This window comes from Narcine bancroftii, chromosome 5 (genome assembly GCF_036971445.1).
Source record: "Narcine bancroftii isolate sNarBan1 chromosome 5, sNarBan1.hap1, whole genome shotgun sequence".
Lineage (NCBI taxonomy): Eukaryota > Metazoa > Chordata > Chondrichthyes > Torpediniformes > Narcinidae > Narcine > Narcine bancroftii.
Genome location: NC_091473.1, coordinates 82,621,756 through 82,693,844, shown reverse-complemented (window position 1 = coordinate 82,693,844; position 72,089 = coordinate 82,621,756). Strand labels below are relative to the sequence as shown.

The following is a 72,089-nucleotide window of genomic DNA, read 5'->3' as shown; positions in this document are numbered from 1 at the left end:
GACCTAAGGAACTGCTCACATTGACCATCTGAGACTCTCATTAGTTCAAAACAATATTTATTTAGCTGAATAGATAAAGTACAATTCAAGATGTCGTGCGTATGTATTATTTGTCTGTATGCACATTATGTCTGGTTGTGCTTCGCACTGTGTCTAGCATTAGCAGAGCTCCAGTATTTTTTAAAAGATCGGTTTTAAAGTGTTTGTATGTGGCCTACACTTTAAAACCTGCCCCAATTTATCTCCCAAAAACATATCTATATTCTGTCACTGTAAGGAATAACATTAAATCATTAGAAAGAGGTGTCATTGCATTAGAAGACACAGAAACTTTGTAAGCTGAATTAAGAACTGGCAAGGGTGAAAAGACACTTTTGGCTATTATATACAGACTTCCAAATAGTAGCCAAGATGTGGACAACAAATTGTAACAGCAGATAGAAAAGGTGTGTCAGAAGGAACGATTAGGGGGCAGTAACCATAATATGATTGAGGAACTAAAGGCAGATGGGTTGGTATTTCAGTAGAGTAAAGGGATTTACAGTGCACAAGAGAGGAACTGGCCAAAGTAGGTTGGAAGGAAGCACTAATAGGGAAGATGGTAGAGCAGCAGTGGATGGAGTTTCTGTAAGAAATTGGGAAGATGCAGGATGAATATATACCTAAAAAGAGGAAATATAAGAATGTAAAAATGTCACTGTGGCTGGGAATGGAAGTCAAAGCCAATGTGAAATCAAATGAGAAAACATAAAAGGAAGCAAACATTAGTAGAAAAATAGAGGTTTGGGAAGTTTTTAAAAAACATAGAAGATAATTAAAACCTCACAAGGAGAGAAAAGATGAAATATGAAAGCAGGCTAGCAAATAATATCAAGCCAGATACAAGAAGTTTCTCCAAGTCTATAAAGAAATAAAAGAGAGGTGAGATTAGATAAAACAGCCACTGGAAAAGATGCTGGAAAATACAGTAATAATGGGATACAAGGAGATGACAGAGGAACTAATAGAGTATTTTGCACCAGTTTCATTGTGGAAAACACTGGTAGCCCACCACGTGTTGAAGTGTATCAGGAAAGAGAAGTGAGCGCAGTTACTATTTCAAGGGAGGTGGTGCTCAGGAAGCTGAATGGTCCAAGAGTGGATAAGTCTCTTGGACCAGATGTTTTGCGCACTCAAGTCCTGAAAGAAGTAGTAGAGATTGTGGAGGCATCAATAGATTCTGGTATGGTCCCGGAGGACTGGAAAAATCACAAATGTCACCCCACTATTCAAGGGGGGGGTGGGGAGGGAGGCAGCAGAAAGGAAATTATAGACCAGAAACCAATCAATGTTTGGGAAGATGTTGGAGAGGATTGTAAAGAAGGTAGTTATGGAGTACTTGGGAGACATATGGCAGGAAAGGCCAAACACAGCACGATTTCCTCAAGGGAAATCTATTGGAATTCTTTGAAGAGGTGACAAGCAGGCGGAATAAGGGAGATGCAGCAGATGTCATGCATTTGAATTTTCAGAAGGCATTTGACAAGGTACCACTCATGTCAAGAATCCATGGTATAACAGGAAACATACTAGTGTGGTAGAGTATTGGCTGATTGGTAGGAAGTAGAGAGTTGAAATACAAGTATCATATTCTGATTGCTACGATAACCGTGCCACCCTTCTCACACCGCACCCCCCCCGTCCCCCTACCCACCCCCTGCTCCCTCCACCCACTTCCCCCATCCTTTCCTCCCCCCCTCACTGTTGAAAGGCATGAACAAAGTAGACATAGAAAGGTTGTTTCCCATGGTGGCAGAGTCTAGGACAAGAGGGCACAACTTCAGGATTAAAGGGCATCTGCTTAGAACAAAAATGCATAGGAATTTCTTCAGCAAATGGTGACAAATCTATGGAATTCGTTGCCACAGGTGGTTGTGGAGGCCAAGTCCTTGGGTGTTTTTAAGAGAGAGCTTGATAGGTTTTTATTTATCAAGGGCATCAAAGGTTATGGAGAGATGGCCAAGCAGTGGGCCTGAGTGGAAGAATGGATCAGCTCATGATTGAATGGCAAGGCAGACTCGATGGGCTGAACAGCTTTTTCTGCTCCAATGGCCTTATTTTTCGCTGGTATGCATTTCTCTTATTTTCTACATTTTCAAATATAAATAGGGTGCAAGTTTCCTTTCCCCCACCCCTCCCCCCTGCCACCTTTGCATTACACATATATGATTGGGATGCTGCTGGGACATCCAAGCTCATCATCTGTCTGTACATATACAATTAGACAAAACAGCACACAATACATTTCTCACAGCACATAGAGATATACAAAATAAACCTGATTATTATATATACGTATTCTGGGCATACCAATGCATAGATAATGACAGTAAAAATAAAATGTACATAATTATTGTATGGATATATGGCCCTCTAAACATTTGCTGATCTTTCTGTCTCCTCTCCTTATCATCACATCTCAGGCTGTGCCTTGCCATCTGTGCCTCTCCCCAGCTGCTCTTCTGCTATGAAAGTGGATAAAACAAGATTCAGCAAAAGGAAACAAAATGTCAAAGGAAAAACTGCAATGATTTAATAAGAAGATGATTTTCAAAAGGTGTAATCCCACTTGTCAACTTTCAGCTTTGTACATTTGAATTTTCAAAACATTTTGTAAGAACAATTTCTAATTGAAGTATAGGTTGATTTAAGATACAAGAATAAAGAAAAGGGCATAGATAAAAGGTGTGGATTTAAAGAAATATTGTGGGAAGTTACTTCCATTCTGATCATATTAATTTACATAAAACAGATATCAATGTCAACTGTGAATTGGTGAGATTTACAAAATAAAGGCTGCAGAGAGAGAGAGAGAGAGAGAGAGAGAAGCTGAGAAATTGAGCCATGCAGCGTATGCAAGGCTATATTGAATTACAAGACCAGGAATTGACATTTACAGAAATATTTAAGTTTTCATTTGCTTTGCAGATTAGCAGAACAGAATTAGAATTCTGTGCTAAGATCAACAGATGTCCCTACAGTTGCCATTCAGCTGTGAAATCTGTGTAGATGAAAGACACCAGAAGCATCTGAGGGAGCAGATAGTAAAATAGTAATCAAATGGCCAAATAAATTTTTGACACTAAGAGATCCTGTGAATGTTATTTGTTCATGGGTGTAGATATTGTTGGCAATGCCAGCATTTACTACCCACCCTTAACATCATTTAAAAAAAAACAGCGGCTGCTGTGATGATAGCAGGAGAGCAGGGAGCAAAGACATAAACACTTCTTCACAGGGTCCTACTGCCCAGTCCCAATTCCAATGGCTCCGTAGAGGATTTAAAGGGCCTCAGATATTTGTGCCCAAAACGGCAGGGTACCACAAAGGGGAACCTAGATACAAGAGGGTGCTGAGGGCAAGAAGGGCCTCGGGTAATGAAGGCTTCCTGATCGTATCAGAGGTTTGGATTTGGAGCCAAGTTGGCAAAGCAGAGGCTGCATCTCAATAGAGACTCTCTTTTGCTTCTCTTACTCCTCTTGTTAGGGGTTCCAGGCAATGCATGCATATTACATTTTAATTATTACGTGACAATAAAAGGAACCTTCAAGCCTCCGTATTCTGAGGAAAATGAAGAGTAACGGCATGAGTAGATATTTTTTTATTACAAACTCAATCAATGAAGATAGAACATTCCTTTTCTAATGATCAATAGTACTAATGTTTTTTTTTAAATAACAATGTATATAGTTCCTTTCTGAGAAGAGGGGTATCCTCATATCAAACCCCACAAAATGACTGAACGGAACCAGCATCATCCTATGGGATGGATAGCCAGAAAAGAAAAAATAGTCCCAAGATATTAGCAATTCATTTTTGAGGAAGTTACAAATAAGGTTGATAAGGGAAAGGCTATGGATGTTGTTTATGCAGATTTTAGTAAGGCTTTTGACAAGGTTCCACATGAGAGGTTGGTTCAGAAGGTCAGGACATGAGGTATACATAAAAAGGTTGAAAACTGGATTCAAAATTGGTTTGGTGGAAGAAAACAGAGTGGTGGTGGATGGTTGCTTCTCAGACTGGAGGTCTTTGTTGAGTGGTGTGCCTCAGGGATCTGTGCTGGGACCATTATTGTTTGTTAATGGTATAAATTATCTAGATGAAAACGTAGTGAATTGGATCAGCATGTTTGCTGATTACACAAAGATGGGAGGTGTAGTGGACTGTGAGGAAGATTTTCAAAGCTTGGAGAGTGATCTGAACCAGCTGTGAAATTGGGCCAGTAAATGGCTGATAGAATTTAATGCAGATAAATGTAAGGTGTTACACTTTGGAAGAGCAAATTAGGGAAGGACATATACAGTAAATGGTAGGCCATTGAGGAATACAGAGAAGCAAAGACATCTGAGAATACATAGACATTGTTCCCTGAAGGTGGTGTTGCATATGGACAGGGTCGTAAAGAAAGCTTTAGGCATCTTAGCCTTTATAAATCAAAGTATTGTGTATAGAAGTTGGAATGGTATGTTGAAGTCATTCAAGTCATTGGTGATTCCACCCTTAGCATATTGTGTACAGTTCTGGTTGCCCAGCAGCAGGAAAGATATCAATAAGATTGAAAGATTTACTAAGATGTTGCCAGGTCTTCAGGAATGGAGTTACTGGGAAAGATTAAACAGGTTAGGACTATACACCTTGGAACGAAGAAGAATGAGGGGAGACTTGATAGAGGTTTATAAGATAATGAGGGTTATAGACAGCGTAGATGTGAATAGAATGTTTCCACTTAGATTGGGGAGATAAATACGAGAGGTCATAACTTTAGACTGAAATGGGAGAGGTATTGGGGGAATGTTTTTCACTCCGATAGTGGTAGGAGTGTGGAATGAGTTGCCATCTGATGTACTGAATGCAGATTCAATCCTGAGTTTTAAAAATAAATTGAATAAATACATAGATTGGAGTGGTCTGGAGGGTTATGGAATGAAAGTAGGTCAGTGGGACTATCTAGTTTTATTGGTTGGCACAGACCAGAAGGGTCGAATGGCCAATCTCTTCTTTGTTATCATAGAACATTACAGCACAGTGCAGGCCCTTCAGCCCTTGATATTATGCCAACCATTATTCCTACAAAAGAAAAACGAAACCTTTCCTATCTCGAAATCCTCTATTTTTCTTCATCCACATGCCTGTCTAAGACTCTCTTAAATGCTCCTAATGTTTCAGCCTCCACCACTACCCCGGCAAATCATTCCAGGCTCCCACAATTCTGTTCAAAAAAAAACTTACCCCTGATGCATCACTAAACTTCCCTCCCTTCAATGCACAGATTTCCCCAGGTGTTTGCTATTCCTGCCCTGGGAAAAAGGCTCTGGCTGTCCGCCTCTTAGAATCTTGTAAATCTCTATAAGTCTCCTGTCACCCTTCTTCGCTCCATCTCTGCTAACCTTGCCTCATAAGACTTGTTTTCCAATCCAGGCAACATCCTTGTAAATCTCCTCTGCATCCTCTCCATAGCTTTCATACTCTTCCAATAATGAGGTGACCAGAACTGAACCAGAATTTGAAGTATGGTCTCACCAGAGATCTGCAGAGTTGCAACATGACCTCTCACCTCTTGAACTCAGTCCCCCTGTTAATGAAGCCCAGCATCCTATAGGCCTTCTTAACTATCTCATCAAATTGCACAGCAACCTTGAGAGTGCATGGATTTGGACCTCAAGGCTCCTCTGTTCCTCCACACTGTTAAGTATCTGGCCATTAACCCTGTCCTCAGCCTTCTGGTTTGACCTTCCAAAATGCATCACCTCACACTTATGCAGATTGAACACCATCTGCCTTTTTCCCACCCAAATCTTCATCCGGTTTACATCTTTTTGTAAACTACGACAACCTTCAGCATTATTCACAACTTATCCAACCTTTGATTCATCTGCAAACTACAAGTGTTCCATGGCAGGTTATATCACTGTCTGGTATGGAGGGTCCAATGCTCAGAACAAGTAAAAACTCCAGAGGTTATTATCTAGGCCTGTGATACAACAGACACCAGACTTCACTCCATCGAGGACAAAGACAAGAGGAAGAGTCTTAAAAAAAAAGCAGCCTCTATCCTCAAGACCCCCACCACCCACATCATGCTCTCTTCACTCTGCTACCATTCGGAAAAAGGTACAGGAGCCTAAAGACAAGGACAAGAACAGCTTCTTCTCCACTGCCATCAGATTCCTGAATAACCAATAAACCAAAGGCACTTCCTTACTTAGACTTTACATGTACTACTTTTATTTATTGTTGTAAGGTGATTTACATAAATGTTTGCATTGTGAATCTGCCATAAAACAACAAATTTTGTGACTTGTTCATGACAAGAAATTCTGATCTGAAACTATAGACCCATACTTTCGTTTCTTCATCTAGATCATTTATCAAAATTACAAAGAGCAGGGGTCCCAGAACAGATGAGTGCAGAACTCCACTAGTCTTTGACTTCAGACCGAATATTTTCCGTCTACTAATGCTCTCTGCTTTCTAAATGGAAGCCAATTTTTAATCCACACAACCAAGGTTCCTTATATCCCATGCCTCATAACTTTCCGAATGAGTCTCTCTCTCATGCAGGACCTTGTCAAATGCCTTACTAAAATTCATATACAGCATATCTACCTCTTTACTTTCATCAATTTCTTTTGTTACCTCCTCAAAAAATTCAATTAGCCTCATGAGACAAGACCTTCCCCTCACAGTCATGCTGACTATCCTGGAGAAGGCTATACTTCTCTAAAAGCTAATAAATCCTATCCTTAAGAATCCTAACAGAATATAAGACCATAGACATAGGAGCAGAAATATGCTATTCAGCCAATCAAGCCTGCCCTCCTCCCTATTTAATCATCAGTTGATCCATTTCCGCACTCAACTCCAGTGCCCATAACCTCCTCATAACGTTTGATGCCCTGACTCATCAGGAACTCATCAATCTCTGCCTTAAATACACCCAATAACTTGGTCTCCACAACCATGTGTGGCAAAAAGTTCCACAGATGTAGCACTCTCTGGCTAAAGAAATTCCTCCGCATCCCTGTTCCAAGCGGATGCCCGTCAATCCCAAAGTTGTGCTCTCTTGTCCTAGACCCTCCCACCATGGGAAACAACCTTTCTACAATTTCTCTGTCCATGCCTTACAATATTCAAAATGTTTCAATGAGATTCTCCCCCACTCCTCAATCTCCAAGATTCCAATGAGTACAGACCAAAAGCTGCCAAATGCTCCTCATTCAGTCCTTTCCTGGAATCATCCTTGTGAACCTCCTCTGAACCTTTTCCAACATCAGCACATCCCTTCTTAAAAGAGGAGCTCAAAGCTGCTCACAATGCTCCACGAGGTCCCACCAGTATCTTGTATAGCCTCAACATCACATCCCTGCTCTTCTAGTCCATTCCTCTTGAAATGAATGCTCGTATTGCATTTGCTTTCTTCACCACTGACTCAACCTGCAAGTTTACCATCAGACTCTCCTGCATGAGGACTCCCAGGTGCCTTTGCATCTGGATATTTTTAATTTTCTCCCCTTTTATTCAATAGTCTGCCAGTTTATTTTTTCTACCAAAATTTTTTCTAGCATGACCGTACACTTCTTGACATTATATTTCATTTGTCACTTCTTTGCTCATTCTCTTAATCTGTCTGTAGCTTCCCCATTTCAACACTGTCTGCTCCTCCACTTACCTTCATATCATCTGGAAACTTAGCCACAAAGCCATTCATTCTATAATCTAAATTATTAATATACAACATAAAAGAAGCAGGACCACATCAACCACTGTGGAACAGCACTAGCATCTAGCAGCCAACCAGAATATGAAGGGGGGATGGGGAGACACGAAGAAGACAGACCAAGTCAGATTTTATTTTCTTTATTTAAAAATGTTGAAACACATCTTTCAGTTCCCACCATCCAAGAACCCAAACAGTCCTTCCAAATGAAGTAACTCTTCAATTGCACTTCTTCCAATCTAATGTACTGCCTTTCATATCCACAATATGGTCTCCATTACATTTGGATAAACCAAACAGATTGAGTGACTGCTTTGTAGAATACCAGTGTTTAGCAATTCTAAGCTCTCCATTGCCTGCCACTTTAATTCTCAATCCTATTCTGGCCAATCTGTCCGCCAATTCTTACACTGTTTTAATTATAATTATGTTTCATACAAACTTGAGGAACAATACCACATCTTCCACCTGGACATATTATAACCTTCCAGACTTAATGTAGAATTCAACAATTTCAGATAACTCACTTGGTCAGTATCAGAAATTAACAGTTCTGCTGCATCTCTAAGGACATGGTCTTGGGGAAATTGATGGGATTGAAGGCCGATAAATCCCAAGGGCCTGATAATCTACATCCTAGGGTACTTAAGGAAGTGGCCATTCAGATAGCAGATGCTTTAAGAATTATTTTCCAGAACTCCATAGACTCAGGATCAGTACCCATGGATTGGAGGGTAGCTAATGTTACCCCACTATTTAAAAAGGGGGGTAGAGAAAAAGCGGGGAATTATAGGCCAGTGAGCCTTACATCAGTAGTGGGCAAAATGATGGAATCCATTATTAAGGATGTAATAGCGGAGCATATGACTTGCAGAGAAGGGATCGGACAGAGTCAACATGGATTTGCTAAAGGTAAATCGTGCTTGACAAATCTATTGGAATTCTTTGAGATGGTGACAGGTAAAATAGATGGGGGAGAGCCAGTGGATGTGGTGTACCTGGACTTCCAAAAGGCCTTCGATAAGGACCCGCATAAATGACTGGCTTACAAAATCAAGGCTCATGGGATTGGGGGCAAAGTATTGATGTGGAATGAGAACTGGCTGGCAGGTAGAAGACAGAGAGTTGGGATAAATGGCTCGTTTTCTGAGTGGCAGGCGGTGACCAGTGGGGTGCCACAGGGATCTGTACTGGGACCCCAGCTGTTCACAATTTACATTAATGATCTGGATTAGGGGATTGGATGTAATATCTCCAAATTTGCAGATGACACTAAGCTAGGAGGGGTTGTGTGCATGGAAGAGGCGGTCAGGAAGCTCCAGTGTGATTTGGATAAATTGAGGGATTGGGCAGATACATGGCAAATGCCCTACAATGTGGATAAATGTGAGGTTATCCACTTTGGTAATACAAACCAGAGGGCAGATTACTATTTGAATGGCAATAGATTAAGAGATGGGGAAGTGCAGAGAGACCTAGGGGTACTTGTACACCAGTCTCTGAAGGCGTCCATGCAGGTACAGCAGGCGGTTAAAAAGGCAAATGGTATGTTGGCCTTCATATCAAGAGGGTTTGAGTATAGGAACAAGGATACCTTACTGCAGCTGTACAGGGCCTTGGTGAGACCCCACCTGGAGTATTGTGTGCAGTTTTGGTCACCTTATCTAAGGAAGGATGTTCTTGCAATGGAGGGAGTGCAGAGGCGATTCACCAGGCTGATACCTGGAATGGCTGGAATGGCAGGAATGACTTATGAGGAAAGATTGCGCAAATTGGGGCCAAAAGGTTGGTCAATTAAGGGAAGAGTTGGAATTTAGAAGATTGAGAGGGGATCTCATAGAGACATATAAAATTCTGGCAGGACTGGACAGAATGGATGCAGATGGGATGTTTCCAATGATGGGAAAATCCAGAACCCAGGGCCATGGTTTGAGGATAATAGGCAACCCATTTAGGACCGAGATGAGGAGGAATTTCTTTACCCAGAGGGTGGTGAATCTGTGGAATTCATTGCCACAGAGGGCAGTAGAGGCAGGTTCATTAAATCTATTTAAGAGGGAATTAGATCTATTTCTTCAGTATAAGGGTATTAAAGGTTATGGAGAGAAGGCGGGGACGGGGTACTGAACTTTAAGATCAGCCATGATCTCGTTGAATGGTGGAGCAGGCTTGAAGGGTCAAATGACCTACTCCTGCTCCTATATTCTATATTTCTATGTTTAAGTCACCCAGCTACCATCATGACTCAGTGTTTCTCTCTCCATTACCACTCCCCTTCCTAGAGGTTGCAACAAGGCACTTTACACCTTCTCACATTTTCACTCTCTAACTGCCCTAATCTCAATTTTGGTTCCATGTTTTCTATCTAACTCTTCCCTTAATTGACCAACCTTTTGGCTCATAGACAACTCCTCACATTCTCTGAAGCTCATTTTCTCTTTCCCAGCACTGATGAATTGTCCTTGGCCAAAAATGTTAATTCTTTTTCTATTTCCATAGATGCTGCCTGACCTACTTTTCTAGCACTTCCTGCTTTACTTTCAGATTTTCAGTGTCTGCGGTTTAAAAAAAAATCCTCTACTTGATAGTCTAGTACTTAAATTTATGTGACGGTATTTCTAAAGACGTCAGCAATACAATCACTGCAAATTGCTTTTCTGGCCTGATACCAGCAAGTGATGGACCAGGGGTACCTTGGAGGCAAGCTGGATTGTGTGCAAATGCAATATGATTAGAGTCACAGCAAATGGCAAAAGCATTGTGGTGCTGGGAGTAACTAACATTGATCAGTGCCACTTTGTGCTTATAATGTATGGTGGGAACCTCTCCAGTCTGTTTTTAACTGTACAAACATTCTTTAAATTACAATTATATTTCTGACACAGTAACTCTGCGTCCACAGAGTATCTGTAGCATTTTATTCCTTTACTTCAAAGTAAGCATTTGCAACATTTTAATTTTGTAAAACTTATCTTTTGGATGGCAGAACCCAGCAAACTTCCCTGTGTCGTACAATTCCTCCCATCAGTTCAAAGCTCATTTTTCAAAGAGTAGACCAATATAGCAGGTGCTGCTCTTCTGATGTGAAATGGTTTACAAGTAGATAACAAAACAGCCCTAACATTCTGAACACAAGCTGGAGTTCAGTATAATCCTAAATATTATAAAAGACAGAAAGACACTATAGATCAGAGTATTTTCTTCTGTGGTGAAACCACTATTGTACATATTCATTATATGTAAATTACATAACCTTTCCTGATTGACCCTGCTTTCACTGGCCAGCTCGTGACTTCACCCCTTTCTCCCCTATATTAGCTGTCATTCCACAAGCCTGCCCCTAGTTCGAGTCCAGGTCAGTGTGAGTGACCAACACAGGGATACTGTCCATCTCTTGCAAATAAAATCCTAGAGTTTTGGTAACTTCAGTCTTTGTGTAATTGATTGTGCATCAATTTTATTTCCAAGATCTTTTTTTTGGAACATTGTCAAGTACATGAAGTTGAATCACCTGGAAATCAACCCGAGAGAACCTGAGCCAGCCAACAAGTTCATGCTCTGGCACCGCTGTTTCGTATTCTCATACATCGAGCACTGAGTCTACTGGATGGTCTGAGACTGCCAGACATATGGAGCCGCAATGGACACCCTGAAGGACCAGTATAAAGTCCAGGTGAACGTACTCCTCTCATGCAGGCAGTGACCCGGGGAAACCTTCAACTGCCAGGCTGTGAGTGCAGAACAGCACACTCAGCTGCTGATCAGAGACACCTGTGTAACAGGCGTCTGCTCCGACTACATGAGGCAGAGGCTACTTGAACAGAGACAGCTGAGCCTACCTCAACCCAACGAACTGGCTTCTAGAGCACACATGTCAAACTCAGGCCCGTGGGCCAAATTTGGCCCGTTATATAATTATATTTGGCCCGCAAGATCATATCAAATATGTATTAGAGCTGGCCCACTGGCTGCAGCACCAGTATAGCGCATGCACAGCTAATACTACAAATCCCAGAACGTTTTGCAAATGCATTGGCGCCAGCCCGTCAGCCCGCTAATCGCCCCCACCTCCTCTCTTTACTTTCATTAGCATCTGCGACCTGTCGCCCAACTCACACGTAATAAACCCCTTACGAAAAATGGCCAAACGAAAGACAGAAAACAGGACCTTTCAAGACAGGTGGGAGGGAGACTATATGTTCATCATTTTAAAAGACAAACCTGTTTGTCATTGAAGCAAGTTGTTTTTTTTTGACTTGTTGGCTTGTGAAAAAAAAAACATTTAAAAGGAGCTTAAAGGCTATAAAGAAATATTATTTATTGAATATTTTATTTCTCATTTGTTAATGCTTCTTCTGGAAAGAGTTTAACCAAAACTATTATTAAATATTTATTTTAATAAGAAAAAGTTTAACATTACATATGTTGAAAGAAGAGAAAACATGCAGATGTTGTTGAAATTTTTCAATAAATATTTAGTTTGGCCCACGACTTAGTCCAAGTTTTTAATTTTGGCCCTCTGTGAATTTGAGTTTGACACCCCTGCTCTAGAGGTAGCCATCCACAACGCTGAATCGTCCTCCAGCGAACTTGCAGTCACCTTGTGGAGAACATGGGGGCCGCCATCTTGGGAGGTGGGATCGCAAGCCTCCTCCCACTCTGAACTGACCACCACTGCTGTTAATGACTACCTGAAGTGCTACTTCTGTGGGCAGGCTAAGCACCTGAGGAAATGCTGCCCTGCCAGGAATGTCGTCTGCACCATCTGCGAGAACAAAGGACTCTGCGAAGGTCTGTAAATCCAAACAAACCTGGAGTTCCAGCAGTGTCACATGCGAGCGGGGTAGCCATTTACGATGCCATCACTTCCAGGGACCTGGGACAGCTGTGCACGCACACTACTGAGACCACCGACCGCAATGATATCACTTCCGCCCACTCCCTTTTCTCTTCTGGCAAATGACAACAGGACCGCATGTGCACCATGGGGGCCTCGATCTTGGACGCCATCTTAATAGAACCACTGGCAGCCAACAAAACTCCACAGACGAAGAGCTGACATCAGTAACCTTGGATCAGGACAGACCCCATCAACTCTGCAGGTCCATGACAGCCGCCCCACCACTTACCTATTTGACTGTAGTAGCACTGAAAGCATTCACCCAGACACTGAACAGCACTACTCCCTTGGGGTAAAGCCCATGAGCCACAGTGTCTCCTTGGCATCCAAATCCCACTCAGCAAAGATTCATGGCAATTGCACAGTAATACTGACTGTCCGGGGCATGGTATATCGTGACTTTACACTCCTCGTACTGCCATAGCTCTGTGCACCTATCCTACTGGGATTAGACTTCTAGTGCAACTTGAAGACCATCATCATGAAGCATGTCAGGCTCCACCCTCCTCTCACTGTCTGCAGAGTAGTTTTTAAACCACCTGCCCTGCCCTCACTACATGGCCGACCAGTAGCCCCAAACCCAATCACCATGACTGACATGCAGTCTCTCCATGCTCCTGATCTCTCCCCCACCCTTGTTCACAAATCTAACCTGACTGTAAGTCCGTCACCACTAAAAGTCGGCGATATAATGCCGGGGACAGGGCATTAATTAAGTCAGAGGTAAGATGCCTCCTCACTGAGAGGGTGATAGAACAGTATGATGGTGATGGGTGGGAAGAAATTCTAGATGGTCATCAATTACTCCCAGACCATCAATAGGTTCACCTAACTGGATGCATACCCCCTACCCTGCATAGCTGACATGGTGAACCAGATCGCCCAGTACAAGGTGTTCTCCACCATAGACCTTAAGTCTGCATACCACCAGCTCCCCATTCGCCCCAAAGACTGCCAGCATACTGCCTTTGAGGCGGATGGCCAGCTTTACCATTTCCTGAGGGTCCTCTTTGGAGTCTCAGAGGGAGAGGGATCGGATGGTGGATGAACACTGGCTGCGGGCCACTTTCCAAGACCTCAGCAATGTCACCAGCTGTGGCCATGATCAGCAGGACCATGATAGGAATCTCTAGAAATTTATCAACACCGCGAAATGCCTCAATTTGACGTACAACATAGGCTGTGTTGTGAAAAATGGAGTCATCAGCCCCAACCCCATGCACCCTGTTAGAACTCCCACTCCTCCACAGCCTCAAGACCCTAAAAAGGTGCCTGGGGTTTTTCTCTCACTACACTCAGTGGGTCCCCAGCTATGAAGAGATGGCTCGTCCCCCCCATCAGGGCCACCATTTTCCCCATCGGCAGAAGCCTGCGAGGCATTCAGCTGTATCAAAGCCGACATTGCAAAGGCTGCGATGCACACAGTGGACAAATCTATCCTGTTCCAGGTGGAGAGCAATACATCCAACTTTGCCTTGCCCATAGCACTTTTTTTTCCCCACGCACCTTCTAGAGCCCCGAGATCCAACATTCCTCCATCAAGAAAGAGGCCCAGGCTATCGTTGAAGTGGTACGGCACTGGAGACATTCTCTCGCCAGTAAGCATTTTACCCTGCTGACTGACCAACGGGCAGTTGCCTTTAAGTTTAATAATCAACAGTGGGGTAAAATCAAAAATGATAAAATTCTGACATGGAGAATCGAGCTCTCCACCTAAATTATGATGATGTTTTATTATGCCCTATACTGGAAAGCTCAACAAGCCCTCGGATGCCCTGTCTCGGGGGACTTGTGCCAGTGCGCAGATGGACCGATTGTAGGCACTGCACAATGACCTCTGCCACCCCGGGATAACCCATTTTTTTCACTTCATCAAGGTCTATAATCTCCCCTGCTCCATCGCTGACATCAGGACGCTGACCAAAAATTGCTAAGTCTGCGTAGAGTGCAAACCACGTTTATACCAGCCTGACTGGTCACATCTGATCAGGGCCACTCGCCCCTTTGAATGTCTAAGCATGGACTTCAAAGGACCCCTACCCGCCACGAACTGCAACGTGTACTTCATCAACATCATCACTAAGTACTCGCAGTTTCCTTTTGCCATCCCCTGCCCAGACATGACTGCAGCTATCGTCATAAAGGCCCTGAACAATCTGTTCACCATTTTCATATACCCCTGCTTCATCCATAGCGACAAGGGTTCGTCCTTCATTAGCGACGAGCTGCATCGATATTTGCTGTCCAAGGGCATGCCTCTAGCTGGACCACCAGCTATACCCCAAAGGGAATGGCCGTATGGAGCGGGAGAATGGCATGGTCTGAAAGGCAGTACTACTGGCCTTAAAGTCAAAGGGCCTCCCTGTCCCCCACTGGTAAGATGTCCTCCCAGAGGCGCTCCATGCTATCCAGTCCTTCCTGTGTTTGACCACCAATGAAACACATCATGAGAGACTATTTACATTCCCCAGGAGATCAGCTTCAGGAACCACCTTATCTACCTGGCTGACGTTCCCCGGACCAGTCCTACTCCACAGGCAAACAATGACACACAAGTCTGATCCTCTGGTCGAGAGGGTCCAGCTCCTCTACACAAACCCAGGGTACACCTATGTGGCATTCCTGGACGGGCACAAGGACACAGTATCTATCCAGGACCTGGCACACATGGGAACCCCCCCCTCCCAAAACCAGCCAACAGGTACGCCTCCCACCCCCCCCCAATTTCCCAACCACCCCCCCCACCACCCCTGCCAGCATGACAGTCGAGACGCACACCCCCATCCCCCTAGCCCAGTCGAGTACCACCTCTGGGCCAGCCAGGATGGATCTGCTGAAACTGACAGAGACTGCAATGGACCCCCGGATGGGGACTTGCCAGTCACAACACCAAAGAAGACTGCCAAACAGACTGAACTTATGTTGGCTGACCACACCACACACCCCAGGACTTTGCCACTATTGTACATATTCATTATATGTAAATTACATGACCTTACCTGGTAGACCCTGCTCTCAATGGCCAGCTCGTGACTCCTCCCTTTTTTCCCCATAAAGGCTGTAATGCCACAAGCCTTCCCCCAGTTTGAGTCTGAGTCAGTGTGAGTGACCAACACAGGGATGCTGTCCATCTCTTGCAAATAAAAGCCTGCAATTCCGATTACTTCAGTCTTTGTGCCATTGATTGTGCATCATCTTCATAATGAACAGATTAAAAACCAATTGTCTGTCAGCTTCCTGACAAAATGAACAAGTGATTGTCATGTTACTGAAGTACAAGAACATTCAATCTGCATGGTTTACTGGAAACTTGTTATTATTGCACTACCAACTTATGCATTAGGGAATGCAATAATAACAAACGTAGGGAGTAGTGCAACAGTCAAAAAGTGTAGAATACAAGGATTGGACAAAAACAGAGCCTAGAGAATAGGCAAAAATATAGTGTCAAATGACTGTGCAAGGGGCATCATCCTTTGTCAGTGTGAGATCCATTCAGGAAAATGCCCTTGAACCTGAAGGTGCAGATTCTCAAGTGCACCTTCTGCCTGACAGAAGGAAGAAGAGAGTATGAACAGAGTGGGATGAGTCCCTTTACATTTCAGGAGCTCTCCAGACACAGCAAGCAGTTTAGAAGGAGTGAATGGAGGGGAAGTTGGTTCTTATGGTGGCCTGAACCTTATTTACCACTCTGAGGTTTTTTGCAGTTTTAGGCAGAAGGCAGCTCCCATACCAGGTTGTGATCCATCCAGACAATGCATTTGTAAAAGTTAGTAAAGACCAAAGGCTGCCAAATTTCTTCAGAATGCTAAGAGGGCACTTTCTGATTGTAATATCACCTCGTTAGACCAGGTCAAGTTGATGATGTATACTGTATACTCCCAAGAACCCATATCATTGATATACAGAGGGATGAGAGCTCTTCTCTTATCTGCACTTAAATATATTCAAGATTTCTTTCTTGTCATATAATAGAACAAGAGATATTACATGAAACTGCTTTCTGCCTGCAGTTTAAGGTAAACAAAGTGTCGTCATCAGTGTCGCCCAGTAACCCTTTCAGTAAGAGAGAAAGAGAAGCCAAAGAAAGTCACTGAGTGCACTGTAGCACTATTAATCAACCACATTAAACAGAGAGTAGTGATTAATAGGCTTTAATCACCTTAAGACATCAACACATCTCACCTGTTGCTGGTCCAGTTCCAAGACAGGTTCTGAAGGAGGAGTTTGGGCATCACAGCCTTGAGATATCCAGGAGGGAGGAGTCAGATTCAGGAGGTGGGCCAGCTCATATAATGCAAATACACTAGTTGCACCACATGCACTTCATATGATACAGTTATGAAATTAAATATTAATGCAAAACAGAGCAAGTGTTGTGTTGGCTGAGTGACTACCTCTTGGGGAACGATATTCTAACCACCACAATTGGTCTCAGTGCAATTTTCTACATCTGTCTTCCCATCCTGATCAATACAATTTCCTTGCAGAATCACATGTGCAGATTAGGGACTTCACAGAGATATCCCTGCCCTGATTATCAAAACAGACTGACTCACAGCATAGAAGTGGGTCCTTCTACCCACTCATAGAAGAGGTGCACAAAGGTGAGTGACTGGAGAGAAGTTCTGGGGGAAGGTGTCCCCATGGGGGGGCATGGTTAGCACAGCCTAGCATGATGTCATTACAATGCCAGGGACATGGGTTCAAATCCAGCACCGTCTGTAAGGAATTTGTACATTGTCCCTGTGTTTGTCTGGGTTTCCTCCAGGTGTTGTGGTTTCCTCCCACCATTCAAAACGTATGGGGGTTGTCGGGTGTTGTAGATTAATTGGAGTATTTGGGGCCATCATTTCAAGAGCCAGAAGGGCCTGTTACTATGCTGTATGTCTAAATTTAAAAAAAAACACATAACATCAGTCTATGCCTTCAGTAAAGGGGGAATGTGAAAAGACTGGCATGAAAGAGAACATGGTGCAAAATAAGTTCAACATGATACATGCAGCCAAAGTAGTTAAGACAAACACTTGGGACAGTATAATAGAACAGTTTTTAGGACAGTTACACAATTCATCGCCAAATCCTATTTATAACATCCTCCAGAAATGGAGATACAGTTTGTTTGCTCACATTGCCCCCTGTTGTTTATCCACCATCTAAGCTGCCAGTTACCGGCAAATAAGTGCTTGTGAAGAAAAGTCCAAACGTTGATGTACAGCATTGTTTCAGTTAGTGTTACATATTTGAAAGTCGATTCCTTTCCCCTCCATTCTCAGTGAACATAGAACACCCTTCTTATTAAACAGTACATCAGGATCAAGAACAACTTGCTCTTTTTTTTGAGGATTCTGTGCTGTCTACAAGTTTGTCATGTACACAAATACCATATAGACATGCACCAAAATCTTGCTTGCTGCAGTAGCATACATGTATCAGATCCACCAATGATAGCATAAATAAATCATAATGCACTCGGTGATAAAAAAAAAGAACATAAATCTTTTGGTGAGTAGTTTATGGTTAAAGTAATTCAGGGAGGTTCAAGAGCCTTTTATAGGCATCTAATGAGGTAAATGTTAGAACAGACTCTTCCATAGATGAGGAAGGAAATGCTTGAAGCAACAAGTAGGTGGGTCAGTCGTGAGATGTGCGTTCCTTCTATTGCTCTCATAGGGCCCCCTTGTGCTCCCAACTCAATGGTCTTGATATCATCGCAAAATCTTTTGCTCCATTTTCAAAGTCATGGACCAGGGTAATTACATACCTTCATCACTCCCACACAGATACGTCTGTCTGTCCTCAGCCGCATTTACTTCAGTGTGAGGCAAACATAAACATGAGGAATATCACATCACATTCCTCCTGGACAGCCTTAAAATCTCATGACATGAAGGGATCTAACTACTCACATTCTTATTTTTATCTCCAGCTTCCCAGCAGTCCCTTCCTCTACTCAATTACCTCTCCCACCTTCCATCCAATATCCTATCGCCTCAGCCCCTCATCAGTTTTTTTTCAGCCCTTGCCATATCTCCCCTTTCCACTTCAATCATGAAATGTTGAATGATCATGAATCCTATAGCAGCTCATTACTTGCTTGAGATTCCATCATCTGCAGTTTTTCTCTCTTGGTGATTAGGAATGTCCATCTTTTTTTCCTCTGCCTGGCAGGTAATAGCTTTTCCTGATGGAACTTGGAATGGAGGTGGGCACACAAACATTGAGGCCTGTCCAACAAGGCAGACCATGCGTAAATGAAACCTCAAAGCTGTGGATATTGATCTGGAAGTTTGAACTTATTGTATCCTTCCAGTTAATCTGCAGTACTTTGCAGAGACAGCATATGTGATTTTTTTTTTCCCCCTAGTGCCCAATGATGTCTCAAAAACCAGCATTTATTTTTAGCACGTCCAATGTGGTACTGTTGTAGGGACAGAAGCCTATTTGGAGAGGCTTAAAGGATGCAAAACAGGCACAAATTTTGAAATCGTTTATTCAAAGGCTTTGAGAAGTGATTTTGAAGATGGCAATGAGTTTATTTTTTAAGGGGGCGATAATTCTAGATTTAAAGAAGCAAGAGAACAATATAATTATCCTGGGTCAATTATTTAAATTATAGTGTTGAAGCAGCAGTTGGGTTAGTCAGGTGTGCAGAACACGTTTGGAAACAGCATTTTTAAGGAACAGACCACAGAGAAACAGATTTCCATTGTTATGGGCAGCACAGTGACACAGCCCTGCCTCGCAGCACCAGTAACCCCAGTTCAATCTGTATGGAGCTTGCATGTACTAGCTGAGAGTATGAGTTTTCTCCAGCTGCTCCAGTTTCCTGCCATATGGTGTGTGGGGTTGGTTGGTTAATTATCTACCCAGACGAGTGGTGGTAGGTGGAATCAGAAGAGTTGATGGAAAGATCTATTGCAAGAAAAACTGGTGGAGGAGGCATGGAGTGGGATTGCTTTGAGCAAGCACAATGGACCAAATATCCTCCTTGATATGCCCCAAGGGAAAGTGAAAATATAGTTTATGTTGTGCTTTATAGTCAACATTATCTGAAATATTAATCTCAAATCACGTTATCGAATTTCTACCTGTACTTTTCTCTAATAACCTGAAGTTGAACAACTCCTCTGCCCCTTCTGTGGCCCAAACAGGAGGGTGGGGACCCTGCTCTGAATAATCGTGGTGAGGCTGCTGGCTGGCCAGGAAAAACGGTCCCCGAAACCTTCGGCCAAAGCCCAAGCCCACGCCAGTTTCGCAACCTTCTTGAAGCGAGGAGAGATCGGGGCCAAACGCAGGCAACTGGGACCAACTTGGTGGGTGGAGCCGAGTGGACCTTCGGGCCTGATTTAGCTGGGCTGTACTGTTCCGCGGTTTTGCATTGCTATTCAATGACCCTGGCATTAACAAAAGTAACAACAATAAGTCGAACTTTCCAAACACTGACTTCAACGTTGCCCTCTCATGACTTACTCGTGTAATTTCCAGCCCAGTTTGTCCGAACTGCCCGCACCACACGCGGGGTCTGTCGGACGTCGCAGACAACCCGGAGCCCTTTCGCCTTGGACCTGTTGCTGCGATTCAGCGTCCTCGGCAAGGGCCGTGCTGCCACCTAGCGCTGCACAAAGGAACAGGCTCTCAGAAACCATGCGAATGTGATCGGAACCCTCGCCGGCAAATGCATTGGATTCGTTGACGGGTCATTTGAAATGCAATGTCGCAGAGCAGCGTGCAATTCAATTAAGGGTTCTTCTTCTTTGGCTTGGCTTCGCGGACGAAGATTTATGGAGGGGGTAAAAAGTCCACGTCAGCTGCAGGCTCGTTTGTGGCTGACAAGTCCGATGCGGGACAGGCAGACACGATTGCAGCGGTTGCAAGGGAAAATTGGTTGGTTGGGGTTGGGTGTTGGGTTTTTCCTCCTTTGTCTTTTGTCAGTGAGGTGGGCTCTGCGGTCTTCTTCAAAGGAGGTTGCTGCCCGCCGAACTGTGAGGCGCCAAGATGCACGGTTGGAGGCGAGATCAGCCCACTGGCGGTGGTCAATGTGGCAGGCACCAAGAGATTTCTTTAGGCAGTCCTTGTACCTCTTCTTTGGTGCACCTCTGTCTCTGTGGCCAGTGGAGAGCTCGCCATAGAACACGATCTTGGGAAGGCGATGGTCCTCCATTCTGGAGACGTGACCTACCCAGCGCAGTTGGATCTTCAGCAGCGTGGATTCGAAGGGTTAACCTGCCACTAACAGAGGGGAAATGAATGCTGGATTTTCCGTGCGTCAGCTCATCATTGCGAATCAAACAACACTTCAGCAATCTGGTCCTCGACTGCATCACGCATGCACCAGGGTCAGTTGCTGATGGTATGAGATGAGTCAATTAATCTCAGTCAAATCAGGTAAATTAATTTAGGAAGAGCATATTTTGATGTGTAAATATATAATTACATAATGTTGCACACTAACAATATAAACTAAATATATAATTATATTTAAATTAGAATAATATATGAAATACAGACTTGGTGGGCTGAAAGGCCTTTTTGTGTGTGTGGTTTCTCTCAATGACTCAAATTACGCATTAAATTAAGTTGACATCACAAAGCACTTAAGCTCATAAAGTGAAATTTGACTCATTACAACAATAAATAGAATTTCCAGTTATAATTTGCAGCCTGATATATAATTCTATTCCAGCACCACTGCCAAAATACTGATCCGTTTATTCGTCATCATGACCTTTCCTCGATTCAATGGTGGGAGTCCCCTCTCTGCATCAGAAAATTCTGCCTTCTGAACTAATATTTGAAACTTGGAACACAAATTGTCAGTAGATACTTCACTGTTACCATCTTTCAGATACAATGTTCAACTGAATTCCCCTTTAGTCGATGCGTGCGAAAATAAGTGTATCTATCCCTCATCCAACATAACTAAAAGAGAGGAGAGTGCTACTTGAAGGGCTGTGACAAAATGAATATGAAGAGGTAGATCGCTCTTGTGGGAGAATGTAAAATTATATGTTACTAATTACAAATAAGGAATGCCCCATTTATGACAGGGATGGGTGATAGTTCTTTGCTCAGAGTCCTTCGAACTTCCTACAACAGAAGATGGTGGAAGTAGAATCTTTGAGTATCTTTAAGGAGGTAATTACATTCCTGTGGAGAATGTTTACCAGAGGTAGACAGAATGGCAGTTTCGAGGTTTAAACAGTTTAGCCATGAATGACAGAATAAGCATAAGAGACTGAGTAGCCTATTTTTGGTGTAATTTGAAAATATGTTTGCATATAAAGTACATGGAATAGGGTAGGGCAGTACAGTTCCTGCAATGATGTTAGAGAGCCAGTGACTAGATCAAGGTTAGAATCCTGCACTGTCTGTAAGCATTTTGTATCTGCGTGGGTTTCCTCCGGGCGCTCCAGTTTCTTCCCACTGTTCAAAATGTGCAGGGGTTGTAGGTCAATTGGGTGTAATTGGGCTGCACTGGCTTGTGGACCGCTACCGTGCTGCATATCCAATTTTTAAAAAAATAGTGTATAAAAACCATGGAATTAGTTGAAGCTTTAGCAAATGTAAATGATATCTCAGCTGGAATACTGCATTCTATTCTGAGCTCCACAATTTAGTGAAAATGAAGAGGGAAAGGTGCAAAGGGACTTGCTAGATTGGTATCTGGGAGTGGGTCTTCAGTTACGTGGATAGCATGTCATAGCTTGGAATGCTCTCCAGAGAAGATGAACAGGAGATGCAGTAAAGAAGTTGAATGACACAAATAGTTTTAATGGAGTAAATTAGGAGAAGCTATTCATAGTGACATTGGGGGTATACATGTATTGGAATTGGCAATAAGAATCACAAGATATAGGAGCCATCTAGGGCCATCAGCCTATCTAGTCTACTCCATCCACCCACTCAGCCTGATTCCCTGGCTTTCTCACCCTAACCCTTGTTCCCCTGATTAATCAAATACCTGTCAATCTCTGCTTTAAATACACCAAACAACCTCATTTCCACACCTGCCTGTGGCAACAAGTTCCAGATATCCATGATCTTCATGTTTCTGTTTTAAATTGATGTCCCTTTTATCCTGAAATTATTCCCTCTTGTTCTAGAAACCCCTACCATGGGAAACATCCTTGCCACATATACTCTGTCCAGGCCCTTCAGCATTTGAAATGCCCCCTCATCCTTCTATACTCCAATAAGTACAGTCCAAGAGCCAGAAATCATTCCTCATATACTAACCCTTCCATTCCTGGTATCATTCCAGTAAATCTATTCTGAACCCTCTCCAACACCAGAATGTATTTTTTCAAATATGGCACCTAAAACTGTACACGGTGCTCCAAGTGAGGTCTCACCAGTGTTTTAGAGAGTCTCAACAATACATCGCTGATCTTGTATGCTATCCCTCTAGAAATGCCAACAGTGCATTCACCTTATTCATCAACTAAACCTGGAGGTTAACCTTTAGGGTATCCTGCACAATGACTCCCAAGTCCACTTGCTCCTCAGAATTTTGAATTTTCTCCCATCTAAATAAGTCTGCCAGTCTTTTTCTTCTACTAAAGTATACATGACCATACACTTTCCAACATTGTATTTCATCTGCTAACTCTTTGCCCATTTTCCTAATCTATCCAAGTCTCTCTGCAGTCTTTCACATCCTCAGCACCTCTCCCCTACCAAATATCATCTGCAAATTTAGTCATAAAGCCATCTATTCCATAATCTAAATAATTCATATACAACACAAAAAGAAGCAGCCCCATATCAACCCCTGTGGAACATCACTGATCACTGGTAACCAACCAGAATAGGAACCCTTCATTCCTACTCTGTTTCCTGCTGACCAGCCAATGCTCTACCTATTCTAGTATCCTTCCTGTAATTCCACGGGATCTTATCTTGTTTAGCAGCCTCATGTGTGGTACCTTGTTGAAGTGCTATTGCAAGTCCAAATACACAACACCACTCCATCCTACTTGTGATCTACAAATTGCAATAGGTCTGTCAGGCATGATTTACCTTTAATGAAACCATGCTGAATTGCGCCTATTTTTTCATGCACCTCCAGGTATTCCATAATCTCATCCTTGACAATCAATCCCAACAGTTTCCCAACCACCGACGTCAGGCTAATAGATCTATAATTTTGTTTCTGCTGCTTTGCTCCTTTCTTAAACTGCAGAGTGACATTCGCAATCTTCCAGTCCACCGGAACCATGATTCTTGGAAGATCATTACAAATGCCTCCACAATCTCTACTGCTCCCCCCTTCAGAACCTAGGGTGCATTCCATCCAGTCCGGGAGACTTATCTACACTTAGACAATTTAACTTCCCAAGTACCTTCTCTCTCGTGATCTTGATCACATTCACTTCTCTTCTGAAAGATCCACGAGAGTCAGGTATGCTACTAATGTCTTCCACAGTGAAGACTGATCCAAATATTTAATCAGTTCCTCTGCCATTTTCTTGTCTTCCTTTACAATTTCTCCAGCATCATTTTCTATTTGTCCGATGTTTATTTTGGTCACTCTTATACTCTTTATATATTTAAAAAAGCTTTTCATACTCTGATATTACTCACTAACCTCCTTTCATTATTTATCTTTTTCTTCCTGATTACAATCTTGCTTGTCTCACTTTGAGTCTGCTTGTGGTTATTGATTGCACTACACCGTATGTCCATTCTTTTACTATGGCTTTAACTTCCCTCATCACCCACGATTGTCTTATTTTCCCATTCACAATTTTTTTCTTTTTGGTATGTGCCTGTCTTGCACTTTCCTCATTTCACACATTAACTTCCCCATTAGTGTGATTTTCCCTCATTGACTTTGGTCATGCGATTGTAATTTCCTTTACTCCACTGAAATACCAACCATCAGACTTTAGCCTCTCCTTTACAAATTTCATAGTGAATTCAGTCATATTGTGATCACTGCCTCTGAAGGATCCCTTTACCTTAAGCTCTCTAACCACCTCTGATTCATTACCCAGCACCCAATCTAGAACAGCCATCCCCCTGGTGGGGTCATCAACAAGATGCTCCAAAAAGCCATCCTGAAGGCCCTCCACAAACTCCCTCTCCTGAGGACTCATACTGACTTTCCCAATCTACTTTCACATTAAAAACCCCCATGATTATCATAACGTTGACCTTCTGACATGCCTTATCTATTTCTAGTTGTATTTTGTAATCCACATCACAGGTGTTGTTTGGGGGCCTGCCATCAGCGCCCTTTTACTTTAATCTTTCCTTGTCTCAATCCATAAGGACTCTACCTCTTCTGATGCCATGTCCCTTCTTTCCAATGATTTAATATTGTTGCTTACCAGCAGAGCCACGTCACCCCTCTATCTCCCTGCCTTACCCTTCTGATACACCGTGTATCCTTGGATGTTCAGCTCCCAATGACATTTATTCTTTATCCATGACTCAGTTATGGCCACAGCATCATACCCTCCAATCTGTAGCACCATCCACCTTGTTTCTAATGCTCTGTCATTCCTCTAGCTGTTATTTTGTCTCTTCGCCTGCCTATCATCCTTACTGGACACTATCTTCACTTTACTGCTGTTACTGCCTTCTTTACCCCTAGAACTCTGGTTCCCACCTCACTACCTCCCAAACAGCTATTATTAAACCTGCCCAATAGGATATTGGTCCCCTTTTGGTTCAGGTGTAACCCATCCTTTTTTTATAGGTTGTACCTTCCCCAAAAGAGATCCCAATGATCCATAAATCTGAAGCCCTGAACCAGTTTCTCAGCCACGCATTTATCTGCCTGATCACGCTATTTTTGCCCTCACTAGCACATGGCACAGGCAGTAATCCTGAGATGTCCACCCTGGAGGTCCTGCTTCTCAGCTTCCTCCTTAATTCTCTGTATTCCCTCTTCAGGACCTCCTCACATACCCTGGCACCAGGGAGGTAACACAGCATCCAGGTGTCTTTATGAGGCTCACAGAATCTCCTGTCTGTTCTCCTCACAATGGAATCTCTCATTACTATTACATGCCTCTTCACCTTCACCACTACAGAGATATACTCGGGGCTAGAGACCTGGTCCCAATGGTCATCCTCTGTCAGGTCATCCTCCCCAATACTATCTAAAACAATAAACTTTTTGCTGACAGGAATGGCCACAGAGGTGTTCTCTGCATGCTCCTTGTGGCTCCAATCACTTCCTCACTCTCCCCAATGAGCCATAGATCATCAGGCTGAAGCTTCAGTTCCTTAACATGGTCTCTAGGAGGTCCACCTAGCACAGACATGGGCATCAGGGAGGTTCAAAGTCTCCCAGAAACCCTACATCTGACACTCAACACAGAGCACTAACTCAATAGTCATAATACCTTATCCATTAACACTACTAAGTGTTGAACAATAGACACCCCCTCATTGATCGCTACACAGTCCCTCACTTAAGTGGCCATTGTCTGCTCACACCCCACCAATCACCTGTCTGCTTGCTCCAACTGACTTTTAGACACTTTGTAGCTGTTTGAAACAGATCACCTGCTCACTCCTCCACCAATCACGTGTCTGCTTGCTCCAACTCAATCAGAGGTTGAGTAAACTTCCTTTCATTTTACAGTTAATTGTTGGGAACTGATATGTTGTACACAAAAAAGTACCAAAAACCGATTCAATGGGAACATTTAAAATATTGTTTACTAACTTATTGGAAAATGAAGTCAATTGAAAAAAAAGTATACATACTCAGATTAATGGAATACTCTTATCAAAGTGCCAGCAAGGACCTGTATGTGTCATCTTCTGATTTAAGAACTCATCCCAAACTCCCTAGGACCAACCTTTATTCACACTGCTGTTATAACCTGATTTGCTAAACTTGCTTATGAAGCCTTATCACAAGTTTATTGCTCCGAGATCTTGATCTTGATATCATTCAGTAACTGCAGGAAAATAGGGAGAATATTGAGATTATTTTCATTCATTCTTTCAAGGAAGCATCATTTTGTAAGATGAAATTCCAAATAAATTCCTGCAGCAGACATCTTTATGGACATCTTCAACACCTCACTGCAGCAGTCTATCACCCTCTGTGGGTTTCAAGACTGCCGCTATCATCCTGATATCAAAGAGGACAACATTAACAGGCTTCGACAACAACCACCCCATGAGAGTGACCACCACCATTATGAAATGCTTCAAGGGTTTGGTTATGGAATGGATCAAAGTGCACCTCCTTTATGGGACTCAACACCTATCTCGGTAACTGGATTCTGGACTTCCTCACAGAAAGTCCACAGACTGTTCAGATCGGCAGCAGAACGTCAAGCACTAGCACACTGAGCACTGGCGCATCTCAACATTGCATGCTCAGCCCTCTCTTGTTCACGTTAATGACCCATGACTGCATCCGTCAGATCCAGTGTCATCAAATTTGCAGATGGCACTTATAGATGGCCTCATCAGGAACAACGATGACTCACACCATAGAAAAGAGGTGGAAAATTTTATGAAATGGTGCAAGAATAATAACCTGAGTCTCAATGTGGACAAGTCAAAGGAGATGAATGGAAAGATGAGGTGTAGTAATGACCACCCTCTATCACACATTAACAACTCAGTAACAGAGAGAGTAGGGAGTACCAAGTTCCTCAGAATCCACTTAAGAAATGACCTATCATGGTCATACAACATCTCCTCACTTCTCATGAAGGCACAATAGCGACTACACTTCCTGAGAAGACAGAGCCAGGCAAGGCTACCAGCCACCATCCTGTCAACTTTGTACAGGATGTTCTATCAAGAACATCTTGGCCACCTACATCAGAATGTGGTACATTTGCTGTAGAGCATTGGATCAGAGGTCAATCCACAGCACCATAAGAGTGACAGAGAGGATGGGTGTCTCCATCCCCCCCTATCGATGTGTACTACCGGGATTGTTGTTTGAAGAGAGTTCACAAAATTGTTGTGGACCCCTCCCAACCTGCACACAGCATCTTTCAGCTTCTTGTGTTGGGAAAGAGATACCAGAGTAGTATCAGAGCCAGAACCACCAGGCTGAGAACCAGGTTCTTCCCATGGGCAGTGTTCCCATCGGAACAACTGAAATAAATTTGCTGATACAAACCCTCTGAGGCTACTATTAATCAAACAACATTTATCTATTTATTTAGTTATATGTATATACGTTCTGCAAATGTATCATTTGTCTGTATATGTGTTATGTCTGGATGTGTTTTTGTACCAAGGAACGATGAACGCTGTTTCATCAGGTTGTACTTGTAAAATCGGACGATAATGAACTTTATTTTATCACCAACAACCCAGGTTTAAACCAAGGTTATCTGTAATGAATTTGTACAATCACCCCGTGCTGCCTGAATTTTTTTCCGGGTGTTCCAATTTCCTCCTAAACATATGGAGTTGCCTGGTTGATTGGGTGTGATTGAGCTGAACGGGTTCCAGGGGCCAAAAGACCCTAGTGCTATGCTGTAGCATTAAAAAAACATTGTTGTTGTTTCCATCTCTGTCTTCTCTTCATTCCCTCCTTCCCAATACATTCCACCTCACCCCAATCTACCATGATTAGCAAAGCTTCAGTAAGGGCATCAACCATATCCCCAAAGGAAAGTGCCTAGCTGTGATTGATACCTGGATTTTTTATTTGAAAAACTATCCCTTATTGTCACTGAAACAGATAACTTTGTCACAATTACATTGCTGTTTTTGGAAGTTACCTGCCGAGTTTCCTTTATCAGTGACTACCCTCCCAATATATTTCAATAGTTGTACTTCAACGGTTATATTCTAAGTGAGAAATCATATTTTAAGGTAAGTGACTCGCACTGGTAGCCAAAAAATTGAATTGTAGCAGTTCAGGAAAGTTGACACATACCAAGTCAAAACAGCCTGGACAATGGCATTTCATCTACTACTTCTTCTCCGTGGATTGTCACCTTGTTGTGGTGGAGAAGTTTGTGTGGTCCTGAGATCCTAAGGACAATGCTGTCTGGAGCTATACTCCTGGTAGGGCAGTAAGGTCAAGGGTGAGGTCCTTGACAAAGAACAATCCAACCAAGACCTCAACAGTGGAACAGGCGAATGAAGTTACTTCGAATGGCTGTGAAGGTGATTGAAGGCTGCAACAAATCCATCATCTCCAATTGTCATGGTTTCCATTCCATTGGAATTAGTTGGTTGATTTACATAGAAACATAGAAGATAGGAGCAGGAGTAGGTCATTCGACCCTTCGAGCCTGCTCCGCCATTCAACGAGATCATGGCTGATCTTAAAGTTCAGTACCCCGTCCCCGCCTTCTCTCCGTAACCTTTAATACCCTTATACTGAAGAAATAGATCTAATTCCCTCTTAAATATATTTAATGAACCTGCCTCTACTGCTCTTTGTGGCAATGAATTCCACAGATTCACCACCCTCTGGGTAAAGAAATTCCTCCTCATCTCGGTCCTAAATGGTTTGCCTATTATCCTCAAACCATGGCCCCGGGTTCTGGATTTTCCCATCATTGGAAACATCCCATCTGCATCCATTCTGTCCAGTCCTGCCAGAATTTTATATGTCTCTATGAGATCCCCTCTCAATCTTCTAAACTCCAGCGAGTACAATCCCAATTTGCGCAATCTTTCCTTATAAGTCATTCCTGCCATTCCAGGTATCAGCCTGGTGAATCGCCTCTGCACTCCCTCCATTGCAAGAACATCCTTCCTTAGATAAGGTGACCAAAACTGCACACAATATTCCAGGTGGGGTCTCACCAAGGCCCTGTACAGCTGCAGTAAGGTATCCTTGTCCCTATACTCAAACCCTCTTGATATGAAGGCCAACATACCATTTGCCTTTTTAACCGCCTGCTGTACCTGCATGCTCGCCTTCAGAGACTGGTGTACAAGTACCCCTAGGTCTCTCTGCACTTCCCCATCTCTTAATCTATTGCCATTCAAATAGTAATCTGCCCTCCGGTTTGTATTACCAAAGTGGATAACCTCACATTTATCCACATTGTAGGGCATTTGCCATGTATCTGCCCAGTCCCTCAATTTATCCAAATCACACTGGAGCTTCCTGACCCCCCTCTTCCGTGCACATAACCCCTCCTAGCTTAGTGTCATCTGCAAATTTGGAGATATTACATCCAATCCCCTCATCCAGATCATTAATGTAAATTGTGAACAGCTGGGGTCCCAGTACAGATCCCTGTGGCACCCCACTGGTCACCGCCTGCCACTCAGAAAATGAGCCATTTATCCCAACTCTCTGTCTTCTACCTGCCAGTCAGTTCTCAATCCACATCAATACTTTGCCCCCAAACCCATGAGCCTTGATTTTGTAAGCCAGTCGTTTATGCGGGACTTATCGAAGGCCTTTTGGAAGTCCAGGTACACCACATCCACTGGCTCTCCCCCATCTATTTTACCTGTCACCATCTCAAAGAATTCCAATAGATTTGTCAAGCACGATTTACCTTTTGTAAATCCATGTTGACTCCATCCGATCCCTTCTCTGCTAGTCATATGCTCCGCTATTAGATCCTTAATAATGGATTCCATCATTTTGCCCACTACTGATGTAAGGCTCTACCCCCTTTTTAAATAGTGGGGTAACATTAGCTACCCTGATATTTGTGAAATATTATGTGTTCTTGGAGGGCAACATTAAGTACAGGTTAAACAAATACATGCACAGACATATCAAATCAATATAATCATGGTTGCAGAGTGGAGAGGATTGGAAATTAAATATCCAAGGACATCAGGTCAAAAGGAAGGACAGGCAGGAAGGTAAAGGTGGTGCTTTTAATTAAGGATGAGATCAGATTTCAGATTTATTGTCAGAATACATACATGACATCACATACAACTCTGAGAATGTCCTGTGGGTGAGGCCGAATTCTTCTTAGTAGTGCCAAAACTGTACACAACATACACATGTAAACAAATAAAGAACTGTAAACAGATACCAAATGTAAACAAACTGACTGTGCAATAGAGAGAATTAAAAAATCACTAAAGTGCAAAAGTTAGATCCTTAAATGAGTCCCTGATTAAGTTTGTTGTTGAGGAGTCTGATGGTGGATGGGTAGCAGCTGTTTCTGAACCTGGTGGTGCGAGTCTTGTGGAGCCTACAGCTTTTTCCTGATGGCAGCAGCGAGAACAGAGCATGTGCTGGGTGGAGTGGATTCTTCATGATTACTGCTACTCTCAGGTGTTAGCGTTCCCTGTAGATGTTCTCAATAGTGGGGAGGGGTTTTGCCTGTGATGCCTTGGGCTGCATCCACTACCTATTGGAGGGCTTTATTCTCAGGGATATTGGTGTCCCCATACAAGACTGTGATGCAGCTGGTCAGCACACTTCTGTAGAAATTTGCCAGGATTTCTGGTGTCATACCAAACCTCCACAAACTTCTGAGGAAGTAGTGGCACTAACATGCTTTCTTCAAAATGTCATTAGTGTGTAGGGTCCATGAAAGATCCTCCCAAGAACTTAAATTTGTTCCCCCTCTTCACCTCTGATCCCTCAATGATCACTGGATTGTAGACCTCTGGTTTTCCCTCCCTGAAGTCAACAATCAGCTCCTTAGTTTTGGTAACATTGAGTGCAAGGTTGTTGTTGGTGCACCATTCAGCCAAGTGTTCAATCTCTCTCTTGTATGCTAATCATCACCTTTCTTTATACAACCCACTACCAAAGTATCGTTGGCAAATTTGTAGATGGTCTTATTGTCATACCAAGCTACACAGTTATAGGTGTAAAGTGAATAGAGCAGGGAGCTAAGAACGCAGTCCTGTGGTGCTCTGGTACTGATAGAGATTGTGGAGGAGATTCTCTTACCAATCCTCACTGATTGTGGTCTGAAGGCGAGGAAATCCATGATCCAATTACACAGTGGGGTGTTGATTCCTAGGTCTTGGAGCTTGCTAATCAGTTTTGAGGGGATGATGGTGTTAAATGCTGAACTGTAGTTGATAAAGCGCATACTGATTAATGTATCTTTACTGTCCAGGTGTTTTAGGGCTTTGTGCAGAGCCAGTGAGATGGCATCTGCCACAGTCCTGTTGCTATAATAGGCGAACTGTCACCTTAAGAAAGGAGCTGATATGCTTTAACACCAGCCTTTCAAAACACTTCATCACTGTTGATATAAGTGCTACTGGTCAATGGTCATTAAGGCAGGATTCTTGAGCACTGGTATGATTGAAACCTGTTTGAAACAGGTGGGTACTATGCCTTGCCGGACTGAGATGTTGAAGGTATCTGTGAATATACAGGTAAGTTGGTCAGCACAGATTTTTAATACTCAGCCAGGAACCCCATCCGGACTGGTTGCTTTCCTCAGATTCACTCTCCTAAAGGCAGCACACATGTCATCCTCAGATACGGACAGGATAGGATCATCATGGGATGTGGGGGTGCAGAGGAGCAGTTCTTCACTGTTGCTGTGGTCAAATCAGGGGAAAAGTGAGAGATGATTTAAAATCTTGAAAGCAAAATGCTGAATCCATTCGGGTAGAGATTAGGAATAGTAAAGGGGAAAAATCATTGGTGGGAGTTGACTATTGGCCACCAAATAATAACATTACAGTGGCACAGGCAATAAACCAAGAAACATTGAAGCCATCTAAGGATGGAACAGCAGTTATCATAGGGTCTTTAACATGCATATAGACTGGGTGAACTAGGTTGCTTGAGACAACCTTGAGAAGGACTTCATAGAATTCATACATGATGGCTTTCCTGAATATCATATTACTGAACCTGGAAGGGAACATCCATTCTTGGATATGGTCCTGTGCAATGAGACAGGCAAAATTAGCGATCTTGTAGTTCGGGATCCTCTTGGAAAGAGTTATCCCAGTATGAGTGAGTTTCTCATACAGATGAAGGGAACAAGAGTTTGATCTAAAACAAATGGGTTATGCTTAAACAAAGGAAACTAAAAGGAGATCAGGGAAGAGTTGGCCAGGGTAGACTGGGAATGCAGGCTCTATGATGGGATGGTTGAGGAACAGTGGAAGAGTTTTAAAGAGATTTTTCACGGTGGTCAACAAAAGTATATTCCAATTAAAAGCAAGGACAATAAGGGTGGGGACAGCAACCTTGGATAACTAAGGAGATAAAGGAAAATATCAAATTAAAAGCTCGTGTACAAAGTCACCAAGAACAGTGGGAAACAAGAAGAATGGGAAATTTTTAAGAAGCAACTAAGAACCATGAAGCAAATAATGAGAGGGAAGGTGGACTAAGAGAAAAAATTAGCACAAAATATAAAAATGGATAGTAAAAGTTTTTATAATTATATAAAGTGCAAAAGGGTGGCTAAAGTGAAGGTTGGTCCCTTGGAAGATGAGAAGGGGGAATTGATATTGGGAAATGAGGCTTTGAAAGTCTATTTTGTTTTAACATATGGATGTTATGGATGTGATGGGAGGTGGGCACCTGGATATAATAGCTATCACTAATGAAACCATACTCAGAAAATTTGAGGGTCAAAGGATAGACAAATGCCATGGTCCTGATGGAATGAATCCCAAGGTACCGAAAGAAATAGTAGAAGTCACTGACGTGGCTTTGGTGATAATTTACCAAAATTCTTTCGACTCTGGGCAGGACCCAGTGGATTTGAAGATGGCGAATGTCACGACACTATTCAAAAAAGGATGTAGGTAAAAGGCAAGGAACTATAGGTCAGTTAGTTTAACATCTGTACAGGCAGTCCCTAGGTTAAATACGAGTTCTGTAACCTAATTCTGTAAGTAGCTACTTACATGATCATAAGATCATGATTAAAAGTTAACACTTAAAGGAGAAGATGATGGAAAATGGTTACAGTTTTGAATTCCATGCCTGGCTCCTTCACTTGCTCCTCACTCCCCCCCACCCCCCCCCCCACTCCTTGGTGGCACAACCACACTTTAATTCTGGGCTGTCATTTTGCGGGGCTTAGCAGTGGCCTCGCGCCAAGCCATGATGGTTGCAGAGGTGTCATGATGGAGCGTGCTTGTGTCATCAGCCACCTGACGATTGACAGGGAAGCAAACTAATGGAAAGCGAGCTCCGCTCAAACCAGAAGTAGATGTCATTCTCCTTTCAGCTGGCTTGTCGGTTCATAACTATGGGTTATTCATAAATCAGACGTTTTCAACTTGGGGACTGTCTGTAGTTGAGAAAATGCTTGAAGTTATCATTAAAGATGAAATAGTGACGCATCAGGAGCAAAATGGATCCATCAGGCAGAAGGAGCAGAATTGTGCAAGGCAGGTCCAGTTTGACAAACTTACTGAAGTTCTTTAAGGATATTGTGAGCAACTGTTCACTATATACATTAACAATTTGGAAGAGGGAACAAAGTATAGTGTACCAAAGTTTTCTGATGACACTAAATTAAGAGGAAAACAAAATTTCAGAGGATACTGAGAGTTTGCAAAGAGATATGGATAGGTTAAGTGAGTGAAAACTGTGCAGAGGATACTGAGAGTTTGCAGAGAGACATGAATAGGTTAAGTAAGGGTCTGGCTGATAGAGTACAATGTTGGCAAATGTGAGGTCATCCACTTTGGAAGGAAAAATAGAAGATCAGATTATTATTTAAATGGAAAGTAATTGCAGCATGCTGCAGTACATAACTTAGAAGTGCTTATGCATGAATTGCAAAAGATTGGTTTGTGGGTGCAGCAATTAAAATTAATTTAATTTAGACATACGATACGGTAACAGGCCCTTTCAGCCCATGAGCCTGTGCCACCCAATTGAATGGTGGGATGAAATCGGAGCTGCCAGGGAAAACCCACGCAGACATGGGAATAAATTACAAACTCCTTATAGACAGCGTGGAATTCAAACCCTGGTTCAAATCGCTGGCGCTGTAACAGCGTTGTGCTAGTTGCTACGCTAACCATGCTGTCCCTATCAAAAAGGCAAATGGAATGTTGGCCCTCATTGCTAGAGGGATGGAATTTAAGAGCAGGGAAGTTATGCTGCAACTCTACAAGGCGCTGGTGAGGCTGTATCTGGAGTACAGCATGCCGTTCTCATCTCCTAGCTTGAGGAAGGATGTACTGGCTTTGGAGGTGGTGCAGAGAAGGTTCACCAGGTTGATTTCAGAGATGAAGGGGTTAGCCTATGAGGAGAGACTGAGTCGTCTAGGACTGTACTCACTGGAATGTAGAAGAATGAGAGGGGATCTTATAGAAACATGTAAAATTAAGAAAGGCATTGATAAAATAGAGGTAGGTAAGTTGTTTCCATTGGTAGGGGAGATCAGAACGAAGGAAAATAGCTTCAAGATTCAGGGTAGTAGATCAAGGATAGAGATGAGGAGGAACTGCTTTTCCCTGAGGGTGGTGAATCTGTGGAAATTGCTGCTCATTGAAGCAGTGGAGGGTACCTCAGTAAATATATTAAAGACAAGGTTGGATAGATTTTTACATAATAAGGGAAAAGGCAGGTAGGTGGAGATGAGTCTATAATCAGATCAGCCATGATCTCATTGAATGACTGAGCAGGCTTGACAGGTCAGATAGCCTACTCCTGCTCTTATGCTCTTATGTTCTCATCTACTGCCAAATCGAGGCCACCCCCAAATTAGAGGAACAACACCTTATGTTTGTAGCGCGTCGAATGACTCAAAGACTTGTAGATTCAAACCAAGGCTTTTATTATCAAAAGACTGGAGCGTACTATATCGAGGTCAACCAGTCCAGACTGACTTGGATCTGGTTAGGTGTAGCTCCTTATGACCTGGCCAGTAGGTGTGGCTACGGCTCTCAGCCAATCATTAGTACTATATGCAAATATATACAGAGGTGATAGGATTCCATCCTATCACAATGTTCCATCTTGGAAGTCTCCTACCAGACAACATCAATATCAACCTCCAAATTCCTTTAACTTCTCCCCTGGTCTCCTCTCTTTCCTTAACCCTCAGCTGTCCTTTCCTTCAGCTCCTACACCTTCCTTCTTCTATCAGAGGGATATCCTTTTAAACCCTTTGCTCTCTCCCCATCACTTGTCAGCATCTTTCTCTTCTTCCACATTACCTATTAGCCCATGCTTCTCGTATTTTTCCTTCCTCCCTCCTCTCCCTACCCCATCTTTTTATTCAGGTTTTTACTTCCCCCCTACCCCACATTCCTGATAAAGGACTCAGGCCCAAACACTGATTGCCTTTTACATCTATTCTTGATGTGTGGCCTTCTCAGTTTCTCCAGCATGTTTGTGTATTGCACTAGATCCCAGCATCTGCTGATTTTCTTGCTTAACTCCTTTGGGAATGAGTTTAACTTGCTCCCAGTCTGGATTTGCAAGTTCTGAGGTAGCTAATAAATCCAATCTGACAAGCTGACTCTTTCAGACGTGAAGCAGGAATGCCTGATGGATGGGCAGATGGATACTTTACGAGGTGGTGCACTTTCCTTCCATTGTTTATGCAAGGCATCTTTGCATGCACTCTGGGTTCTCAAAATCACTCCAAATGTTCTTTCATCACTTTGAGTGGTCATGGACCAGAGATTCCCTAGAGTCAGTGGGAATGTTGTTTGTTTTGATAAAGGCTTTGTCTGCTTGGTAATCTCTTCCCATGAGTAGCTCAGAAGAGACCATTTTGGGACTTGACCCAATTTAAGTCAACTTGCAAATTATGGAAACTAGCTTCTGAATAATAGAGATTCTGCATTGATGTAGGTGTATTCACTTACAGGGATGTCAGTATAGGTGTTTACAGCCCAATATCTTTGATTGATGGTAGATGGGCAAGATGTTTTCATCTCAAATTTTGGATCACGTCAATTTCTGCCTACATACTTTAATGCCATCTTCACAGGTAAATCTCCAAACCGCACTTCTGTAGAGCAAAATACTATGATATATATCTTACAGGCTGGTGCCCCAAAGCTTTAAAATATTTATTTACATTTGAAATCTCTTCTTTGTGAGATTTAAGAAGTTAGTACCTTGTCTACAATGGTGGTTACACTCAATAATATATCATTATTTTCTTAAATAAGGGAATTAATTCATGAATTGCCACATTCATACATTATGGAGAAACCATCCTCAGATTTGTTGCCAATGTTTATTCTCCAAAATAATGTACAGTAAATTCACAAACTTAAAAATACAGTATTTTACTCAGAGTACTTATATAGCTGCAACTAAGCTTTTACAATTTCACATCAGAAAAAAGAATTGGTCGAACGATCAGCATTTCTATTCTATTAGCCCCAATTCAACACAAGATCATTATACCTAAAATTAAAATGTTCACTTGCCCAATAACAAGCCCAGAGCTGATAAATTAAAAAAAGGATTCATGTCGTATTAGTGTTTAATGGTGGTCAACACAGAATTAGTGGGCTGAGGAGTGCATTTCCATGTACTCGCTATTAACAAAAGTTGCCACTTTCATCCAACGTGTTTGATCACATGACTTTTGATTGGGATGCTTGCCTCAGTTACTGAATGTTACTGTATTTAACAGAAGGTCATGTTCCCTGCCATCCCAATCCCTTCCTCCTCCTTCAAATTTATTTTGCCATCTATTTATCAAATCCTTTTGCTGAAAGCAAGCCCAGAAATGCTGATTAAATCATGTTTGCCTTATTCTAATATTATTTCCATTTCAATTAACTGTATTTCACTATAAACAAGAATGGAATTTAAAAATAAAATTGACAAATGCAAATAACTATAATTAGCATCATGAACTATAATTTATTGCCAACATGAAAACAGACAGATTTTTCTTTTATTTTCATTGTCTTTGATAACTAAGTACATTATCATTTACAAATCAACATACCACCTCAGAAAATGTGGAACACTTGTAGTGTGCAAACACATACCAGGAACATTTTGTCAGTTTATTTCATAACTTGATGTGTAAATTATTGGAGCCTACTAATAGCTTAAGGTATAGGAAATGTGTGTTTAGCTACAAGTTTCTTGGGCTCTGTAAGTCTGAGATCACAACCCATTCCTGATATGATCAAAAAGTCTATTGCATCCTAGAAAATACAAGTTGTGGGTGTAAAATATGGTTTGTTGTCAAGAATCCCATAGGTCCTTTGCTGCCAAGTTGGGCCCTTGCCTTATGACACATTTCACAGGTGTTGGGTGATCTAAGAGTCAATGTCTCACAATACTGAAGGAAGCACCAACTATCACTACACTCTGACAGCTTGCAGCTGCCTATGTCTAGAACTATCATGGGAAGAGATTTCCAGACACATGGAGGAAAAGATTTAAGCTTCTTTTAAGAAATGCAGCATCTGTGCTGACTTTGGATCCCTAGTCTATATCTACTCAAAGTAAAAAGGTATATTCAGCATGGTATTGAGAACCTCAAGACCGGGCATTTAGAGGCACACAGTGGCCCTGAGTAGGCAGCAGGTGCACGCTGACTAAGCACCTTTATATCTTTTTGATGTCCATCACAAATCAACATCCTGCCATCAAATTCTTCCAGATTCAGAACATGTGAGGAACATGCGCACAGCAGTATATCCAATTGTATATAACAAGAAACCTAACTCCAGTACTCTGTCCTGGTGCTATGCACAGGTACATATGTCCCCACTTTAATACACCTCAGTTGTTATGTAACATCAGACCTGTCCCAACTAGTAATGTACCTCAGTGTTATGCAGGGACAAACCTGACCCCACCAATACTCTTCTCTTCTTTGGCTTGGCTTCGCGGACGAAGATTTATGGAGGGGGTAAATGTCCACGTCAGCTGCAGGCTCGTTTGTGGCTGACAAGTCCGATGCGCAAAAGAATCACCCCCACTGGTACTGTACCCCAATATTATATATTGACAGATATCCCCACCTTTGCTGAACCTCAGTCTCCACGAACACACGTCTCCACTAACATTGTACCCTAATGTTATGCAGTCGTAGACATGTGCCCATCACAATTGTACCCAATTGTAAACAATGATAAAACTATCTCAGTAGTTAGTGTATCTCAGTATTATGCAGGGACCGACTTGACCCCGTCAGTACTGTGCCCAATGTAATAAAGCAATCGAATGGTTCTCACCTGCAACGTACCACCGAGTTTATGTAGAATCTGTCCCACCGGTCCACTTAAGAAGATTATCCGAAATTTCAACTGATGCTGGAATCTGAAGCAAAAAAAGATTGCTGTGGGAACTCAGCGAGTCGATCAGCATCGGGGTGTGTGGTGAGGGGGATTGTCCACTGGTCTTGAGGGGTTCCAATTCCAGATTCGGTGTTATGCAGGAACAGACCTATCCCCACCAGTACTGTAGAGAGTGTTAAAAAATGACAGACCTGAACGGATCAGAACTGTACCGCGGAAGAGAGCGGCAGTAACATCCCCAACATCAAGACTAGTAATCTTCCTCCAGCAGATTTAAAAAAAAAACTGTAGACTTTTAGTGCAACCAAATCAAAAACTGATTTTGCCTTCTGTACATTTCCTGGGGGGGGGGGTTTGGGGGGCCCGGTTACTCTTCATGATGCGAATCTGCCCAGAGATTGAAGTGTACATTATCCGTTAAATACTCACACTAAAACAACGAGTAAACTTTTAAGACCGTGGTCTCCGGGCCAGTCAAAAGGGTATCATTTGGTGTTCTGCGAGTAGTATCGATTTTGGGACAATCTGAAGAAAGTTACAGACAAGATAAAATGTACAACATTAGTAACGTTTCCCCTCTGGCAGGTGCGGCTCCACGGTTCTCTTCCTCAGACTGGCGCCTGTTTCAAACTCTTCCTTGTGAATGAAAGGAGCAAGAATGTCCGGGAGCTCGAAAATTGAGAGAGGCGAGGGCACGGCAGCCAAGCCTCCCCGAACTCCCAAGTGCTCCCGCTGTAGAAACCACGGATTCGACGTGCGGCTGAAGGGACACGGAGCCTGCAGCTGGCGCCGCTGCCAATGCCCCAAGTGTTACCTGATCGCCGAGCGCCAGCGCATCATGGCAGCTCAGAAAGCACTCCGCAAACAGCAGCAGCGGGAAGAGGAGCTGGGGCTCGCCTCGCCTTCTCTGGGGGCGGTCGGCAGTAGCACTGGCCCCAGTCCACCCGTGGCCCCGGAGCAACTCCCAGCACGAGCCGCGATGAGTCCGGACCCCAGCAGCTCCCAGCCGGAGGGAGAAGCCTCAGTGCCGGACAGACGCGGACCCGGCCGAAGCGGGGAGGGCGGCGGCGAGAGCAAGGACAGTCCCCCCACCTGCACTGGGCACAACTCCACCCAGTTCGGTGAGGCAAACAATGCACATTCGTTAACACATCTTCTGGAACGTCGCTGAAATTGACACAGAGGGTAGAGGGGCATGGAACGAGGTGCCAGATGAAGTCAGGCACATTTGTAACGTTTAAAAGACATTTAGACAGCAAATTGGATAGGAAAGGTATTGGGGGCTGCGGGCCGAAAGCGGGCAAAGGGGACCTGCTGCGGTCCACAACTTGGCCGGCACGAACAAGCTGGTCTCAAGAGCATATTTCTCTGACCCCATAAAAGTTAAATCTTTATTTAATGTATTCAAATAGCATTTTTGAGTTTCTATGCCAAATCATGTTTTAAAATTGAATTTGGACTGGAACTGATCGCAGAAACTAACTCATCGTGTGTAACAGTAATCTTCATGAATTTTAAGGGCCTCTCTGTACACGCGTGTCCTCCACAGCAATTTAACGTGTCCCTCCCTCGTTACATTTGAGGCTTTGAACTTTTTATAAACATTTTTATAACTTCTGGTATATTTGCTGATGTAACGTTAAAAAAACGTTTCAACTACAGCAAGATTTTTTTGTTCTCACTTTCCAAGTACGGAATTATTTATAATTGTTGCTATTTACAGTCAGATCACCTCGTTTTTCCTTGTGAGTGATGGCTGTTTAATTCCCGGCAGGGAATATCAGGTAGTTCCCCTCTGACTTGGTTGTTTCTGCACACTTTGTTCTATGTTGTAACAAAGTTTTTGTGAACCCACGCTGTGAGAAAATATTCTGAAGCACCTGAGGGTGAAAAAAAAATCCGAAGAAACAAGAAACTAATACTTGTATCGTTTGCCAAACGGTCAAAAAACGCTAAACGTCAAATAGACAACCATTGAGTGGCACTGTGTTCTCAAAGTCGCAAATACTAAGATGTGTTGTATTGGTGTTTCTTCTAAACATTGGGACACAATGACACAACCATTACGGCACAAATCCTGAAGATTTTGATTCCTACTGGGCAGTGATTCTCTGGTTTAGCTGTGAGCTTGATTTGAACCCAAGGAAAGGCTGGCACGCGCATAATATACTTGTCACTATTTCAAGTAGGGGCTTCATAACTAGTCAACAGATAGGATCCAAATTAAGCTATTTGGTTAGGGGCCAAGAGTCAAACTACCAGCATTTCAGTGCAGAATAGTCCTGAGACAAAGTCCATTTGTATGTTAATGATCATTAGCTTTAGGAAATTACACAGTTGAAGGGCAGAAATATACATAAACAGAATGGATATCTTTTTGCTCCAATTGAATTTTTTTCCCCTTGTGATATTGTCTCTAATGAACTGATCCACTAAAGAAAAACCCCAGGGAAACATATTGTGCTTAACATTTCTTTTCCATCCTAAGTTATGTACTTGAAAACTCAGACTGCTCCTCTTGAAAATGCTGAGAGGCAATATTCATCTGAAATATCAGTCTAAGAGTCTGATTTCTTTATCAGATAAACATAAAAGATCCTATGAGATTAATGTCCTAGTCAAAATTTATGTCTCAGGCAACATTGTTGAAACAGATCATGCCACATTGCAGATTGCAGCTACCACTTTTTGTAAATACTTGTACTGACTACACTGGAAGCCACAAAATATGTATGAACATTCCAAAAGATTCTATAATGTCTTTGTTTCTTTTGGATCATACAACTCTGCACTGCCCAGATCAATCACACCCCTACAGTTCAGTTGTTCTGATATTTTTACATTCTTGAGATTTGAGGACCATGTTGACAACTTTCCATTATATACTCTGATGTATAAGAGCATCTCAAAGCACTTCAGATGTGTAATAGAAAGAGTGGGTTGAATGGCAAAGAAATACATACGGCAGGTGGTCAAAACAGTGATTGTGGAGAATATTAAAGGAGGAGATCAAGCTTACAGCTTTTGGAAAGGATGACGGGATGATGCAAAATAAATATATAGCTGAGCATTTTGCAAAAGAGGTGTGCATGTATTACTAAAGTGATAGGAAGAGTTTGGGGAAAAGCAAACAAGATCAAAAGTTAGAGAGAGGAGAGCTTATCAACAGATTTATGGAGCAGCTTGGAGAAGAAAGTTGGAGACCTTTATTACAGGATTAAGATATGAGCATTAGCACAGAAAATAGTTTTAGGATTCTCAAAATATCACCCAACTTCCAATGAATATCTCCTGTTACCTGCTCATGGGTGGATTCCAGTACCACTTAAGCGAACCAAGTCAGGGAGCTCAAACAAGCTCTTTAAATAAATTTAATCTCAGAAGACAAGCTTCCCCTTGTTTCCTCCAAATCCATTCGTGTAGTTTCCAACTAAGAATTGAAAAGGATTGGGAATTCCTTTCAATTTTGCATCCATTAAAGCCAGGATCAATATAACTAAGATAGATGTATGCCAAAGCCTTCATTCCTTTTAAATTTTACAGCTTAGTTTATTTGCTTTGTTTTTTTGTTTTGGATTTGTGTTGGTTGATTAATTGTGGGAAATCTTTTTCCACATTTAGATTATCCTGGCCTATACCAAGAGGTTGCTACTGCCAGTAAAGAGCAAGCTGACAGGAATTTGGTGAGCAGTGGCTTTTACCCGAACATCTTGCCACCAAAGCTATATACAGGATACTGCAGCAGTGTGTATAGTTATCATCCCTTCTCCATGGGTTTTCCAATGAATCAGACAGGCTACAAGGGAGGTCCTATGGCAGCTGGGATGTATTCCTCGGGCTTCAGGCCAGTTCAGGGAAGTCTTGGAGCATTCCATCCAAACCCAATGTTGGTAAGTTATTAAAAGCAATAAAAATGATTCAATGATGAGTCTACTTTTAATTATATGCTGTAATATGTTTTATGTTTCCAAATGTAAAAGACATTGATGTAATATTTTAATTTTAGAATGTGATACACTCTGTTTAATAATTTCCTTAGTGCATGAAATCCAACTGATTGTACTTCTGAACATATTATCCTTCCAACATGACAGAATGCCTCGAGACAAAAGGATTTTTTGAAACTGTGGATCTGACAAAGGGTCTCAGAGCTGAGATGGTAACTGTTTCTCTTATCACAGAAGCAGCCAAAACTGAGTTTTTCCAGAATTTATATTTTTGACATTTTGCTCTTTCCCTGCAGAGCTCCCATTTCCCCCTTTAAGTGTGTATCCAATTCCAGTGTGAAAATTTCTAACGAATCTACTTCAACCAGGACAACATACAATTGGCTATTATTTATTGCAGAAAAGTACACAAGCAGGTCACACAGCCTTCGGAGGAAGCAAAGATCTATAACCAACATTTCGGGCATAAGCCCTTCATCAAGGTATGAGCAAGAAGCATATGCAGGCGCTTGAATAGAAAGTGAAGGGAGGAGGGAAGAATGGGCAGGAGGGAGGAGCATAGGTCCACAGTCAAGAGGTCATGGGTGGATATGGGTGGGAGCGCAGAAGAGAATGAAGCTGAAAAATGATGTGGGGATGAGTTAGCTCTCTGAACAGAGAGGGAAGAGGCTGGGGAGCTGGAGGAAAGGAGACAGAGGGATAGAAGCTTTTTACTAATTTCCCCCTTTGGTCTCCTTTGTCCACTCATCCCTTCCCATTCATCACTCCCTTGGTGCCTACCCCTGTGACTGCATGAAATGCTACACTTGCTCCCACACCTCCTCCGTCACCATGATTGGGTGTTCCAACAGTCCTTCCAGCAACACTTCACTTGTGAATTTGAAGGGGTTTCCTACTGCATCCAGTGCTCCCATTGTGGCCTTCTCTACATTAGAGAGACTGGACGCAGGCTGGGAGATCATTTCATTGAGCACTTTTGCTCTGCCCGCTGCCATAGCGGGGACCTAACAATGGCCACACATTTTAATTCCATGCCCTAATCCCACACCGACATGCTGTCCATAGCCTCGTGCACTGCCAAACTGAAGCCACCTGCAAATTGGAGGAACAGCACCTAATATTCCGTGTTCCCCCCGCCCCCCAAGTCTTCTTTCCTCCAGCAACTCCCCACCACTTCTCCATTTAGAGAGCTAATCCTTCCCACTATCATTTCTCAAGTTTGTTTCTTCTCCCCTCCTTTCCGTACTATGGCCTCTTACCTGTGGACCTGTGCTGTTCCTCCTGCCCCTACTTTCCTCACCTTTATACAGGCGACTGCCTGTTTTTTCCCCTCATTCCTTGATGAAGGGCTCAGGCCAGAAACATTTGTTAAATATCTTTGCTTCCTATGGACACTGCTTGACCTGCTGAGTTTCATTAGCACTTTTTTGTATTAAACCACAATAACAGCATCTGCAAACTTTCTTGTTTAACTATATATAACTGACTGGATCTATTGCCAAATATACAGTATAATGTATTTGTCCCTTGGTTATTGACATTCCTCAATAATAAAAACAACCATTCATCATTGCTCTCTTTAATTTGTTTCTTGGGCAATTTCACATCAAAATGGCAATTAACATTTTACTTCATGGGTTTCAATTTTGAAATCAAATGTAATTTTGTAAAACATATTTTTAAAATTCATATGCTGAATATTAACTACATTGCCATGGACCACAACTCTTATTAAATTTTAAAAAAATACAGCCAAGCTGGCCAAACATAATTTGTATAAATAAATCTTCCATTTATTTACATCAATTTTTCCTAGAGAAGTTCAAGTTTATTTGTTATCCGGTTGTACCAGTTGTTACGAGCCCAAAGGACCCCAAAACCCAGCAGCAATAGACATTCACCAAGACAAGTGGCTTTTAAAACTAAAGTTATTTTTAATCAACTTTAAACATGAAAATAGAATCAAACATTAACTTAACTCTATACTTAACTAACCCAAATTAACCCCCTTCTAATTCTAAGCGCAATTGTATGCAATGTGTGTGTAAATTCAAGAAAAGTTCTTTGGTTCACAGTTCAATCTCACTTCTCCTTCTTCCAAGTTCTCTGGTTGCAAGCAACACCATACTGTGCACAGAATTTAACATGTATAAAGTTCACCAGGCTTGGTGCTTGAAAGGTAAATGTTTACCGCTCAGGAAGGTTCTTGTAGGCTTTGCAGAGAGAGGTATTTGTTGCTCCAGGATTTCCACAACTGAGGTACCACCACTAGTCACCTCAGGGTCTCGCTGAAGAAACTTGCCCCATCAGGGTCTTCTAGATGGTAACCTCTTTCTTCAAGCTACCACAGAGTTCCATTCCTTGCTTTATTTCAAGAGAAACATCAGACAGATAGCACTTCCAGCCATCTACTGCTCTGGAACTTGCTTTCATCAGTTTCAAACAGTTTTCCCTGGATTGCACTTTTCAGTTATTTGTCAGTGTCCCACACACTGACTGACTGAGCTGTTAACTCAACTCTGAGCAAAACAACAGGAGATCTTTCTTCTGCTCCCATCTGTTGTTAGATAAACAAAATCCAGGAGTGACCTTTCTATGAGCACTTTGCAGAAAAGGTACTGATAGACAGCATGACTCCAGCAAGACAATGGTCAAGCATTTTATGACATCAATTCAGTTAACACCTATTGTGAAAGGTGCTTATATTCTCCAGAGATCCTGCAATATGAATTCTTCAGTCTTTCAAATAAGATCTGTTCTAAATCTTATAAATTCTCCCCAAATATTAATATTGTTACACAGTACAACCCAACAAAACAACGTCCTGGTCCATGGTACAAAACAGAGCAAACACACATACAGACAAATGCTACATATACACAGGGCATATCTACATATATTAAAATAAATATTATTAATAAACAGTAGGGTCTCAGACAGTTGTTTAGCATTCTCAGTCCCCATGGGAAGAAGCTGTTTCTCAGCGTGGTGGTTCTGGCTCTGATATTCCTATGAACTCTTTCTTGACAGGTGTAGCTGGAAGATGCTGTATGCAGGGTAGTAGGGGTCCTCACTGCAAGTTTTCTTCGACAAAATGATTCTGGTAAATCGTATTGATGTGGGGGGGAGGGGGGGAGACAAGGGGACCCCAGTGATCCTCCCTGCCACTTTTATTGTCTTGTAGATGAACTTCCGAACCAATTCTCAACAACAACCTTGCCACATTGTGATGCAGCCAACCAGAATGATCTCAGTAGAGCTTCTGTAAAAAAAATTGACAATGCCCCCTTCAGCTTTCTAAGGAAGTGCAGTCACTGTTGTGCCTTCCTAACAAGTGAGGAGCTGTTGTATATCCAGTATAGGTCACTTAGAAAATAGAATATTACAGCACAGTACAGGCCCTCTGGCCAATAATGTTGTGCCAACCCATAACTTCTTAAGTGGACTCTGAAGCACTTGGTGTTCTCCACTTTATCCAGTATCGCACTATTAATATGTAAGGAGGGTGGTCGTCTCTGGTCCTCCTGAAGTCCACATTCATCTGCTTTTTTTTATCCACATTGAAACAAGTTGCTATTCTTGCACCATTTCACAAGATTTTTCATCTCTTCTCTGTATTTTGACTCATCATTGTTCCTGATGAGACCAACTACTGTGGTATCATCTGTAAACTTGATTGACTCTGTTGCAGTAATGGGTCAGTGGTGTAAAAAGGAGCAGGCTGAGCACTTAGCCCTGAGTTGTGCCAGTCCTCAGAATGACATTGCTTGATGTTCTGCTGTAAACCTGAACAGACTATGGTCTTTCAGTTAGGAAGTCCAGAATCCAGTTACAAAGAGATGATGAGTCCCAGCAAGGACAACTTCTCCATCAGCATCTGGGGTAAGATTATATCAAATGGCGAGCTGAAATCAGTGAACAGCAGGCTGTCGTATGAAGCATCATTCTCCAGGTGGGTCAGGACGGAATGGAGGGACAAGGTTATAACATTGTCAGTGGAACGGTTCTTTCTGTAGGTGAATTAAATGGGTCCAGTGTCTCTGGGACGTATGCTATGATATGTTCCAAAACTAGACACTCAAATCATTGCCACTGGGTGATAGTTGTTGAGGCCTGTTACTGTTGCCCTTTTTGGTACTGAAACCTGCAAATTAAATTTGCCCTGGATTATTGCCATTTTAGGTTTCTCATCTTGGATTAAACTGGCATATGGTTTATTCCTCTCATCTTTGAAAATAATTTAACATTTTAAATTTCCAAACCTTTTTCATTACTTTGAAATTTAAGGAGAATTGAAATGTAGTCCAAGTTCCTGCTGCATCCATTCTATTTCCTTGGCTGCTTCTGATTGGACTAGGTAACTATTCCACTTTGAGTACTCACAAGTTTCTCCTTATCTATTTTTATTTAATTTCTTCCAACCTCTTCTTTTCTGTGGCATTGGCAGCATCTGGCCTCAGTGTGGATGTTGGAATAGATCTCAATGGAGAATTCCATTTAACCTGAAGTTTCAAGCGCAAAACATGAAAAGATCTACAGGTGTGTTGTTAAAGACCTGTCATCTTTTCAAAGTTAATGTTCATTGCAATTATAAAGCACACATTTATATTAATATTAATCTAAACATTCACATCTTTAAAAATCATAATTCCTTGCCTCAGTGCAGTTGCAAGTTGTGATCAGTATGTGATACTTCTTGGCATTTTTTTTGTGAACAGCCCTCCTAACTTTTTTGTACTAATGTTTATAAACATCTATGCTAATCAATAGTTAACAGGTAGCACTTAAGACATTTCAATATAAAAAAATTTGGACAGAATAATAGACAACTTCAAGTTGAACACGAAGACAATTTTAGATTTGCTGTATCACGGAGGAAGTTGGAGAAACATTAAATTAACTTTTATTGAATTTAGCATTTTAATCGCATAATGATGCTGACACATTGCGTTAGTTCAACTGACCTAAAAATATTTTACTGCTGATTTTCATTTGTACTCAGCAGCTGTCAGTGTCCAACAATAGTCGGCCAGCGTCGATGAATTTCAGTTGCCCTGATACCACTTTTGTGATAGTACAGATTCAATCACCATATGTACATATGTACAGATGGTTGTGTAGGATGACTGTGATTGGCTGAGAGTGTAGCCACACCTACTGGCAGGTCTTAAAGGATTGCTCCTAGCCAGACCAGGTCATTCTGGACTGGTTGACCTACTTGTGATGTGCTCCAGTCTTTTAGTTAATAAAAGCCTTGGTTTGGATCAACAAGTCCTTGGTTCTTTCGACGTGCATTACAACATTTTCATGAGTTGCAATGTCCTGGTGAAACCTTTCACCTTGTTTGTCACTGACTGTACCAAGACCAGGGAGGAAGACCACGAGCGAATGCAGAAAATGAATTTTCAATGACATGTTGCACTTCGTGCTTTTGTATTCTTAAAGGGGTCTTAAGATATGACAGGAAATCACAAAAATAGGATACATCTCAAAAAATGTATGTGATAGGAAATTTTTAAGGCGATTTTCATGATCTGCAGTCCAATATCCATAAAATATGCCCAAAAGTGTTCAGGAAGCAAAATCTTCGTTGTCCAGTGTAATCAGAGAAAAAGGGAGCAAAAGAGAGTCCCTTCAGAAACACTGAGTGTTTGTCAATTCGCCTCCAGCACTCAGGCAGCCTCTGCAGCCTCACTGATTCCTGGTCAATTCATTGGCAACATGAACTCCAGTTCCAAACCTTTGATATGATTGGAAAACTTTTAACAGGGGTGTGGGGGGAAATGTCACATAATGCTGTCGGGTGAGGATGTAGAAATCTGACCCTCCTGGTAAATTAGTATAAAAGGACTAAATAAGTAATGTTTTAGAATAATTTTTTTTTGAAGTATATTTAAACGTTGAAATAATATTTTAAAACGCCTCCAAGAAAAGAAAAAATCTGCAACCAGAGCCGGATGTGAAGAGAAGACTAGAAGAGATTTGAGTCCTACATTGAGTTTGAAGCAGGGAGCAAGCGTTCGAGCTGTTCCCTGGGTGAGTGAATCTATAGAAGGGCCACCTACCAACGTCACTCGTCCACAGCAGCAGAGATATGGTGTCGGGGAAGAACCCAGAAGTACACTGCACATGCCCGAGAAGTCAGGGCCTTCAGCTACAGTGTCGGAAGAGGAGGAATCGGGCTCACAAGAGTCTTGTAGCGAAGAAGATGAAGAACAACAACATGAAGAGGAGGTATTGAATGAAGTTAAGATTTTAAAAAGTAAAAATAGAGGATATAAGCAACATTGAATTATTAAGAGAACTTCAAGGAATGAAAAGGGAAATAAACAGAGTTTTGGATGTAGTGAATAAAATGAAGAGAAAGTTAGATAAGTTGGATGGGAAAATAAAGAAGATGCAGGAAGAAATACAACATGTTGATAGAGTAACAGTGGAAGACATTACTTCTGCTTCAATGATGGAAAATCAAAAGCTTCAACAGAAAGTAGACATATTGGAAAATTTCAGTGGAAAAAATAATATTAAAATAGTGGGTCTTAAAGAAGGAGTAAGTTCCAATTTTTCTTTTCAAAAAAATTGATTCCTGATGTTTTGGGAGTGCTGAATTTTGAATACCCTATTGAGCTCTTAGAAGAAAACCACTTCCAAATCAGAACCCGCGGTCTGTGTTAATGTCCACAGTCACAGACAGAGAGACGATCTTGAGCCTTCCAGCAGAAGGGGCAAGAACAAGGAAAGGCTTGCTTGAATATAAAGAAGTTTTGTTCTACTCTGATATAAGTGCAAATCTATTAAAGAGAAGAAGAGAAAGTAATCTAGATAAGAAGGCTCTTTGGGGAAAAAGGATATCGATTTATACTGCATCATCCTGCAACCTTGAAGACTTTCCTGCCTGGAGGTCAAATGAATTATTTTTCAATTTTGTACAAGCAGAAGAATTTATGCAAGGTATTCCAAGAGCACAGGTGGAATGAAGAATAAGAAACTCAATTGTTGCTACTGTGTCTTAGATGGACTAAACATTTTTTTTCTAACCGCTCTGTAGGACTGAATAATTCAGAATAATGATTATTCTCTCTTTGTAGATTTTGGAAAGTTTTTAATTTACGAATTAAATGATTAAAGATCATATAGTATATCTACCAAGGGGTTTGGGGGTGGGGGAATGGGAGAGATGTGTTCCTAACTGCTATTGGATCATGTGTGTTTTTGTGACTTTGGACACAGCCTGGAAAATAGAGGGAGGTAGTGTTGTGTATTACTCAAACAATACTTGTTAGGTGGGGGGGGGTGGAGTCTTACTTTGTCTATATATAGTTATAAACTTTGGAATATATATCCTTTAATTGTTCATCTGTTTTCTTTACTTGGATTGGTGGAGGAAGTGTGCATCGACACATCAGACATTCAGTAATGGAGTTAAGAGGAGGAGATTCACAGGTGGAGGAAGTAATACTAAAGGGACTGAATATGGTTATTAAGATGAGTAATACAGTGAAAATTGTAAATTTTAATGTTAATGGGTTAAACAGGATGGTGAAGAGAAAGAAAGTATTAACATATATTAAGAAAATGGGAACTAACTTGGCTTTTCTTCAAGAAACTAATTTAGTTGGAAAATAACTTTTGAAATTAAAAGAGACTGGGTTGGGTATATTGTGGTTTCTTTGTTCAATTCTAAGGCAAGAGGTTTGGCAATTTGATGAAAAAGAATTTTCCAATTAAAATTCAAAATCTTGTGACTGACACTGCAGGGAGATATGTGAAGGTATACTGTCAAATATATTCGGAATTATGGACACTTCTGAATTTGTATGCCCCTACTGTTGATGATGAGAAATTTATTCAAGAAACATTTCTTAATCTAGCAGATTCACATGAAAATATTTTTATAGGATGAGATTTTAACTTTTGTTTGGATCCATTTTTAGACAGATCTACTAGAGGAGTGACAAGAGCTAAATTGGCAAAGGCTATATTGGTATTAATTAAGAATTTGAATTTAATAGATGCATGGAGGAGAATTCATCCTAGAGAAAAAGGATTCTTCTTTTTATTCGAGTAGGCATAATTCTTATTCTAGAATTGATTTATTTCTAATTTCAGCACAGATGCAAGGTAGGATTCTTGAAGCGGAATATAAAGTGAGAATTTTGTCTGATTATTTGCCTTTATAATGATAATTGCATTGCCCGATAAAGAGAAATTGGTTTATAGATGGAGACTGAATCCATTATTACCAAAAAGGACACATTTTTGTGATTTTACTAGAAGATAAATTCAGACGTTTTGTGATACAAACATGAACTCTGTGAATGATAAGTTTGTAATATGGGATGCACTGAAAGTGTATCTGAGAGGGAAAATTACAAGTTTTACTTCTAAAATCAAAAAGGAGTATATGAAAGAGATAGATCAATTAGAAAAAGAAATATGGCTTTGGAAAAGGATCTTCAAAGGAGGAGTTCTGAAGATAAATGTAGACAATAAATTAATCAACATAACTTAAGTATAATACATTACAAACTTAAAGAATTGAGAAAGTGATCACAAGAACTAAACAGAGGAATTGTAGCATCTGCTAACGGAAGCACTACTGAAATGAGAGACATCCACACGGTACGAGGTGAACCAGTAATTGGACTTTATTTTGAATTCCTCACACTGCTCGAGGAGACTGCCCACTTCCTGTGGGGGGGGGGAACGCTGGCTTTAGGAAGTGATGTCAGCACATCGCGGCACCACTCCCTGTCCAGTGCACACAACACGGAAGCGGTGCTGTCCCCGTGCAACGTGTGTCATCAACCACAGGCTTCTCCTCAGAAGTGAAGGGGGGCCCGTGCCATCTTGTGTCAAACAACTGGGGTGGCGATTCAGCCCATCTAACCACGCAGTTGCTCGACCTGCTACACCATACCCCCCAGAATCTCTGCCACCCTTTAAGCAAGTTATCATACTGTCTTTCGGCGGGCTCTATAGTTGACCAATTATATAGAAATTCTGTTGGAATCCTGTGTGTTGGAAAACATTTAAATAAGAAAGGAAAGGTTTCAGCACCCAAGGCTCTCCAGAATCTTTCTTGGCCTCAGCACCCTTTTGAATCCCAGTTCCGATACCTGGTTCCAATGAGCCAATTTCCAGCAGCCCGCAGTCTCTTGTGAGTCCTTTGACCGCAAGTTGCCAGCAGTCCCACAGCCTGTGTGGGTCTTTCAGCAATGAGCCCCTTGCTTTCCGGCTGCCATAATCACCTTCGTGTAGAGTTATCTCCCAGTCTTTTCTTTCTCAATGGCAGTTGTTCCTTCAATTCCTCTAGCTGTCTGTTTAAAGCCTGTACTGAGCTGTTGGAATCATGGCCGGGCAGTAGGACGCTGTGGAGCAGCACTGTGACTCTGCTCCCTGCTCTCCCAGGTCTGCAGCAGCACTAGTGCTGCTTTACAGCATCTCCAGCAGCATTGCCTTTTTTATTAATTCTGCGGTATCTAGAATAAATAAGTCTTCTTGTTTCAATCCATTCATTTCTTTGACTTTGAGAAGGAGGAAAAAAGTAATTGTTAATTCAGGTAATAACTGGAAATTTAGAAAAAAGGGGACCAAGCCTACCAGCTACAAACTTATGAAGATCAATACATTCAAACTCTATTCTCATTTTAATGGAGTGTTCTCCTACACACTGAATAACAGTAAATCTCAACCTTTGCAATATTTTACGCTGCTTGGGTACTCCATTGTTGACCAATTATTGACCCCCAACTTTATCACTGCATTGTGGTTAATAACTTGAACTAAAACTTGTGGGGATGCAACGACTAATGTTTTTTCCTTAAATATCGAATCCTTGCATTTCTCATAATCCTCTCAGAATATGGCTTTGTTTATTAATTGGAATCCATGTTTATAATATCCCCAGACATATTTTCTTATGAAAAATGCCCTTTTACAGGCTTTAAATAAACCAATATATTATCATATACACTTGCAGTGAACAATGTATCGCTTCATTCCCCATTCCGAATATTAACTGAGAAGCTATAGGCAGTGTTAATTATAACATCAATTGAACAGAAAGATCAGAATCTGAACTTTTTGCATGAACAAGTCATGAAATTCAGTGTTTTGCGGCAGCGTCATCGAGCAAACATTCATATAACCATCTTATGACATTACTATAAAAACTTAAAATTAAGTGCATGAAAAGTAAAGTTCATTGATTATTCAGGAATCTGATGGCACTGGGAAAGAAGCTGTCCTTGTAAATTATTTTATACATTCTTTTTTAAAAAAAAATAACAAATTTTCTTAACTATTCAGTAATTGCCAATAACTTTAGAATAGGAACATTATGATGTGAAGGTATAGTCATAAAGTTTATCAGTTGTTTCCCAAGTAGAGCAGGACTTTAAGCTTAGTTATGGATATGTACTCACTTCTTTCCTATGACGAAGGAACATAACCAGAAGTTCCCTTTCATCACTGGGCAAAACAATTATTTATGCTCACTTTCTCAGAAACCATTTTCAGCTTTCCATCTTGTGGACCTTTAACATAGGACCTCTCAAAAAAAGAGGTTTTAACTGAATAATTTTATCTGATATAGTCAGTTGATTAAAGCTAAACAGTTCTGTCACCTCTTAGACAATAAAGGTGAGGAGAATTGATTAACTGCTTCTATTTCCAATAGCATGAACACATTGAATAAAGACAATCTACTTTTATCAAGAAAAATACAAGTTAAAGTGCCCAGAACTAAAGCTGTCAATATAGTATGAAAATTATAAACAGCAGCAAAGATAGATCCATGATCAATTCAAAGGCTAACCTCTCGATATTCCGGATGAAGTGCTCAGGCCTGAAATGTTTCACTTCCCAAGGATGCTGCATGACCTGTTAAGTTTCTCCCGCATTTTTGTGTACTGCACTAACCTCAACAATGCTCCATAGATCAATCATTTTATATGTGATTATCACAGTTTTGTAATATTTTTCATGGTTTGTATAGTACATCAGAACATACACAAAACACAATTGAGTTACAACTTTTTATTTATGCTGGTGCAACTGCTAGAATGGTGATTTTTCTACTCTGGGAACTATTGGTAGGACCTAACAAAGTTAAATTCCTATCAGCATAGGATGATTTACATACTGAGGCTTCTCTCTGCAATGCAGTAATAAAATGCATCTCAACTTCGGACTCATTACCCTGTACTATGTTAATGTAATATTTTCAAATTCCTATGCTAAGAGTCTTTGATCATTGACAATTGTATGCCAAATTGGGGAACATCTTGTACAATGCTGGATTAGAACTTATTTCAGCTGTGGAAAAATATTTTACCACCCAGTTCTACTGAGGGTGGAAGGGTGCATGAAAGAGGTTTATTTCACTGTAGTTACAGTAATAATTTTTAAAAATCTGTTTCATTTCATTTATTTTCCCAGTCATCTCCTTCCATTGACAGATTTACTTCCTTGCTCACAGATGCGAGATAATGCTTGTGGACTGCATTCATCTTATTACTCATCAGGTCAATTTCTTGGTTCAAGATTGTTCCCGGGACCTCCTTATATGCCCCCACTCATGACACCAAGGGTGAATGAAACTTCTGGTGAAATTGAGGTAACTGCAGGTGAGAATTTGGGAAATGCATTCAGCAGTTTCACAGATACAGAACCATGTTGATTTTTTTTGTTTCTGCCCATTTTCCTATCTCTGGTAATGCCTGGATATATGAATGCATATATGATGGGTTCTCTGAGAACGTGGAGTTGCATTATTAGATGGGAATTTGACCAGAGGGAAGATAAATCAGTCCAAAATGGATCCTACTCCCAGCTAATGCTTTTAGGTGCATGAATTCTCTAGCCTATTTTTCTGTTGCACAATAAAAGATGCTACAAAAAAACACACCACCTTTTGGATTAAATTGGGGTTCTTTTTAATTGATACATTCAGGGAGTCGAAATGTGAAACCTAAACTACAGTGAAATAAGCAAGTGCATCTATAAAACAGGGAGAATTACCTTCATTTGGTCATCCATGAGAAAAGAAACACAGTAAAATCCCTATTATCCAGCATTCAACCAGCTGGAAACTCAAACAACCAGTGAAAAAAAGTCCTTGAGGAAATAAATAAATTTGAGGTAAATAAGGTTTTAAATAAAAATCTAAATAAGAGTTTAAAATTGTCAAAGTGAATGTTCTCGGAAGCAACGCACAACGCCTTGGGAGAAAACATTCAGCCAGCGGAGCGCCCTGGCCGTGTCCCACCTACTGCAACTATTTGAATAAAGTTTCAACACAGTTGTGTTGAATAAAATGGTGTTGCCCAGAATGAAGAGTTGGTCGATGCCACTCGCTGCACTGTTTCCCTATCCCTGTCCGGTAAGAGCCCATTATTAGCATTAGGTATATTATGGAGGCTTTATCTGTAAACTTGGTGGTGGGGGGTGGGGGAAGGGTGTTAATTATGACAGCAGCCAGATAGCGTAGCGATTAGTGCAATGCTGTTACAGCGCCAGCAACTGGGGTTCAAATTTAAATGGGAATTACCTGATTAAAGTGAACTTTACATAATTAAAGACTACAATACTGATTTTTTTTTAAAAATTACTTTATATTTTGCACTGCCTTTTGTCTTTTAAACAGTGCATTCTTAATTCAGGTGCATTAGTTTAGCATTGTAAATTGGCTTTGTAAGAGCGAGTCTCAGTCAGCGGAAAATTTGCATTTCCGGCATCCTCAATCCCTGTAGGTGTCAGCTAATGGGTTTTTATTGTATTTCCCCACCCCCCCACCCCATGCTCTCCTACCTTGTTTTCCTCATGGTGAATCAGGCATGCTTCATGTGGATGCCAGGTGCTGCATGGTCTCAACAAGTGATTGGTTTGGACTTTCAAGGGCAGTTATTGAGTATAAACAGACCATTCAAATGTTAGGGTACCATAATAACCTGTACAGTTTCTGAAGAAGTTCACAACATCGAGATCAGGAACAAGGACTTTTTTTTGTCCTTTCCCTTACCCAGGGATACCAAGGCAATTCTCCTTTGAAGATCAGCTGACTGAGAAGGGGTTTCCCAACCTTAATGCATTGGTGTTAGACTCTCACTTCACTTAACTGATGAGCCAAATGGAGATCAGTAGTTTCCAAAGAAAATACAGTAAAACCCCTGGTAGATTGGTAGATGCTGGATAAATGTATTTTCCAGTTGCTTACTGACAATGTTTAGCTAATACACCCACATTAAGAATAAACAGTTTAAAAGACAATATTTATATTCTGTACTTGCACCTTAAAGCATTTTACTTTATTTTTAGTAACATTCTTTGAAAACATTTAACCATTGCTGTATCTGCAGGTTCCTTCCCCTCCACTGAGCGTCCCAAAAGATGAACAATAACATTGTAGATAATTAACCCCTCCCCTAAGTACACAGATAAAGCCTCTGGCCAATACACCTCTTACTAAGCAGGGAATCTTAGATGGTGGTGTGTTTATTGAGAGTGTAAGGTAAAACATCATGAGATGGGAATGTGTAAGGAGTTACCCTGTACAGGGCTGTAACAAGAAGGGGAGGTGTCCTTGTACTCCTGTTAGGTAAAACATCATGAGATGGGAATGTACAGGGCTGTAACAAGATGTGAATGCATCCTTGTACTTACAAGATAAGAGAGACATTGATGGATTGAGAGGCAGGAAGCTAGCAGGGAAAGGATAGCAACAGTTTTAGTCATTGGACAAGTAATGATATGATGATGTTCTAAGCACATATCCAAGGGTATAAAAAATCACCATTTTGCTGATAACGGCAGAATGCATTCTCCGACTAACATGGTTAGTCGCAAGTGTTACAATCCGGTAATAAAGAACAAAGAACCCTGATTTCGACTCAGTCTGGTGTTTGTCTCACTCATTCATGAACAAAGCAGACCTAACAAGAGTCACCCCAACAGCAAGCGGCATCAACCAGCTCTTTATCCTAGGCACGCTCTTGCAGTTTCAGATTCAAATAGCTGCTATGATCAGACACTAAGCTGGATGAATATTTGCTCCCATCTTCTCCAACGGTTTATGTGTTACTTCAGAGAACATTTACTTTTACAATTTTAAACTTACGTATTTTACGTATTTTGTTTTTTTACATGTATTTTCCTTGATTTTTTTTTTGCTAATTGCTTGAGGCTGTTGGTTGCTTAAATTCCAAATACTGGGGTTTTACTTCTGTGAAAAACACAGCATTAAAGAACTAGTTTGATGGAAGATTTTTTGAGGATTGCTTTTTTTAATTTCTGAAGTCAAACTTTTAGTATCAATCATTTTGGACAAAGAAGTACCAATGTTTGCACTCATTGTTTCTCAGAAGTGATTTTGTTGGAAAATTGAGATTTGGATAGCTAAGTATGGGTTGGGAACAGCTGCAGTTTACAGTTCGGTCAGGACCTACGCTGTGTACAGTAATGAGCATGCCACCAAACTCCACACTGTGGAACTGAATATAAGTATATTTATAAATAGAAATTTTAGACATAAATAGGCATATAATATCATAATAACTAGCATGAACAGAAATCAACTCTGTCTTGTTCTTGGAACAACTTCCAACATTATTCATGCTTGGGGTGTTACATAAAAACATAAGAAAGATGAGCAAAAGGAGGTCATCTGGTCCACCAACCCTGCTCCTCCATTCAGTAAAATCATGGCTGATCCGGCCATGGACTCAGACCCACTCTTTCTCCTAATGCTAATTTCTCTATTATTCAAAAATCTGTCTATTTGTGTCTTAAATACATTTACTGAGACATTCTTTCATAATTTTATAGTGTTCCCCAAGATTTCCCCTTCATTTTTCTCAGCTATAATGAGTATACCCCCAGGCAACTCCATCCTTCCTCATAAGCTAACTCACTCATTTCTGGAATCAACTTGGTGAACCTCTTCCACTCCACCTCCAAAGCTTTTATCATTTTTCAAGTAGGGAGACCAGAGATGTATGTAGTACTCCAGGTCTACCCTCACAGGTCCTCTGTAAAGTTGGAGCAGAACACTCCCCCACCCACCCCACCCCGTTTGTAAGTTCAATTCCTCTGGCAGTGAAGGCCAACATCCCATTTGTCTTACTGATTACCTGCTGCACGTGCAAACTAAGTTTTTGTCATTCATGAACAAGCACTCTCAGGTCTTTCTCTGCACAACATCCTGCTGCAATTTTTCACTATTTGAATAACAGCCTGATTTACAGATAGAACATTTTACAGGGAAATACTCACAATAATTTTTATTCATGTGATATTTTTAACTCAACAAGTCCCAATTCATTTCACAAAAAGAGATGGCGTGGGGGCATGTGTGTGTGTTAAAGTAGTGACATAGGCAGAGCTAAGATAGAATACCGGGAAAGTTGATAAATGGCAAATGTGGGTTTGAGGACCTGTGAAGAGACATAGCTTCTCTGAATGAGATAGTCCTACGGTGGAGGGTCATGAAGTTTAAAGATTTTGCAAACAGCAAGCAGTGACAGGGAGTTAACAATATACCACAGAGAGCATGTGAGTGGAGGGCTATATTAGAGAGGAAAAGAATCCAATATATCAACGCCCTTATTGTGTCACACAGTAAAAAAAACAAAAAGATGGTATTTTCCTGTCAAGATAGATTTTGTTTCTTTCATTAGACATTTTAAAATGATAATTTTAAACCAAACAAAAGCTTGCTATTCTTTTATTTTACTCTTTTAAAGTTGATAGATCATATTTAAAGGAAGGTAAAGTTTATTCACTGGTGACCTATGGAAACAATGACTTTCTGCAAGATTTATAAATTTAATGTCAGCCTATATTAATGGGATGTTTCTCTCATGCATGCCCTGGCTTTGAAAGGTTTGTTAAATCAGGTAGTGTATAACACTGGGTGTAGATAGTTCAAGGTTAGCCATAGATGATATTATTAAAAAAAAGTGGAGTGTGAGAAACAGATCAACTGTGTGATTGGTGGAAGCTTGTTTTTATTTTCATATTTCTGATATCAAGTGTCAGGCAGGTTGACTTATCTTTGTTCCTGATAGACTTTAATTTGTTGTGTAATGGCTGTGGTTTTTAAGAGAAAAGAGTTTTGATTCTATTGTTCTCCCACCACCTCCTGAGAGGACTGATTTTTAATGAGGTACAATCCCCAGGCTGTCTGCAGTTTGATAACATGTAATCCTAGATTGAGAGTTGACAAAATAGTAAACTGCAGAGATGAATCACATGATGCATCTTACCCATCATCCTCTGCTGAACCAGTATCCCCACATGGGTATTTTCTAGCAAAATCTCTTGATGATACCCATGAGTGGAAGCATTGGTGTATTTGCCCAGTCTACTGAGTTGGCAGCAGGCCCCAACACCTTCACAACACAGAACTTTAAGCCACCCCACCCTCCCCCTCATTTCATGCCAGTTTCTCAAAAGTGGTTTGTTTAGACACTTTAAAAGCCAGATAACCATGTGAACAATTGTATAAAGGTTTAGCCATATTTGACAACAGTTTTTGAACTTTAATCTTTTCAGAGATTGAATCTCTGTTGCATCTCACAAGAAAAATTTTTCATGATTGTATGTGAAAAATGAAATCCATGAAGACTAGGCTGTCTTCTAGTAGAGCAACCCTGACCATCCTATTTTAGTACTCTCCCCACACTCACAAATTGATCTTTCAAGTCTCTCCAATTCCCCTTTGAAGGCATTGATTGATTATATTTGCATAGATAATAAATTATTGGTAATTAATATGTCCGATTTATCATTTGCTTGTCTAAACTAGTCATTACTTTGAATACCTCAATTAAATTCCCCCCCCCCAACCCCCACAGACTTCACAAACATATTTATTAAAGCCAGCAGTTTAATTCAATTTGTTGTTAGGTAGTTTGGAGGCTAAACTGGATTGTTGGAGTTTAGTGCAGGGATTGTAATGAAGGATTAACCTTTGTTCAATGCAAAACAAAACTATGTCCTCACATTCAATCATTATAATTGTGGTCCGAATCTAAATTTATTGTCATGAAATTCATTGTTTTGCAGCAAACATTCAATAGTAACCAGACAGCATTCAGTCCATTGCTAGAGTAATTACCCATTAAAGCCTCTGTTGCACGTCTCATGCCAGCAGTTGCAAGCCGTTCAAAGCTTTAAGTATTTTAGTGGAAGCCATGATGATGCCAAGGGCTGCAGGGGCTGTGGAAGTTCTGGAGGTGAAACCACGGACATTCTGTGACTGAAGGGACTCTCCCCTAAGCTTCCTTCCCTTCACTTTGTACCAGATGTCCTCTGGTGTTTGCTATTTCTGCCCTGGGAAAAAGGCGCTGGCTGTCCACCTTATCTATGCCTACAAGATTCTGAGAGGTCAGTGCCTTTTTCCCAGGGGTAAAAGCAGGAAGACCACTAATGACATCACCACGATATGCTGTAGATCTGTAAGCTGTATATTAGAGGTTTTCAGTATCGGTAATCAGGGGTAAGCTTTTTTTACATAGAGGGTTGTGGGTTCCTGGAATCTTGTGCCCAGGGATAGTGGTAGAGGCTGAAACATTAGGGGCATTTAAGAGATTCATGGAGGCACATGGAGGGAAGAAACATAGAGGTTTATGAGGTTGGAACTGTTTCATTTTTTTTGGTAGGAGTATGTAGGTTGGCACAACATATTTAAATTTAAACATACAGCATGTTAACAAGCCATTTTGGCCCACAAGTCCATGCTGCCCAATTTACACCTAATTAACCTACAACCCCAGTACGTTTCAAATAATGAGAGGAAACCGGAGCCCTCAAAGAAAACTCATGCAGACACTGGGAAAATGTACAATCTCCTTACAGACAGCGCAGGATTTGAACCCTAATCCCAATCCCTAGCACTGTAAAGATATTGTGCTAACTGTGGTGATACAACCACTAGCCTACTGCAGGGGACGACCTTTGTACCTGCAGGAAGTTCCTCACCATCGGAAATCTGGAAGAATGCAATTGAGGCGATCATCCAGATGCAGGCTGAGGTAATTAACATGAACTAAAAACACCTCATAGTACTCCGCACTAAATTGGGCCCTTGTGCTTTCCAAGCCATCAGAGACTGATCAACTATGAGCCTGCGATAACAATACAGACCCCCAATGAATGTGCTCTTCACCCGGTACCTGCTCAGCATCAGGGTGCATCAGCCAGGTGAGACAGCAGACACCTATCTGGGGGGATTGTCCATGCCTGACCAAAGAATGGAGGTAGTCCTCTGTCTGGAGGTTGCAGCCCATCATATGGAGGTATTCAAGGACCGACTCCCCCAACCTCCTGCCTGGTTGATGCCGATGACCGCCATTGATGAAGGGCCCTATGGGGAGGAAATGATCACTGCCGCTGATGCAGCCTGCTGCTGTAAGTATTGAGGGTCCTGGTGTGGATCAGACAGGTGCTCCCAAAAGGGCTGTCCGGCAAGGAACTCGCATTGCTCCCGATGCAGTAAGAAAGGCCACTTTGCTAAGGTGTGCCTTTCCAGACCTGCCAGGAGAGCTGCTGCCCTCCACGAACAACAGAGAGCCTTCCTGAAAGCTGCCACATGTGAGGACCGGGAAATGCCATTTCTCAGCCTGCCACTTCCGTCCGCCATGCCGGCGTCACTTTCAGTTCGGCTATCCACTTGGACCACCGCAGTGTGCTCACCTTGGGCACCGCCATCTTCCTCTGCCTACACCAAAGACGTCACATCTGCCAGCAACAATGATGTCGCTTCTGGTTTCACTTACGGCTGGGTCACCTGACTGTTCTGAAGTAATGTGCATCCACTGGGCACTGCCATCATGGGCCAGCCGGCCCCTGAAGTGCCAGTTAATTAAATAGATGAAGGCGGCATAGTCATGCAGTAATCATGGCTTTTATTAGCAGAAACTAATGGTACAATAATGAAAGACAATGGGTGCATACACAGTTATATCCAAGGGGAGTGTCTTAAGTGGTAGAGATAATACACGTCCAATGTCAGTAAAGCAGGGTTTGGCACAGTGAGAGACTGACAGCTCAACATAGATTTACCACAGCCCAAAACCACCGCAACTTGCTCACCTCACAGACAGGACGACGTGGTCAACATGTGCGTATACAGAAGGAAGCTGCTGGCCACTGCTCGTCACAACCATTGGGGAGCAGCGACTCAGACCCCAAGATGGTCCTATCATCCACCACATTAACAGAGGACATTCCCCATAGACTGAGGTGCTCAATGATGGACATCGCTGTCAACGGGAAGGTAACAAAATGCCTGTTTGATAGCAGCAATACTGAGAGCTTTGTGCACCTGAACATAGTCCGGATGCTGAAATTAAAGGATTGCTCCACGAACTTCTCTATCACCTTGGCTGCCCAGGAACCCTCTATCACAGCATTCGGGCACTGCTCAACAGATTTGACAGTAGGTGGTGAAACGTATTAAAGGTTCAGGCTCCTGATCATACCCAAGCTCGGTGCCTAGGTCATCAGGACTGGACTTCCAGTGCCACCTCCAAAGCCTCACCCTTGCCTTCAATGGCACACTCCCCCTGTTCACCATCCACAGCACAAAACCCAGCAACTGCCCCCAGTCCATCTGCAGCCTCCCCACACTGTGGATCCTCCCTCGATCCCTCTTCAATTACCTAACACCAGACTGCAAGCTCATAGCTGCCAAGAGCAGGCGCTATTGGATGGCTGACAGGACCTTCATCAAGACAGAGATGAGGCGTCTTCTGGCAAAAGGTATCATAGTGCCTAGGTCCTGGTGGTAAAAGGGGGCAGCAAACCAAGGATGGTCATCGACTATAGCCAGGCCATCAACTGGTACACCCAGCTGGATGCCTATCTTCTTCCTAGAATAGCTGATATGGTTAACAAGGTAGCCTGCTATAAGATCTTCTCAATGATTGACCTGAAGTCAGCCGACCACCAGCACCCCATCCACGCCTGAGATAAACCTCTGAGGCAGCCGGTCACCTCTACCAGTTCCATTAGGTTCCCCTTGAGGTTACTAACAGGTCTCTGTCTTCCAGTGGGAGATGGACCGCATGATAGACCAACACAACCTAAGGGCGACCTTCCCGTACTTGGACAATGTCACCATCTGTGGCCATGACCAGCAGGATTATAACGACAACCTGGAGAGATTTCTCTGGATGGCTGAGGAGCTGAACCTCACTTAAAACAAAGGTGTGTACAACACCTCCTGCCTCATCATCCAAGGGTACATTGTGGAACATGGTGTCATTGGCCCCAAACCCCAAATGCATCCGCCCCTTCATGGAACTACTCCTCCCTCACACGCTCAAGGTCCTCTGCAGGTGCCTGGGGCTCTTCTCCCATTACTTTCAGTGGGCCCCCCACTTTTCAGACAAGGTCTGCCCACTGGCCCAAGCTACCACTTTTCCCCTTCTCCCGAGGCGCAAGCAGCTTTCGCTCATATCAGACATGATAACACAAATGCCACAATGTGGGCCGTGGACAAGAACAGCTCATTCCAGGTGGAGTGCGATGCCTCTGACATTGCCCTCGCGGCCACCCTCAATTAAGGGGGGGTGACCCGTGGCCTTCTTGTTCAGCACTACCCACAAGGGCAAGATCAAGAATGATAAGATCTTGCGCTGAAGCGTTGAGCTGACCACGCTCAGCTATGACATCTAGAACAGACCAGGGAAGTTCAACGACTCTCCGATGCCCTGTCTCGGACCTGCGCCAGCTTGCAGTCCAACTAATTGCAGGAGCTGCACCACATGCTTTGTCACTCGGGCGTCACGCACCTGTATCACTTCATTAAGTCCCAGAATCTCCTCTTCACCATCCAAAAAGTACGGACCATGACCGAGTCATGCAGAGACTGTGCAGAGTGCAAACCGCACTTTTTCCACCTACCACAGGTCCATGTCATCAAGGCCACTTGGCCCTTTGAGTGGCTCAGCTTTGACTTCAAGGGCCCCCTGCTTTCCATGAACAAGATTGTCTTCTTCCTCTCAGTCGTAGACAAATATTCCCATTTTCCCTTCTCCATCTCCATCCCTTGCTCTGTCACTTCCACAGTTATCTGGGCATTGACGCAGATCTTCACCATATTCAGATACCTGGCATTCATTCACAGTGACTGCTTAATGAGTGAGGAGCTGTGCCTGTACTTGATAGCGTGAGGCATTGCAGCTAGTTGCACGACTAGCTAAAACCCCAGCGGCAACGGGTAGGTGGAGCCTGAAGATGGGGTAATCTGGAAGCCAGTCCTCTTGGCCCTGAGGTCCAAAGGCTGGTCCATTGACTACTGGCAAGAGGCCCTTCCTGAGGCACTCTATGCCATATGGTTGCTCTTGTGCATGGCTACCATTCAGACCCATCATGAGCACCTTTTGTCCTTTCCGAAGAAATCAGTGCCTGGTGTCTCTCTCCCACGTCCGATCCCTTGGTCGAGCAGGTGCTCCTTCTCCATTCGAACCTGAACTACACCTATGTCAAGGGATCTGGCACCAGCAGGGGCTCCAGCCCCGCAATACCACGAGTACCCTGTCCAACCTCTCCAGCACTGGTACCCTTGACCCACTCAGGATTCACCAGGTCCCGACCTCCTTCCTCCACCTCTCCAGAGGGCCCCACTCCTCATTGACCAGACCCGCCCAGCCACCTCCTTGATGCTAGACACCACACCATCGCCCACCCCGGCCACTCTAGGCCCAACCGACCCTCATGCAATCCCGCCTTCGCTGACCTTTGACCAGGAGCTGACCCTGTGACGGTGTCAGAGGCACAGAAGGCTGCCGGGACTGACTGAACTTGTAAGATAAAACCCGGCAACATTCTGCAATTCCCCCCCACCCACCCCTGGACTTATTTTAAGAAGTGGGTGAATGTGGTGATACAACCACCAGCCTACTGCAGGGGGCAACCTTTGCACCTGCAGGAAGACCACCAGGGAGGCTGTCAATCAACCAAACTGGAAAAAGACCTTGAGCCAGCCCCTCCCAGGCCAGTCACACATGGAACCATTGAGACTGAAACTGGTGTACAAGACTTTAAGTGGATTAAAGCCTGTAGTACTGTCCTTCTGTGCTTTATGTCTGCTTGCTGCACCATAGCGCACCACACTAACTACTATGCCAACCATGTTGTTGAAGGGCCTGTACTGTGTTGTACATGTTCTATTGCTAGGAGTGCAGGGCAATTCTCATGGCGCCTCTTTGTTTGTTTTACAGCAGACAAAGCTGAAGTATATTATGTATGTTACATTTTTAATATATTATTACATAACAATAAAGGGAACCTTGGACATTGAACTATTATTTTTACACCTGGATATCTTGATGGACAAAGATATCACTGATCTTGTAGGTTCAGGCACCACAGAACCCATCTGATCGTAGGGCAGTAGAAAGAGTTCACACTCAAGTAAATGCCAGTTGTGAAGCACCAAGAACATGAATGCAGGTTTCCAGAAAATTTTATAACCTCACATACATAGTTAAGGTCAGTAAAAATACAGTGAAATAAGATATCACCATAACAGCTCCCTGACCTTATGCATTCCTCTATGCAAGATCAGCAGTAACTTACCTAATGTTTATTTGCCCTCATCAAATAGTACCGATACTGAAAACCTCAAATATACAACTTACACACTCTGTTGCATGCAGATCCACAGGCATATCATGGTGTCGTCATTAGTGGTCTTCCTGCTTTCTTCCTGGTGAAGGTAGCACACAATTGGTGGCATCAGTAGCAGATAGTGGTTAAGCAGGCTTGAAGAGAAGGTGGTAACCACTATTGTTGAGGGAACAGGAGATTTAATGACCATGAAACACTCAGATATAATTGGAGATCATTTTGATACATCTACTATCTCTCTCAAATCACTCTTCCTAATCTCCCCTGATTTGGAAGTTGCAGAAGGTGCCAAAATAACCAGTTACCTGTACCTCCCTTTACCATAATCCTTGTGCTTTTTATATTTCAGATACTTTGGTGAGGTGACTGGGCCTAGGTAGTGACAATGAAGGCTATGGCATTCTTGATCTTGGTAGTGTGCTGGCCATTTTATATCCTGTTCAGATTTTGTAATGATCGTGAGGGTGCAAATGAACCCTTGTTAAGGTGCAGCCTCCTTATATGGATGAAGTAAATTCACAAGCTATATAAATTTGTACTAAACACTAATATCCTGGCTTCACATCTTATCCACTTAACCCCCAAACTATCTAACTTTTAACGGACCATTCATATAGTAATTGCTGCTATTATATTGTAGTTATTATAGACACTGGTAGCTGCCTTATTGAAATTAATGCAAAGTAGAAATGTAGTTCAAATTAAATTATTCATTTTATAATTTAAATTCTGCTAACCAAGCTCTAAAAATACTCTCTTTCTCCCTTCACCAACCCATAGCCTCCCCCTATACACACAATGCTTGAAAGCCCAGATCCCATACAAATCTCACAGCAGCGAATGAGTTGTTTCACTTTGATATTACAACCGATGGGAAGTCACTTGGAAAAGCAATTACTTAATTGATTTACTAATACAGTACCAAAAAGATAAAATCTTTCGAGTGGCTAAACCAAAGTGATTAAATAAAATGTATCCTGAAAAGGGCACTGATTGAAATGTGTACTCCGTAGAGACAGATATCCTTCAAGAATTAGCATTACAAAAGAAGCCAGCACAAAAAAGCACATAGGAGAGTGCTGGTTGAATCATTTTTTTTTTTTTTTTTAAATTTTTTATTTTTCACACCATAAATCACAATAGCCATGATATACACTTTTTCTTTTCCACACATTTACAGTGACTTTTTCTCCCTCCCCCCTCCCTCCTCCCAAGCCACCCCCCCATCCCCCCCCCTCTCATCCACTGGTTGAATCATTTGAGTACAAATTTAAAAGTTATTGAGGATATAGTGTGGAAATATACCAGAGGGCTGGCCACATAATTACAGCATGTTGTACCTTGATTCCAGAGTCAGCCACTAACACTCAAGACTCAGGAATGATCTGCCTAGGAAGTCAAAGTTCTTCCCAAGAAAGCAACTGATAGCTGTCAATTAAGCAAACTGGAGAACAAATCTCATTCCTGGTTTAATTTCAGTTGTTTTTTTTCTGTAACTTTGCCTGTTAAAAAGAGAACATCTTTTAACTATTTACTACACCAACAATGTACGCCTGCAATTGCTGTTTCTTAAATGAATCTTGGAATGAGTGAAACACAAGGTGACAAGATTGTTGATATTTTGTGTCTGTGGTTTTGAGCAGGGGTGGTTGAAGCTTGAAAGGACTTCCCCTTAACCTACTACAAAGTTCGGCTTTCAAATTCTTCCCTGATAACTTGGTGTTGTGTTAAATAATTTTCCTTGACATTACTCAAAAGTAACCCTTCAAATAACAAGGAAGCTGTCCGCATCATCTCAATTGCTTTTGTCAAAAGAACAAAATGATTGCCGCTCCTAATCAATAATTTGGTCATCATTCATGGTAAAGCCATACCTAGCAATTTCACGCTTGATTGACTTTTACCGAACTTATGTAGCCTTGTAGTATTACAGTTATGATGTATTGTTTTATACAAAGAATCCTGGATGATCTAAATGGATATATCAAAGAAATTTACAACCAGTTTCTCTGCACCAACATGCAGTTCGTCAAGTATAGACTGAATTGAATTTTCCACAGGATTGATTTTATTTCTTTCTGGTTCACTTTGCAGTTTGCTTGGAACGAACCTAGTGGTTGTGATTTGTGGCATATTGTGCCATAATCAGTAATTAATATGTCAATAAACAGTAAGTGCTTTGAAACGCTTGGCCAGTGACTGACACAAGCTCCCAGAGTAGCCAAGAAAATTGCATTATTTTATCTCAATGTGAAAAATGTTTCCATTCAATATTAGCTCTAACTCTTTTATTGTGAGCTCCTTTATTACTCCTCCACAGTAAAACCAGCCACAGATCATCTGGGAATGGAAACTGAGTGCACTCTTATCAATATATGAAGTTTTATGAATGACCTTGTCCTTTAACGAGGGCACTGAGTGAATATGTAGTCAAAAGAAGTATGTTTTTTTTTCTTGGGACACTGCTTCAAAATGCCTTTAGTAATAGTGATTGCATGAACATCTGTATACACTATTTGAATTTTTCCATTACAATGTATTGGATCTCTTATGATGTAGCATGGTTGTCACCAATAAAATCAGAAAATACTTCAGGCTCACAGTTGGCTGATCCGCAACACAAGGGAAGGGCAGGGGTAATACTTCTGGCTTTGTTTGACAGTGGACTCCTCGATTGAACTGATTAAAGTATGATATGGGATACAAAATGGAAATGCTAAGTGTACAGACATGCCAACTACTCTCAACCCAAAGTAAATGACAATATGCACTGGCTTGTAAGCAGATTTTAAGAGTTAAGTCGAGAATTATCAAGGTGAATACATGTAAAGGTCATCTCTGACTGTAAAAGGTATTAGGAGAGAGTAAAAGAGCTCAACATAAGAAAAAAATGAATGCAGTCTAGAGATTAAAAGGGGGGTTTCAGACAAGATTCTGAACTGTTCGATGCTGTCCATAAATTTAGAATGACACTTGATTGAACTATGGATATGGTATGGAAGAGAGAAACAAAATGTCATCATGGGTGTTGGAGAGGGTAAAATATCAATCAACCATCAGGATTACTTCAGCATAGAACAGTTGGATTCAGTAATTCATTTTACTATTCTCCATTGATGAACATTCAAGCATATGTACCTGTAGCAACAGCTACCCAACATAAACAGAACTTGACATTGCTCCCTTGAGATCTTATTCAGATTGGGTTTAAACTTCATATATTTCACATTTCTCTATAAAATGTTTATTGAGGCAAGGTGTCCTTTTTTTTGCAAGGACAGTCTGCAAACCCTGTGTGATCAGACATTGATGTGTTTAGTCATCTTTAAAACAACTATTTCCATTGTTTATACTACTCTACTCATTGCATCTTTGCAGTATACTGACCAACTCCACTGTCTCCTGTATCTCCACAATTCCAATACTCCTTTCTACAATGACAATAACCTCAACATCTCCCATTTTCCTTTTTAACTCTTAAACTTCCCACTGATCAGTGAGAGCAAAAGTTAATATTTGAATGGCTCAGTCCAAAGTGACAGGATATGTTAGATTGCCTAAACCAACCCACCTGTTACGTTCAGCAAGTGACCATAGTGCAAGATCTCACTGTTTTGAAATATTCCAATACATGAATAATGCTTCAAACATTCAAAATTGGAAATGAACACCATAGCATTAAAATTAAATGGAGCAAGTATCAGCAAGAAACCTCTCGGATATCCAGCGCAACTAGAATGGAAATTGTGCTAGTGGTAAGATGGGAAAGAAGTAGAGCTGATGGGTCTGCAGAGAGTAGTGGTAATTGGAGGTGGTTCAGATGAACCCATCCCATCGGCTCTATGTGCTCCATGGCTGTGTAACGTTGAGCAGCATAGAAACGGTAATATTGCTGCAAAAAAATAGATTAGTTAGTGCCACGCTGTTACACCAACCGGGGCAGGGGTTTGATCCCGTGCTGTTTGTAAGGTGTTTGTGCATTCTCCTTGTGTCTGCAGGGGTTTTCCACAGAGGTCCCGGCTTCCTTCCACCCTTCAAAACGTACCAGGGATTGTATGTCAATTGGGTGTAATTGGGCGGCATTGACTTGTGGGCCAAAATGGCTTGTTACCTTGCTGTATGTCTAATTTTTTTTTTTAAATTACGATTGTAAAACATTTCTTAAAATGTTATTATACAATGATCATTATTTTTTTACTCAGAATACTCTCAATCCCCATTCCAATCTTATTCACACTCTATAAGAAAGCAGGGGTAGGTCAATGTGCCTCTTAAGTCAGTCAGTGGGCTGCTGGTTAATCCAATCTTGACCACACTACTTTTCCATTCCTTCCCCATACCCCTGAATACATTTAATAACTCTGCTTCCATAGCTCTCTGGGGTAGAGTATTCCAAACATTCATGATCTTCTATATGGGAAAAGAAAAATTCCTTCTCACCCCCATAATGATGAGAGCTTACTGTCATATACTGTATACATGCTATGATATTCTTGCTTGCTACAGCTGCGCAGATACATAAAACACACATTTGGCATAAATTAATTAACAAAATGTATAATGTGAAATAAATGTAATTATTCATAGTTGCAGTTGTGCCAAAAAATGTGCTGCTTCGATAACACAGATCTTTGGTCATCTTGGAGTAATATAGGGATTCTTCAATATGAAATTATGCTTTCAGGCTCTAGATATTCCCACTAGTGAAACCTTCCCTGTTATTCCCCTCAAAATCTTATGTATCTAAAAGATTGTTTCATTCTCATAAACGTCAATGAATATAGGCCCAAATACATGCTCATATTTCTGCAGAAGTCACAATAATAGGGTTCATCCAAGCCCTTAAACCAATTTCTCTTCTTTGTTATATCAAACGTTATCTTTATTTTAACATCATCTATTTACTTTGTTTCTGTAATGCTTAAATGTAGTAATTTGCTGAGCAAGAACCTACTTCAGTATATATATATATTTTTAAATTGTTCTAGCCTCAATAGCATTTTACGAGAAGCACTTTCCAAATTTCTCCAAGACTTTTTGTGAATAAATAGTCATCTCCATCAGAAAAAGGAGGAGCACACATGCTGAGTTTCAAGTTCTTAGTCATACATATTAAAAACTTGTCCTGGTCTGACCACATTTATGTTACAACCAATAAAGTATACAAAAGGACTTTCTCAGATCCCTGAGGAAATTTGGCATGTGCCTGAGGTCTCTTATCAACTTTTATAGAGAGACCATAGATAGTTTCCTGCAAAATGCATAATAGCTTGGTACAGGAACCGATTTACCCAATACTGCAATTAACTACAAGACCAGCATAGGCCATCACAAAAACCAACCTTCCCCCCATCATCTTCCTCTGTACCTCCTGCAGCCTCAGAGGAGCTGCTAACATTAATATTAAAGGTTTTATTCCACCTCAACCACTCTCTAGTCTCTTCTTGGCCAGAAGCTACATGTGTTTGAATACGCTTATCTCCAGATTTAAGAACAGTTAACATGTCCTAAAAAGGTTTTGGTTTTTCACTATTTGACTTACTATAAGACTATATCCTACACTGTTGTGTTATTTGTTGTTATTGGTGTATAAGTTGATTTACCTGGATGGTACCCAAAATTAAACTATTTACTATACTGCATTTCGGTACAAATGATGATTCAGTTCTTCATAAATCTCTCTGAATGGGCTAAATTTAACCTTAAATGCTGTTGTGGCATCCTCCATTAGGGGAAATAGATTCTATCTATGAAATCCTTTCAGATTTCAACATTTTATTTGTATTTTCCCTTTATCCTCCAAACTCACAGAACGCGTCTGGTCTATATTCATATTTTATTCCTTTTGGTCCCAGTTTGATTCAAGTGGATCGCACCCAAGCAAATAAATATTTCTTGAGGTGTGGTTTTCCCAAGCAGAAGGCAATACAACAACTGAGCTCCTATGAGAGTTTTTGTACAACCATGAAATGACTTTCATTCCTTCATTTTACGTCTTCCTTAAGGTAAAATGTGTTTTGTTTGTCCTTATAGTTATTTGTTGATGTTAATTTCTGATAATGGAGTTGGAATATATCTTTATTTTTCTAGGATCAAATTTCATCTGTTTCTTCAGACTCAGATTTAATAAATTCTATTTTTTATTTTATTTCTAAACATTAACTGTTAGATTCTGAAAAAGAACTATAGTTATTTGAATTTCACATTATGGATGCATTTATGAGGACACTTTCTGTTTTGTCATTCTGCATCCAATATTGTTGAGGAAAAAGGAAAAAAAAGAATCTGATACAACAAACTCCTCAACAGTTCTATGAATTGATGCTATTAAGTCAACTACAAGGATACCAAGCCAGAGTCCCAGATTTTGTAGCCAGTCCATGCAGAATTAACAGATCTCAACTAGAAGGTATGGTTTTAGTCTTGATCCTAGCAGAGAACAAAAAGAAAACAATCAGAAGTTCATATTCCTAATTACATTTCAGTGAACCCTTCTTCAAGATGAAGGAATATGTAGTTACATCTTGGTTTTAATGCAAGAATTTCACAATTTCACAGCTTGCATTATTTAGCAAGATTCTGGGTGGTCTCAACATCATGTCACTATCTTTGGGATAAAAGAGTGACAAATCTGTGTAGGGTGGAGAAAAAAAGGCAGATTAAAATAATAAGGAATAGTAATGTAATTATTTTGATTTTCTAAAAAATTACATATTATTTATTACTGTAACAAAGCAACAGACTT

General features: G+C 41.6%; 1 protein-coding gene and 1 long non-coding RNA gene across 4 annotated transcripts; one reads left to right on the top strand and one right to left on the bottom strand.

The window, feature by feature from the left end:
• Positions 1–26,386: 26,386 nt before the first annotated feature.
• LOC138763629 (uncharacterized) lies at positions 26,387–39,788 on the bottom strand. The gene is made up of 5 exons (XR_011357686.1): positions 39,574–39,788; positions 39,189–39,284; positions 38,697–38,781; positions 36,351–36,496; positions 26,387–26,578 (listed from the first exon to the last, which is right to left on the bottom strand). It is a non-coding gene; the product is annotated as an uncharacterized lncRNA (long non-coding RNA).
• Positions 38,626–67,529, top strand: LOC138763628 (doublesex- and mab-3-related transcription factor 1-like). Of its 3 annotated transcripts, XM_069938106.1 has the most exons (5): positions 38,626–38,833; positions 39,345–39,880; positions 42,381–42,649; positions 54,189–54,336; positions 66,696–67,529. In XM_069938106.1, exons 2-5 carry the CDS (start codon positions 39,403–39,405, stop codon positions 66,767–66,769), a joined length of 969 nt encoding a protein of 322 aa, XP_069794207.1. In that variant the 5' UTR covers positions 38,626–38,833; positions 39,345–39,402; the 3' UTR covers positions 66,770–67,529. The 3 variants fall into 3 exon arrangements, with proteins under 3 accessions (XP_069794207.1, XP_069794208.1, XP_069794206.1); XM_069938107.1 differs by lacking the exon at positions 38,626–38,833 and having other exon boundaries at positions 39,158–39,880; positions 54,189–54,326; XM_069938105.1 differs by lacking the exon at positions 38,626–38,833 and having other exon boundaries at positions 39,158–39,880.
• Positions 67,530–72,089: the final 4,560 nt, after the last annotated feature.

Coding starts and splice junctions, on each gene's coding strand:
- LOC138763628 (XM_069938106.1), top strand. CDS start 39,403: ATGAAAGGAGCAAGAATGTCCGGGAGCTCGAAAATTGAGAGAGGCGAG. Junction 39,881..42,380: donor GCACAACTCCACCCAGTTCG/GTGAGGCAAACA, acceptor TTCCACATTTAG/ATTATCCTGGCCTATACCAA. Junction 54,337..66,695: donor TGAAATTGAGGTAACTGCAG/GTGAGAATTTGG, acceptor CCTTGATTCCAG/AGTCAGCCACTAACACTCAA.